This window comes from Acartia tonsa, chromosome 8 (genome assembly GCF_053477335.1).
Source record: "Acartia tonsa isolate MP-2025a chromosome 8, ASM5347733v1, whole genome shotgun sequence".
NCBI lineage: Eukaryota > Metazoa > Arthropoda > Copepoda > Calanoida > Acartiidae > Acartia > Acartia tonsa.
Window position 1 is genome coordinate 16,733,674 of NC_137267.1, and position 60,948 is coordinate 16,794,621.

Genomic DNA, 60,948 nt, shown 5'->3' on the forward strand with positions numbered 1-60,948 from the left:
TTAAATATTTTTAATTAAATAGTTACTTAACAAAAAGCATAACTCAATTCTATATAATTTTACTGCATTCAACCTTTCATTAAATACTAGTTTTTTTTAATTGTTAATATATCTTTCTCGTATTCATTCGACTCCGGTGGATAGGAACCGGTTCTCATCCATACGAAAAAACTATGTCTAGCATAGCCGGTGCCTTCGGCTAAAAAAATAGTTTTATTCTCATAATTGTACTTTCTATATCCGCGGAAAACCGTTTATAATACGATGCGAGAAATAACTACTAATTTATTTCAAAACTGCAATGCAAGAATACAAATTGTAATAACCAGGTTTCGTGATTTTATTTCAATTTATTATTGTAGATAATTTGTAAATCTATATATAAAAGTAACATGATGATTGTTATTTTATCTCGGTGTCTGTCTGTACCTTAAAAGTTCTCCAACCACTGAACCGATATGGTTTTCCTTGTCAGTAAAGCTTCTCAACCAGCTGGTAAAGGTTTATAATTATTTTGGAAAGGCTATCGATATTCTCCCAAGAGAAATAAGCCATAAAAAATCTTTTTAAAACTAAAAATGAAAGTGGTAGCAGGACTTACCTCTTCCCCTTTCCCTCAAATTCCTCTATTGACGTCGCTTCGCTAATAAATACTATTATATAAAGTTTTAGATAACTGTAGCTTAACATTTCAATAACCGATTGAGTTCTCCATTTCAGAAAAGCTTTACATCCTTCCTTTCCCATGACCCTTCCAATACAGTGCTCCTAGATGAAAGGGGCGCAGCCACTAGTACTAAATATACAGACAACACCTTTTTAATGCCATGTTTTATTTTGCATCAATATTAATGGATTTAATATAACATGGATCTTACACCAAATTTTTATCTTCTCTAATAAAGTTTACACTGTAGCAGGCTAAAATAACGATCTACCCCACCCCCCTTTCCCCATCCCCTCCCCTCCTACTGGATAGACGAACTAGCAAATAAATGACAGGGGATATAGCAACCTAAATTGACGACAATTTTCTCCCTGTCATAATATCCAAGTATATTCTACTTCAATTTCAATAATAAACAAACAAACAAACAAAAACAAATAAGACAGCCTGTCAAAATTCAGAGAAATAGACAAGTATATTTTGTATTGGAATAATAGTTATTTATCGCCTCATATTATAGACAGCTTTCCGCAGATATTAAAATGAGAAATTATAAGATTAAAATATGTTTTGTTAGCCCCAAGGGTTCGAAGGCCTAGGCAATCAAAAATGGTGATAATTTTAAGATTTTTTTTTTTTTAATTCGTGGAAAATTGTCTGGAATACGATGCTATACATGATTTTATAGTGTGGATGAGAAACGGTAAGGACAATTGTAACCACATATTTTGATTTTTTGATAAGTTTTCTGTGTTTTTATTTAAACTATAATATATGGGTGTAACACGCATAATAGCTTGCCCCTTAGTCATTTTATATTCATATCATTCAAAGTGTTTATGCTTTTCTTTTAATTTTCATAAAAATAATGTAGCTGCCATTGCAAATTACTAAACTATTCTCTAAAGGCTTTGCCCGTAGAGGCCTCCAAGGTCACTTGAGGAATAGGGTAGGTTGAAATCAATCATTCACTTTCAATTTAGAATTTGGGTTATTTATTTTTTTCAGGGACTTTTACTCTTTGGAGGGTGGAGGTACCCTACCCAAAATTTATTATAAAACGCTCCTGTACATGAGAAGCTTCACGGTGAAGAAAAACAATATTAGTTCATCAGTTAACAAGATACATAGACAGACACACAGACATCATGTTACTCTTAGAGAAGGATCTGTAAACTATACTAAAATAACAAAAAATTCTTGATTTCAATATTAATGGTAAAAATTCTAACATTAGTATTTTTGAATGAACATATTTAAATCCAACGAAAAAGTCTAATGCAAAATATTTGAAATTCTGTAATTATAGACACATTTTTATCTAGTGCTACAAAAATTTAAAAAATATTGAAAAATGTTCAAAATATTTTCTTAAGTCTCGAGGGTACTTTTACAAATTTTAGAATCGTTTTATAGATTTAAAGTTGTATCATAAAATCATAATTATCCTGTTACATAAAATAGTAAAGTTTTTTGTCTTAAGCAAAAGATCTCAAAAAATGCTGCTCCGAAGTGGTTGAACGTTTCAGCGAATCTTTGTATTGACTTACTGACTTCCTCTGGAGGCTAGGGGCGAAGCAACAGTCTATAATTAAAGTAGTAAGATATTTGTTTGTTTGTCTGACTGTACATGTCGATTTGTCCGTCCCTTAAGATCTCAAGTAGGTTGTTCTTTTCAGATATTATATCTATTCTAGTCTCTTATGATTAACTGGGGGATCGGACAAACCCCCACTCCCAAATTTATATAAATTTTGAGAGTTAATCACATTCCTTTAGGACACAGCTTCTAGTAAGACTAAAATTATTTTGAAATGGCATTTAACTATGTATATCCTTATACTAAAGTAACAGGATGTCTGTGTGTTTGCACCGAAGGATCTCGCTAACCACTGAACTGATCGGGTTCTCCTTAACAGGGTAGCTTCTCATAGGTCCCGGGAAGGTTTATAACTATTTTTTTTTTTTTTTTGGGGGGGGGGTACTACCACCCTCCCAAGAAAAATCGCCCCTAGAAAAAATTCCACCCTCCCCAAAAAAAAAAAAAAATTTATAACTAAAATAAAAAATGGCGGGGGGCAACCCCCCCCCCCCCCACAAAAAAAATTAAAATTCACCCCCAATTTTTTTTTTACTTTTTCTTTTAAAATCTAAAATAATAAAATTGGGTTATAAAATTTGACTCTCCTCAAGTGCCCCTAGAGGCCTCTAGGGGCGTAGCCGCTAGTCTATAATATTGGAGGTAAATTTTAATTGAAACGATTTAGTATTCGTTATGAACATTTTTTGTTGATTTTTAGTACCTTTTGTTTTTGTTAGGTTAAAGTTTAAGGGTGCGTTTTCTCGTTTTTTTTACTTTGTTTTCTTGTTAGCTGTTTAAATTTATTTTATTTTGACCAGTTACTTTAAATTTTAATGTTAAACAAGGAGAAAGAAGTCCAAAAATGCATAACATTATCATTAAAAAATATGTGCACGGTTAGGACTTCTCAGACAAAGGTCGTGCAATCAAAGCGTTGGTTGTCTTGTTATTCTTTTTAAAAGTCTGGTTTTAAGCTACATTTCTGCCCTTTCATATATATTTTATATACCTTCAAATCTAGAACCCCTATATAATAGGGGCGCAGCTGCAAGAAGTATATTATAGAGATGCTACGCCTCTAATAATAACAAGTAGTAGTTGCGAATATTTTGCTTTTGGATATTTAGAAATGAAAAGACACACCTGTAAAAATATTCACATGTAAGGGATAGATAAACAAAATATAAATATTAAGAGGAATCAAAATTTTTTTTTGATTATCAATTCTAGAAATTGAAAAATGTATGGGTTATTAGAAGATTGTTTGAAATTCAATGATAAATAGTTAATTAAAATTAAGAGAAAGAGTTAATGTTCATACCCTTCACATCTAATTTTGTTTTATTATTTATTCATTTATAAGTTTTTTGGGGGAGGGGGTAGTTTTTTTCTAGGATTCATTTTTTTAGGGTAGTAGCACCCTCTTTCAAAATAGTTATAAACCTACCCTGGACCAATGCAATGGGAAGCTTTAGTATAAAGGAGAACCATGTCGGTTCAGAATAGACAGTCACATAGACATCCTGCACTGTATATCTGAAACTAGAGGCTACGTCCATAGAAGGGGCTCTTCAGATAGAGGGGGGGGGGGGTGGAGTCGACCTCCCCTCGAGTCACCCTTCTCCAAAATAAATATAAATCTTCCTAGGACCTACAAAAGGAATATTTACAGGATAAGGCGTTCTTCTTTTAGAAATATTTTTTTCTAATATTTATAATTTTAAAAATTTTTATACACACCCCCTCCCCTCGACAGAACAACTATTTTAGGTTAGGTTAGGTTTTAGGCTAGGGAGCCGAGCGCTGCGGCCTGGCAGGCAAGGGGGCCGAGCGCTGCGGCTAGGCAGGCTAGGGTGCCGAGCGCCGCGGCCATAGTTCATAGTTCTGTCGGGAGGGGGGGGGGGGTATATTCAAAATTAAAAAAAAAAATTCTAAGAGGATATTACCCAGGTTAAACCCATTAAACCCAATCGAGTCGAGCGGGTTGTATGGGGTGTGAGCTTTAGGGCAGTGTGATGCAGACAACATGAGGGTTGGTTTTGTATTGTCAGGGTGATACACCCTCCCTCTCTAGTTGTCTATATCCCCTAAAAGGCATCCTTTGATTAGGAAATTAACGAGGGAAGCATGCAAATTTTTTTGACGACTACCTTAAATTTATGTGGGTGTAACTTTTAAATTGACACCCCTTTTTATTCTTTTAGGGCGATTCAGGGGGTTTTAGTTGGTGGATGGAATCCACTCCCCTTAATTTTGCCAAGGGGGTGGAAACACACTTCTGATTAGAGGCTAAAATTCCTTAAAACTAAATCAATGTTTAACCAAGCAACGTATGAAGTATAACCTTTCTTAAGTTGGGTAATCAATTTTAATTGTATTTTCATTGTACTACATGAAGGCTTGTGTTAAAATAACAATACCCAAAATAAACATTCGTCTGAAATGGGATAAAAATAAAAAAAAATAACTGTCTCTTACACTCTAAATTACATTTTACGGACAATTTAAAAGACAAAGAAAGTCCCTCAAAAAATCAGCATGTTATAAAAAACAAGGGATTGTCTTCACAATTTAACCTGACAAAATAGAGTAGTTGCTCTTTAGAAATGGGATTTATCTCAAGAAATATTAGACTAGTATTATATTAGGTTCGTGTAATTCACAATTTTATAAGTAAGGACCAAGGAAATCTTCTGCAAAAAAAAGGACCAAGGATATCTCCTACAAAAAAAAAAAATGGGGGGGAAAATAGCCTAAAACCACCACAGGACCAATAAGTATATGCCCTGAAGAGTAGAATCCAATCGGTTTAGTGGTTACCGAGATCTTAAGTGACAGACGGACGGACGGACAGTCATCGTTCTACTTTGTATTATAGAAAACATACAGTTGAATGTTTCCTAGATGTTTGGTGAAATTATTGATTAGCTTCGCTACTATAAAAAAAATGTTAAAATAATTTGGTCACCACTTTGGACCACTGTGGTAAAATTTGCCTGTGTCAGCCCCCACTGTGCAACTATAGTGCAACTCTTTTATTCAATAAAAAGGCTTCCTTTCCTTTTTCTATGTAATATTTAATTTTGTTTAGAAGAACCCCTTTTGCTTTAAAGTTACTTTTTTTGTTTTTTCTAATTGTAAATTATTTCAAGCGTTAGTTTATTTGGAGTTTTTTTATAGTGATTTATATAATTAGAGTAATCTTTCAAAGTTATATCCTTGAACATAAAGTTGTGAGATTTTTTGTCTGAGGCTAAAGATCTCGGTAAATTATTTAAACCGAGACTTTTACGTAATAACAGGGAGGGGTCGTTGGGCTGTTTACTAACGGTAATCTACACAAGGGGTAATTTTGTGCATCATTATTAGGGATGTACATCATTTTATCGGTCATTGTGATATCCCTTCGTAATACTTGTGCATAGGAGGAACAAGCAATGGGTTTGAATCTCGACCATAACTAATGACATTGAAAAAAGATTGGTTTGTCACTATTTAAGTAGGATAAATGCCTTCACTTAAACAGGCACAACTAATAACCATGTACAGTTAGGACTTTCAGTAAAGGGTCGTGTACTCATACTCAAAGGGATAAGACAATGGGCGATAAATTTGATGTACATCCCCCATGATGAAAAACAAATTTTACTTTCAGTAGATTACAATAAGTGGTTGACACTCAACTTACTTAACCAACCAATCAAAATTTAATAAAAGTACCCAAAGTTTTTAAGCCAGCGAATAAGAACACGTTATTTAAAACTTTAGGGACTAGTTTAATAAATAGCCAATTGTCTTTTTATTTCCTGTTTCTTTTAACTTTTCAGGGGTTATTTTGGTTGAAGGAGGTTGGATTTGAAACCAATTAACTTAAAATGGATATTACCCAACAGCTTCCACCTACTGTTGTCAAAATTTATTACCACAGCGTCAGCACAAAAATTAAAAGCGGTTTCTTTGTTCAATATTTTAAATAGAATTACCGCAAGTTAAAGGTTCTTTATACAAGATATCCAACAGTGATTCTTTTAAAATAAAATGCTCTAAACCCATCCAAAAACTTCCTACCACCAAACCTTGACCCCAATTCATTGTGCCAAATTTACACTTTTGGTTTGCCCTATATTTTTGGTTGCGAGACTACTCTATAAAAGTGACCATAGGTCCAAATCCTGTCAAAATTACTTTTGACTTACCTACTCCAGAACTAGATTAAAACCTACCCCTTTTATTACCGGCTTTGCTATAACAAAAAAAACATAAAACACTATCAATTTCCATTAGAAATTAGCAATTTTCATATTGTTTTTCTTTAAAAGGCCAAGTCAAAGACTGTAAAAAATTATCTTGTTTTTGCTGCTAAATTCATGATTACGATTATCCTTGTTTTTCTACAGTTAGTTAAAGCATGGTGCTATCCATTACTGATACCTACATGATGTATTGATATTTAGTATCAAGGGCTGTGAATCAGCAAATTAATTTAAAATTGCTGAAAATTTAAATATTTTAATGGCGTAATGTTGGCTTAAACCTTGTTTTATGCCTTAACTAATGGGAAGGGAGTGGGTAAAATTGGGGGTGGGGAAGATGGAAAATATTCACTTGTTTGTCAGAATCCAGGTCTTTTGTTCCTGATCTAGAATAATGTTATGAAACACTAGGGACTCAGGGAGGGAACTTTGGAGTGTAAATAACACTAGTACCAAATTAACTGTTATAAACAAGATCTCTAATACATTGGCTTAAAATGTTTATTGAATATGGATAAAATGTTACACATTAAACGTGTTCAAACTTTTTAATCAGTGATTTTGAATTATAGATGGGCTATTTTGTTTTTATAATTGGGTGTACAATGTACATCAATTTTACGTCTTTTCCTTAAGATCCTTGTATAATCTATAATACAAAGTAGCTTGATGTCTGTCCGTCACTCCGTCTGTCCGCCAGTCCGTCCGTCTGAAGCTTAAGATCTCGGTATCCACTGAACCGATCGGATTCTACTCTTCAGGGAATATACCTACTGGTCCTGTGGTGGTTTTAGGCTATTTTCTAGAGGGGTGGGACAGCCCCAACCCCCCAAATACAAGAAATCCCCCCCCCCATTTTTTTGTAGGAGATATCCTTGGTCCATTTTTTTGTAGGAGATATCCTTATTTTATATATTCTTATTTTTTTTTATGAATTTCACCTTAACTTTATTTATCATCTCCGCTGATAGCCTGATATCTAGTTGCCGAAAGTGTACGCAGTTTCCTGAGTGTTTCCTCATCCTAGCTCAATATTTACTACTAGCTAAAAAAGCTTCAAACTTTTCAAAAAAAAATCCAAATTTTAAAAATTCAAATTTATAATGTATAATGTATAAATCGTTTATACATTCAAATTTTGAATTTTTTGAGGGAAGTTTGAAGATTTTTAGCTAGTAGTAAATATTGAGCTAGGATGAGGAAACACTCAGGAAACTGCGTACACTTTCGGCAACTAGATATCAGGCTATCAGCGGAGATGATAAATAAAGTTAAGGTGAAATTCATAAAAAAAAATAAGAATATATAAAATAAGGATATCTCCTACAAAAAAATGGACCAAGGATATCTCCTACAAAAAAATGGGGGGGGGGGATTTCTTGTATTTGGGGGGTTGGGGCTGTCCCACCCCTCTAGAAAATAGCCTAAAACCACCACAGGACCAGTAGGTATATTCCCTGAAATAAAAGGACAAAATAATATAATACGTAACCTTATCAAATGAAACATTTTTTCTTCAAAATAGACCTATTTCATTTCAAATTTTAATGTATGATTCCTGTAACAATTAGGTACAATTATTTGTGTTCGTTTGTTTTACCTTTCGATTTCAGATCTTCGCATTAATGAATGTTGTCATCCTTGTTTTTATTCAGCAATATCCTACTTAGATTATTGTTTGTTCATTTTTTTTATCAGAATATATGTCTCTAACTGTTTACCCCAGGGATCTTAAGGGATAAGACAATGATCATTAAATCAATTAACATCCCGAATAATGCTAGACAAAGACAAACTTCTGTGGATTAAGTTTAAGAGGAAAAGTTTGGATATTACTAGCTTGGGGTACCCCTAGCTTGTACTTCCCAATCATGAATTATCAATAGAACCCAAAGTTTTAAGCCAACGAATGTTAAAAGGTATAGAAAAAAAAACATTAGGTATCAACATATTTTGAAATCCCATGTACCCTCCCTCCCTGATTCATCCCTAAACTGAAAAATGACCCTAATTTGATCTAAACTATAATTCCAAACTAGATAAATCGATATATTATTACTTGGATGTTGTGTGGTATTCGGCAACCGTGAGCCATGCCTATGGCAACCCTGACCTGGGTTCGGGGAAGGGCCAAGGGCCCTCCCCCGAGTCCTGGGGAAGGGGTCTGCCGACCCCCTCCCTATGCCTAAAATTAATGATCGATTCTGACAGCCTTATTATGGTTAAGCTGTATTGTTAATTCCCCCCACCCTTTCCAGGGATGGGGGATCATTATTGCCCAAACTGACTATTGTATATGTATTATATTGATTTTATTTATGATTATTTATTCCTATCTGTGTAGTTATTGTTTGTTGTATATAACGTTAGTAATCCTTAGACCCTCAATAAAGAAACAACTGAATAGACTCTGTTTATTATTTAGTGATTGCTAGAGAAGCGTAGCTTCTCTATAGTATAGGTGTCCACGTCTGTTCACACTGCCGTAGTCATTTGAACTCTGGTGTCTGCCATTTATCCTAGGCGGATACCACAGTTGCACCAGATTTTTTTTTATACTCTGATAAAGTAATTTTCGCAGCTGGATAAAATAACGATTTCCCACATTCACCCCACTTCCCCATCCCCTCCCCTACTACTGCATTAACAAACTGACTAATAAATTACATATTAGCAAGATAAATTGACTACAAATTTTCCACTGTCTGTCAACATATCCACGTATATCATTTATCCATTACTAGAGAGAATGTTGAATTAAGATTTCAGTGGTTTTTATAAACATGTTATATTATAATTTGATGGTTTAAACACACGAAAAAAGGATAGTTATTTATTTTTAAAATGAACAGGGTAAAAATGTAATCCTTTTGAAAATGTTTAATATTTTTTTTACTAGTGGCTACGCTTCTAGAGGCCGCTTATGAACGCTAGAGGAAGGGGGAGTCGACCTGGACCTACAAGAAGACCTATATAAAGCGCTTCACCACAAAAGAGAGTCTTGTTAGTCTAGCAGTTAGCGAGATCATTCGCTACAGTGAAAAGTTTAGTTTTCTTTAAATGGTGAAAATGTAAAAAATTATCGAGTTGCCACGCTTTCGTAATTGTAGTTAACTTTACAGGTTTCGTGTAAGGTTTAAAAATTACAGGAAGATTCTGACATTTCTAAATTAACAGACCATATTTGTAGAAAAGCTTCACATTTTAAAATATTTAACTAACTTTTAAGGGACAAACAAATATCGTGCTAGCTGATATCATATTATCTATAATTTAAAGTAGTACAATGTCTGTCTGTCTGTCCGTCTGTCTGTCTGTCTGAAGCTTAAGATCTCAGTAACCACGTAAAATTAGTTTGACCAAACCTCTTTGGGCAAAGCCCTTAGAGGCTAGGGGCGAAGCCACTAGTATATTATTAAAAGTAGTAAGGTTTCTTGTCTGAAGTTTAAGTAAATTGCTTGTTGGAAGGGTTGGTACTTTTCAGGGACGCCTTATATGAGTCTTTGGGAGGTTATAGACTATTTTTCTGACCTCTGCTTCTCTTCCATCGCCTAGAGGCTAGGGGTGAAGCAATTACTAATTTACAAAGTAGAAAAATGTATGCCTCATGGTTGTCCGTCTGTCTAAATGACGCTTTTCTAAAATTAGGGCCAGTCCATTGCAGATATAGCTCCTATCGTTAATTTAGGCATGTTAGACACGATTTAGAAGCGTAGCAACTCTAAATTATTTGTTACCAGAAAGTTTGTAAGTTCATTAGAACATTCTACAAAAATTGTATGATAAATTTATCTTATTGAATTTTGGTATGTAACATTTAAGCAAATTCGAAATTATAAATTGATATATTATTAAGTTCTGACACTCTTTAAGTGTCAATGTACGAATGTCCTACAAACTGATTTTAGAGCTTCCCTTTCATGGATGCTGTCGAATTCTTGCTCTAATGCTTTTTAGAATGAAAGATTCTGCTTCTGAGAAGAACAAGGATCCAACAACATCCATAAGTAGCGAAGCTCAAAAATTACGAATGGATATCTTGGAAAAATGTACTATAGAGCAGTGTCATACAAAAAGCATTTTACTTGATAAAATAGAGAAATCACAAAACTTTTAAAATCACGCAACCTTTAAATCACGAAAGCTTAAAAATCTAAGAATCGATGTAGCACCGCGATTAATAGACAAATCTTAATGAAACTTGATGGACAAATATAGAATATGAGCATATTCAATCCCTGAAAATTTCAGCTGTCAATCCTGTATAGGAATAGATAAAATCACAAAAACCTTAAAATCTAGGAATCGATCTAGCACCCCAAATAACAGACAGATGGACAAGAGAATGTATAGATTAGATGGACATATGGCATAGGAATCTTCACGAAAAATTTGAGCTGTCTATCTTGAATAGGAGCCGAGAAAATCACGTTTCCCCCAATTAATTAATTACGGACAGACGGACGGACGGACATTTGGAATTATAGAGTAGCACATGTTGAATTAAAATGAAGATTAATTCTTTTTGGTACTGCTCAGGGAGGGATCGAACACTGGAAAATCATTTTGACACCCAGAGTTTTATGTCTATGTTCTCTTATTCATTGGATTAAAATTTGGCAACGCTGTTATTGATGAAGAAAGCCATAAGAAAATTTTGGTCAGCTTTAAAATGAAAAAAGCTATCTTTGCTCTCTTTTACATAAAATTCCTTCAAATGTCGTATTTCTCTAGCTTAGATTTATTTTTAGTTTTGAAATTGAAACATACTTATATGGCAAATTTTTCTAAATGCCGCATTTGAATTCAACGATTCATTTAAATTTTTTTTCTCAATTATCCAAGGTTTATAATGTTTGGTCTATGATACTATTTCAGGCGATATGCTTTTGGTCAAAAACTCTATTATATTTCTTTCCTTTTCAAATTTAATTTTGTGTTATGTTCTTTACCCCTAGTACTATATTAGGATGAGAAAAAAAGGAGCAAAATACATAAAACTATACTAAGACATAAATTAGATTAAAAATTTGGGGTCTTTATGACTATTTTTTATCAATGTCCACTCCCTCCCTTGGAAACTTAACTGGAAAATTTCTGGTAGAGAATTATTGTCTATCATAGGAAAACTCCAACAACACACACAAAACACATATACACATTACACACACCACACACACACACACACACACATACTCATGATAATAAGCAGAAATAAATTTATTTATACTTGCTGCTTGCAAGTAAATTATTTAATTAATGCATAAACATGCACTTTTCCGGTTTCTTACCCAGATTTTTAGAAATTTTTAATTGTTTTCTATATATCTATTGAATAAATTTTAGCATTAGACCATTAAAAAGGATAGTTAGTGTAAAAATGTATTTATATATTATTAGAATACCGGCTTTTAAATATTATTGATTATTAAATGTTATAATAATATGTATTACAATACTGATGTGTAGGCCCCTTGCCTCGAAACCATATTTAAAGTCCTTATTTTTTTTTGGAAGCAGTAGGATCAATTAAAAAAAATGCCTAGGAAAATAGCATAAAACATTCAATTAACTTATTAGGGATCGCTATGTCTTTAATATTCCCTGAATAAAAGAGCCTTTTCTTTGTTCTTCTGTTTCCGAGCTCTTAAAATAATAACATTAATAAAGTTACTTTAATACCTAGTTAGTCAGCAGAGAGTAATTTATGTTAATTTTTGTAGGTATTTGTAATACCTAGAAAATTTACATTTATAAACAATTCTAAACTATTTTCAGATATAAAAATGTATTCAAGAAAAGAAAAAATACAATATTAATGAAAACATTGATTTAAGTGATCACCAAAAAACAGAATATTATATAACGTACAACAAATATTAAAAGCAAGAAACTAAAACTGAAAGTGTTAATCTAATCTAAAATGGGCACACAAATAGCAGTGACATACATCAAAGACTTAAAACTGAGCATGAGCAACCTTTCCTTGGTTGTTATCGCTTTGGACATTGGTAAACCAAGCTTTACTAAAGATAACAATGAAGTAAGTGCTTCTTTATTCTATTAATGTGGTAGGTACTTTCCCTCATAGTGATTAGCGTGCACATAAATCATATTACCTTTTGGAATACATTGTGAATATTGGGGGGGGGGGGGAGTAAGGAGCTCTAATTATGTGGGGCTTTCCTCTCCCTAATATAACCTTATTATAACCTAACCTTCAGTAAAATCACACGAAAAACTAAAATATACCCCCTAACCTTGCAGGATTGTTACCTACCTACCTAGTTTTAAAAAATATTTACACCTAGATATTTTAATTTTCAGGTACGAACCGTAAAAGTCGCTGACAAAACCGGAACTGTAAATTTATCCTTATGGAATGAACCTGGAAAAGTATTGCAGCCTGGTGACATAATCCGTATGAGCCGAGCTTATACCGGAGTTTTTATGAACTGTATGACAGTTTTTCTGTCCAAGAAGGGGGATTTTTACAAAATAGGAGAGTTCTGTATGGTTTTTAGTGAGCTCCCTTTTATGAGTGAACCTTTGAGTCAAGAAATGGCGCAACAGTATGAACAGGTAACGTAATTTTTTTTATGAAAAATAAAGATTCATACCTATACAGTATACAATATTAGTATAATTGCGTAAGGTGCAAGATACCTAATGCAGTGGCGTGCGATATTACAGTGTCGACACCCCTATTAATCTTAAAATTGAAAGCCCTGCCTTCCTCTTTTCCACCACCCCCCCTCCCTGGTGGATCACTGTGCACGCCACTGACCTAATAATTTTGCTTTATCTGTTATTTTCTAAAATATTTTGGCAGTTTCACTTACAGATCACTAATATTTTTTATTCCATTTTCCAATCATTCAATGTTTTCAGGAGGATATGGAAAGGAAAGCACAAAAGGCAATGCGAGACAGCCAGAGGAGTGGAGACAATCAAAATAATGGAGCTAATTCCGGATCAAGGATTGTTGTATTTTCATATTTTAATTCAAGTAAAGAATATAAACTACATATTCACCAAGAGTAATGTTTATAGGGCAATTACATTAAAAGTATTTCCGTTGGATTCTGAACAGGGGTGTATATTCTGCATGTAATGTAAAGACTGTAAATACTTCAATCGCATGGGTTATAAAGTAGATTCGTTATTGATAATTTCTGCATTTATAATTAAACATGATTAGGTTTTCTTTTGTACACATCTTTTACGTAATACATAAGTATACATATTAGGTAGGTATAAAACATATTTATTAATTCTTCAAAAAAAAATGAAAATATTAACAACAATATTATCAGTAGCCAAAGAGGATCAAGCTCGAATAAAACATGGGGAACCCAAGGCGGTGGAAATGGGGGTAGAGGCGGTAACGGCGGATCAGGTCGTGGCTCACACCATGGCATGGGCCGAGGCGGACAGCAGGGCGGCGGTGGTATGTCTCAAATGGGCGGGAACGGCGGTAGAGGCCAGCATAAGAACAAAGAAAAAAGATAAACAAGATAAAAATATTTCAAACTTGTGATACATATAAAATAAAAAGATATCAAGTATTTGATAACAATTAAAAAGTGAGATATCCATTCAGTCCTAAGCCACATTATAAATTCCTATTCTCAAACATTTAATTTTTCGCATTGTATCATAGACAGTTTTACGCGGATTAGAAAATGAAAAATTATTAGCTATATTATTATTCCACTTAATTGGGTCCGGAGGGACTGAATCATCTGTCTATCCAAACTTATGATTTTTATTTTATTATTTGCGGAAAATTCTCTCATGAACAATAATGATTTTTTAGTAGGTATGACTCAGAACTGGTTTAAAACCAGTCGAAATTAATCTAATTCGAAACAACAAGTACCTACTGAAATACATTTTTTTAATTTTGATAATGATTTCTTTTGAGATTTAAATTTTGTACCTGAATTTATAATTTGTTTAAAATGATGTTAAATGAATTTTGAGATATCATGTCATTGTATTTTTAGGATTTTCTCGAAAAACTTTCCCCCATAATGCCTAACAAGCAAAGAACCCCTCCCCAAATTGAAAAATATATTGAATATAAGTGGAGGGGTACCTACATATCATATGTTAATTTTTACCAAAACATATTTAGGGCCTATATCTTCAAGGTTACGTTACCTTGTACCCATTATGAACTAACCTAACCTAGCCTAAGGTACATACAGACGAAAATCACCCATTGCACCCCCCCCCCCTCTCCCACCAACACACTAAGGGGAGAAGGGCTTCTCTGCTCCAATGGGCTTTTAAGGGAAACTAACGAGAAACTTCTTTTGAGCTTTTGCATATGTCATTTAGCTACAGTATTTCCCTTTAATTACCTATGTTTAAACCATACTACATAAATGTGATGAATTTTGTATATTTTCAGAAAAATGCGGTTTTTATTAGCCGCGCTTTCTCTTGTTCTCCTGATCTCTTACTCGCTTGCTGATAAGGTATTACCAACTTTTAAAATCTTTCACAGTAATGTAAAATTATGTTATACCTAGTCCTACTCTATTTCTTGTATAAATAATGGTGACCACAACCATAAAAATCATAAATCATCATAAACAAAGTTTATCATCATGATTATAAGGGACATACGGACATTTTTGGTTATGATTATAGGGTTGCTTCGCTCGCTAATTTGTACCTAGCTCTTTGAGAAATCTTCTTGTCATTTTTGAAATAATTAGCTCAATTATAACGTGCCCTGCCCATATTAAAGTTCAGAGCTATCCGTTACGTACAGACGGACAAAAAAAGATATATTTTAATTTGTTTTTTTTCTTTAGAGCAACGCGTTTGCAGAGATAGAGGAGAATGAATTTGCAGAGTTTGATTTTGAGGACGAGGGAGATGAATTTAGCCAGGTATATTGTTTTTCCAATAAAATCCCTTCATAATTTCATTTTAATGTGAACTGAACAGCTCAAAACACCCGTTGTCTTCTGCTAAAGGGATAAGACAATGGATGATAAAATGTTAAAAATTCCCAATGATGATAAACAATATTATCTCAAAACAAAGTTTTGAATTAAACTTTCAACTACTAAGATAACGTGGTTATGAAACTTTTGTACCTACCACTGTAATTAACAGTATTATATCCTTGTTTTTCAATTAGGTACCTAGGGTTATGTAGGTAGGATTTTTGTGATTCCCGTTTGGTCAGAATCAGAACTTTTTGTGGGTTAAATATGGGGCGGGGGGGGGGGGGGAAGGGGTGATGTGATGAGGGATCCGAAACTTTTGCTTTTAAAGTTCCAAAAGATTTTTATTTTATGGCGTGTAAAGGAAAACTAAATCTGTCAGTAGGAAAATCTAAACTTTTTTCCTGATTCTAGCCATAAAAATCCGTTAAAAAAGCCTCCCTGAATTTAGAATTTGTACAAGAATTTGTTATTCTAGACTAAAGAAGATGAGGATGATAGTTTTGTAGAGACAGTAAACGAAGACGACGCAGAAGGTTAGTAACTAAGGGGGGGGGGGGGCACATCTGACACTTTTGCGTAAACAGGGATTATAGGCTTTGTCTTAGGAGTTATAGGATAGGTTATTTGGGGAAAAAGTTTAGTTTTTGGGTGTATTTTCCTTATATTTAAAAAAAAATTTGATAGGTCTCCAGGTTCAGGTGCTGCAGGCTGGAAGGTCACTTCTGGACAGGTATAAATGAAAAAAAAAATTAGTTTGAAGAGTTAGAGATCAACTTATTAAACCAAATATGCATCTTTTGGGATGTTATGAGCATATATGAAGAAAAAATAAAAATCAGCCTCCAGGTTCAGGTCCTGCAGGCCTCCAGGTGAATTCTGGACAGGTAAAAACTGAAAATTTTAAATTTCATAGTTAGAACCAGTGTACCGGAGCCGTATAATTTTGATGCGGCTCCGGCTCCGGCTCCGCGGAGCCGTATTTGGAAATACGGCTCCCGGCTCCGGCTCCGGCTCCGGCTCCTACCTTAAAATTAATATATCAATTTTTTTTCATTATTGAATTTGATAAAATAAAATAAATAATATAAAATATTTTGCTTTTATTTGATTAAAGCTATATAAAAGTAGAAGGATGTGTGTCTATTTGTTAAGTAACAATAGTTTTTCAGTTTCTTATATGCAAATAGACCGTTGCCAAATTATAATATTACTTTAAAAAATCATTTTTAGCTAGTCCGGAGCCGGAGCCGTTTTTAACGAAAAATACGGCTCCGGATCCGGCTCCGGCTCCACCAAAAATGTTGCTGCTCCCGGCTCCCGGCTCCGGCTCCAGAACACTGGTTAGAACAAAACTTATTTTAAAAAAGTTGCTACTTTATGGATGGTATGAACTAATTTGAAGAAAAATTTGAAATCGGGCTCCAGGTACAGGTACTGCAGGCCTCCAGGTAAATTCTGGACAGGTAAAAACTGAAATTTTGTACTTTTGAAGTTAGAACAAAACTTATTTAACAAAAGTTGCTACTTTATGGATGGTATTAACATATTTGAAGAAAAATTTGAAATCGGGCTCCAGGATCAGGTACTGCAGGCTTCCAGTTAAATTCTTGACAGGTAAAAATTGAAAATTTTCAATTTTATAGTTAGAACAAAACTTATTTTACAAAAGTTGCTACTTTATGTATGGTATGAACTAATTTGAAGAAAAATTTGAAATCGGGCTCCAGGTTCAGGTACTGCAGGCCTCCAGGTAAATTCTGGACAGGTAAAAACTGAAATTTTTTACTTTTGAAGTTAGAACAAAACTTATTTAACAAAAGTTGCTACTTTATGGATGGTATTAACATATTTGAAGAAAAATTTGAAATCGGGCTCCAGGATCAGGTACTGCAGGCCTCCAGGTGGATCCTGGACAGGTAAAAACTAAAAATTTTTACTTTTATAGTTGGAACAAAACTTATTTAGCAAAAGTTGCTACTTTATGGATAGTATTAACTCATTTGAAGATAAATTTAAAATCCGGCTCCAGGTTCAGGTACTGCAGGCCTCCAGGTGGATCCTGGACAGGTAAAAACTAAAAATTTTTACTTTTTAAAATAGAGCATAACTTCTTTAGCAAAAGTTGTTACTTTATGGATAGTATTAACTCATTTAAAGAAAAATCTGAAATCGGGCTCCAGCTTCAGGTACTGCAGGCCTCCAGGTGGATCCTGGATAGGTAAAAACTAAAAATTTTCACTTTTAAAGTTAGAGCATAACTTATTTAACAAAAGTTGCTACTTTTTGGATAGTATTGACCAATTTGAAGATAAATTTGAAATTGGGCTCCAGGATCAGGTACTGCAGGTCTCCAGGGGAATTCTGAACATGTAAAAATTAAAATATTTAACTAAAGAGTTAGAACTATATCTATTTAACTAATACAAAGAAAAACTTGAAATCGGGCTCAAGGTTCAAGTTAAATCCAACCATTTTGTTACATTTTGAATTATATCTGCAAAACAAAATATTAAGCATTGACTAGAATATATATAAAAAAAACGTACTGTCAACAGGTCAGTCACTAAAGGAAGCCTGCAGGAAGAGCACTGCTCTAACTGCGGTAAAAATCCAACCAAAATCCAACACAATACCCTCAATTTGATACAAAAAAGTTATTGAAGCTGCAGGCTTCAAATTTGGGGTATTAAGCCTTATTGTGGTAGTCTTTCAGCAATTAGAGCGGCATATTTCCTGCAGGCTTTCTTCAACTATCAAGTATAAAAAAGGGATATGAAAACTTTCTGACAAAATTAACTTAAAAGTAACAAACAAACCAAACAAATTTTGTTAAAATAGACAATTAGAACTAAGATACAAGTTAGACATCATCTATTTACCTGGAGGCCTGCAGTACCTGTACCTGGAGCCCGATTTCAAATTTTTCTTCAAATTGGTTAATACTATTCATAAAGTAGCAACTTTTGTTAAATAAGTTATGCTCTAACTTTAAAAGTGAAAATTTTTAGTTTTTACCTGTGTCCAGGATCCACCTGGAGCCCGATTTCAAATTTTTCTTCAAATTAGTTCATACCATACATAAAGTAGCAACTTTTGTAAAAAAAGTTTTGTTCTAACTATAAAATTAAAATTTTTAAATTTTTACCTGTCCAGAATTTACCTGGAAGCCTGCAGTACCTGAACCTGGAGCCCGATTGCAAATTTTTCTTCAAACTAGTTCATACCATCCATAAAGTAGCAACTTTTGTTAAATAAGTTTTGTTCTAACTTCAAAAGTAAAAAATTTCAGTTTTTAACTGTCCAGAATTTACCTGGAGGCCTGCAGTACCTGAACCTGGAGCCCGATTTCAAATTTTTCTTCAAATTAGTTCATACCATACATAAAGTAGCAACTTTTGTAAAATAAGTTTTGTTCTAACTATAAAATTGAAATTTTTCAATTTTTACCTGTCCAGAATTTACCTGGAAGCCTGCAGTACCTGATCCTGGAGCCCGATTTCAAATTTTTCTTCAAATATGTTAATACCATCCATAAAGTAGCAACTTTTGTTAAATAAGATTTGTTCTAACTTCAAAAGTAAAAAAAATCAGTATTTACCTGTCCAGAATTTACCTGGAGGCCTGCAGTACCTGTACCTGGAGCCCGATTTCAAATTTTTCTTCAAATTAGTTCATACCATCCATAAAGTAGCAACTTTTGTAAAATAAGTTTTGTTCTAACTATAAAATTTAAAATTTTCAGTTTTTACCTGTCCAGAATTCACCTGGAGGCCTGCAGGACCTGAACTGGAGGCTGATTTTTATTTTTTCTTCATATATGCTCATAACATCCCAAAAGATGCATATTTGGTTTAATAAGTTGATCTCTAACTCTTCAAACTAATTTTTTTTTTCATTTATACCTGTCCAGAAGTGACCTTCCAGCCTGCAGCACCTGAACCTGGAGACCTATCAAAATTTTTTTTAAATATAAGGAAAATACACCCAAAAACTAAACTTTTTCCCCAAATAACCTATCCTATAACTCCTAAGACAAAGCCTATAATCCCTATTTACGCAAAAGTGTCAGATGTCCCCCCTTCTTAACTGGAGGGATGGTGTTCTCAACAAGTGGGACGTCGGGATTAGAACGGATATTGCATAGAATACGTGGATAGTTGGAGAGGTTTTTGCATACCTACACTGATAATATGCTACTTCTAGCTGGCTAATATAACGGTACCACCATCTATTCCCTCTATCCAATCCACTCCAACTGGTGGAATGAACTGACCAATAAATGATAGACGGCCTACTTTGTATTACAAATATAAATAGAAAAGTATCACCATCCACTTTAGATTAGATCCTTTTCCAGTACGGCTACGTAACCGATTATTATCCGCTGGATTAGAACCGTTTCTCAGACACACTGATCTCACTAATTTTCATTTTAATCTCCGCGGAATTATGTCAATAATACTATGCGCTAAATAACTCTTCCTTATTCAGAAGGTTTAGTCGATGAAGACACTGGAAACGAATTTTCTCACCTGACAGATCCCGAAGAATTTGAAAATTTCTCAGACAAAAGTGAGGTAAATATCAACGAGGTATACTATACACATTATCATACAAATTAATAATGGTGCTTTACCTCAAAATGTCTATCGAGAACCGAACCCATCCACCTTATTTTTTTAAAAATTACAAGTTGTGTTAGTTTTCATCTAAACCCTGCGGTGCTACCTAGTACCCATTATGACCTAACCTTACCAAAGTTATAAATAAACAAGCAAAAATTAACCAAACCTCATTATCTCTATTTATTGGATGAGTTTCTGTGCTCGACTATTCACTTTGAGGGGAACAAGATCCCATTTTAAAAAGGTATGGAAGGAATTTTTATCTGTTTCTCCATCTTAAAATAACAAACCCGCTATTCCTTTTGTCTTTTCATACCTAATTCATCTTTCAGGATTCTGAAGAATTTACAAATGAGAGGCCAGTGAAATCTAAATCTAAGAACTCAGTGCCCACCCTGCAGTACGCCAATATTCCCATTCATCTGCGCTCAAACTGGGGCAACTACTACCTAGAAATTCTTATGATTATTGGTAAGTTATTGCTGTGCTTTTATACACATGTTTTTTTTGCTCAAGCTTTCAACTAAGGAAGGTTTCGTGATTTTCAAAATCTAATGAATAACATAATGTACTTTAAAATGTGTTTTTTTTTTATTAAAAATAATACGTTAAATGTTTTTATACCTGGGTAGCCATGATGAATGATAATTGATATATAATAGGTACCATTTTCTCCAAAACGAAATTGATTAGTAGATCTACTCAGCTCATACCAATAACGAAATTAATTCGAAAAAAATCTCGAAACATATACTTGGTTTTCAGCTGTAGTTTTAGGGGCAACATAAAAAGAAAAATTAAAGAGCTCTTCATATGCCCCCCAAATATTTTTAAAGATTTATTTCACTTGTTGGTTATACCTTATAGCTGAGATATTTTTTTTCAATTAAACTGTCCCGTCAGTCGGTAACGCTGATGGGGAAATGTAATCTGAACTGCTATCTTTTTACGATAGATTTATTATTTTTATTCTTCTTTTTCATCCTATGTAGTATGTATATTCTTTTAAAAAGGCTGTACCAACAAAAGCGAAATAATTAAATAAATAGTTGTATACTCTGTTTAGATTTCGCGAATGCCGCGCTTGTTATTCATAGCGTAAAAAATGTCGAGAAAAAACGCGGCATCTTTTAAAAACCCATCTCAGCGTAATTTACAGTTCAATGCTTCCTCCTTCCCTTATAAGAAAATGAAATTGTACCTAGATGTTTAAAATTTTAGGTATAGTTGTCTACTTCCTGAACTTCTTTACTGGTAAGAGCAGAAACCAGAAGATTGCCAACCAATGGTTCAACTCTCATATCAACCTGCTTGAATCACAATTTTCTTTGGGTAAGTTATTTATGTTAGGTGTCACAAAAATTGTAATTATTTACTTTAAGGGGATGTTCCTACCTAATCAAATTAAAGTTTTTTTTAACTTACAGATTCTTATTTAAAGTATTTGACAATAATATGTCTTTACATAGATCAAATCACATGTTGTAACAGGGGTGAATTATGTAAGCTGTATTTATTTTCCTAAATTCTTCATATTAGGAAAATTTTCCGTATTTTTACTAGGTAGGTATATAAATTGGGAAAGAAATAGAGAAGGGTAAGGGGAGAGAAATTCAATCAGGTTGGAAAATATAAACTCCTATGTCAAAATAATGTCAAATAATTTTTTTGAATAACACTTCCTTCTTATTTTATATGAAACTAGCGGTTACGCCCCTAGAGACCTCTAGGGGTCCTTAAGAGGAGGGAGGTGGGGAATTCACCCCGCCCCCATTTTTAATTATATTTTTAAAAAGAACAAATAAAAAATAATTAGGGGGATCATTTTTTTCTAGGGGCAATTTCTCTCGGGATGGTGGTGGAACCCTCCCCTAAAATAGTTGTAAACCTTCCTAGGACCCATGAGAAGCTCTACCCTGTAAAGGAGAACCATATCGGTTCAGCGGCTAGCAAGATCCTTCGGTACACATAGGCATAGATTCTTTTACTTCATTATAAAAAGGATAAAGTTGGCTAATAGTTGCTGTGCTACTGAATAACATAACCACTCACCATTCTTAATTTAGTTGGTGACGACGGGGCACAAAATATTGAGGATATCCAGGAGCCCATGAACAAGGATTCTGAAAATGTTTTCACCTTCTGGTGCTCGGGCAGAATCTGTTGTGAAGGTAAGAATAATACTTTTCCAGTATGGCTTACAAACCGATTAATATCCGCTGGATTAGTACCGGTTCTCAGTCATACTTAAAAATCATAATATTTGATCACATACGGGTGACGAAAATTGTGGATAAAGAAATTCCCCCTAAGAAATTTAACTTTTAATACCTGTATGTTATTAAAACATATGGATGAAGAGAAAAAAAAATATTGCTTCCACCAAAACCACTGTCTAGCCAATAATGCGGTCGGACTGTTCCTTTATCTGGTTCATTGGTTCAATTAGGGGATTGCACATCTAGACTTTTTTATTGTAACAACTATTGTCGTTCTTGTTGAGACTAATAGCAGGGAATCTAAAGAGATAAGACAATGGCCGGGAAATTGATGTACAACCCTTAAAGTTGATACACCAATTAACCTGTTGTAGATTTCAATTAGTGGTTGAAACATTTAGACACTCATCTTAATAAACCAACAAATCAAAATCCATTTAAATTCCCCATAGTTGTTAATCTAACGAATGTGAAACGTTAATTAAACTTTGGGGACTACTATAATAAACAGCCTATTGTCCCCTCTCTCTCTCTGGACTAAAAGTATGATTTCCCATAGGCTTCCATGAACTATAGCAAAGCTTTTAGGCTGTTTATATTCGATTTAAAGCCATATTAATTTTATTTAGGTATGTTAGTGGAGTTGAAGTTGTTAAAACGTCAAGATCTAGTAGGCGTTATAGCCAACGCTATAAAGCCAGCCTATGATCAACTTCACATACGGTATGATTCATTTTTTATATTCTATAATCCTTATAATAAAGTAACAGGATGTCGGTCTGTGTGTTTGTCTGTATGTTTGTACCGAGGGATCTCGCTAACCGCTGAACCGATCGGGTTCTCCTTAACAGGGCACCTTCTCATAGGTCCCAGAAAGATTTATAACTATTTTGGGGGAGAGTACCACCATCCTCCCAAGAGAAATAACAATAAATCAAATTTTTTTCTACTCGAATAGAGACTCCTACGTAACATTTCAAAGTATCGTAGAAATTTGATAATGACTCCTTCGCAACATTGCAAGATAACGTATTTTTTAAAACTCCAAACATTTAAAGTGCTACTAGAGGCCTCTAGGGGCGTATCCGCTAGTATTATATAAAGTAGTAAGTATTTTTGTCTCAAACTTAGGCTCTTTCAAATTGGTGGACCGTATTAATTGTACTTCTCCGGAAAGCTTTATTAAAGCCTTGGGGTGGTTTTTGGCTATTTTTCTGAACTCCTCTGTCCTCCTCAGTAGGCTAGAGAAGAGGTTAATAGTTTTACAATAATTTGATAAATTAAATGGAAAAAAGTAGGTAGGTATAACGTTTAGATTTTTTACAATTGAAATTTTACTCTTAAGATTTAACTAGGTAGGTACTTTTTTATTTAACAAATAAAATTTCTTGTTCCAGAGTGGATATGAATGACGACGACATGGAAAATTTCATTTTTGCTATTGCTTCCAAGAAATCCTCACTCAAACTTTCAAAGGTAGGTTTTTACAGGAATAAGGTATAGCCAACAAGCGATATAAATCTGAAATAAAATTTGGGGGGCAGATAAATAGGTTGTCTAAACTACGAACCGTTGCCTCACAAAATTATGATAAAATCAGCTGAAATAACTAAATATTTTTCAATTTAGTTGTTGGTAAAAACCTTTTTTATGCCTATAAAAAAATGTATTTGATTTTATGTTAAAATAAAAAAAAATAATTTGACCTAGGAAGATTTTTATTTCAGGAAATTTACGATATCAACACTTATTGTCCAGAGAGAAAAGCTGCTGATAAATTTAATATTCCTGGATCATACTTCATTTTCTCAGAGGTAACATTTTCTTTTAAATGTCCACCACGAGATCTTATTTTGGTGCATCTTTGGTCCAAATCTTGCTAATGAAGTGGCCAAGCTTCCTACAGACAACCAACCCTTTGATTGTACAAACTTTTTTTGGATGTCTTTATCTGTGCATAGCAATGAGTTGCGCCTCTTTTGTGCTAAGTCGTTCTCCTTACTCTTTATATCGCGATCATGACATAGCGCAGTTGGTAACGCTCAAGGAGGATAAACCCCCCTTTGCATTGAAGATTTAAATTTTGGTAGAAAAGTTTGAACACTTTTAGTTTGAATCAAACAATCAAGATTTGATAGAAGCATCTAAAGTTTTTGTGCCACAATTAAAATAGCAAGTTTGTAAAACTTGGGGTACTAGTAACTATAGTTTACAGTCAAATTGTCCTCTAATGGCTAATTCCCTGGCATTTTGGAACCAACTTTTTTTTGTTAAGGTGCATGAGGTAGCAAGTTCTATGATGGACCCCAAGTTGATCGCCTTGTTTAATAAGTATCCCAATGTTATTGAAACAATCCATTTCTCTGATCAGTATAGTGGACCCAAGCCTACAGAGGTTAGTTTCTAGTAACTGCTCCATAATTTATATTGTCTGTCACTGTCAGTCAGTCCGTAACTCTATTAAGAAATTGTGATTTTTTAAAATCTTTTTAATTTTTAGTCTCAAATGCTTTAAAATTGTTTATTAGGTACATTTTTTAGCATATTTTTCCAACCTTAGATTTTAGGTTTAAAATGAATTCTTTATACTATACCTAATATGTATTTTATTGTGTATATTTTTTAATTGCTAGGATGATTATTTCTTATTTAGGATCAACAGCCAATGGAGCTTCCCAAGGGCAAGAAAGTTCTCATTTTTGTGTTTAACCTAATTGACGTCACTCAAACTGGATTGGAGGTAAGAATTAAATTCCTTCTCGTTCCAGAATCCTCTACGCCAACAGAACAGGGATTTATTCTATATATTTTGTGATCAAATCAAATTCAATACTATACGTGTTTTTTTGTTCGTTAAGATTTTATTTTAGTTTGTCAGAGGTTGAGCCATCAAAGCGTTGTTCCTCTAATAATGTATGTATCATGAAAATATTTTTTTTGTTCTTATCTTCTCTTGTATATTCAGGAAACTGAGCCGCTACTTCAGATGGTGTTCCACTACATCAGCAAGGTCAAGAAGTTTAAACTCTCCAAAGAAGCCAAGGCCAAGTCGGATAAAAACAGATCAAAGTAAGAATAATAAAGATAGTTTTTACGTTTTCCAGAAAATGTCCTTTCTTTTAGTTCTTTCTTGTCACTTGTATACATCCCCAATGTCTCAATAATGTTTGTCTGTCCGTTACACCTACCTAATCTCTTTTCCATTCCAGAAAGGTGTTTTCATGAAAACGATTAAAGATTACCTAGCTGCTTTTTTTGTATTTTTCACTGGAAGAATATTCTTTCATGAAACTTATGTCAAATTAAAACTTCCGAAGCTAAGGGGGGGGGGGGTTAATGCAACCATCTCGACCTCGTAATCAATGTATATCCTTATACTAAAGTAACAGAATGTTTGTTTGTCTGTGTGTGTATCTGTGTGTCTGTACCGAAGGATCTCGCTAACCGCTGAACTGATTGGGTTCTCCTTAACAGGGTAGATTGTCATATGTCCCGGGAAGGTTTTTAACTATTTTGGGGGAGGGTACTGAGGGTATTGAGAAATCACAATAAAATCGAAAAAAAATTGAAATATTTCCGACGCTTAGTGTCGCTAGCGTAGTCTCGCTAGCTTAGTCGCGCTGCGTAGACTCATGAATTTAACATAGACAAGTTATTTCTCAAATTATATATTTAAAATAAAATAAAAAACATTTAAAGGCCACTAGAGGCCTCTAGGGGCGTAGCCGCTAGTTGTATAAATGGAACTTAGAATTCGAATTTTGATCTGAAATTTTGCATGAGTAATCCTTGGTAGGTCTACAATCCCTAAATCGAACAAAAAGTTGAATAATTAACGGCTAACGGCTCAGCCGTTTTTTGGCTATTTTTAAGGCAAATCTGTCATAAATTACGTAGGAATCAACTTTTTGAAACATATATTTGCTTTAAATCATGTGAAATGATACAAAAAACATTTTAAAGATTTCTAGTACCAGCAACTACCGGCTAGAACCGTTTGAAAACGTTTTGGAGCGGAAAAGAGTATTATGTAAAGATAAGTTTCGTGATGGATTTCCGTTGAAAAAAGTAAAAAAATGGCCCAACGGCCGAGCCGGTAGCCGCTACTTTTCCAACTTTTTGTTCGATTTAGGGAAAATAGACCTACCAAGGATTACTCATGCAAATTTCAGATCAAAATTCGAATTCTAAGTGCCATTTATATATTGATTACGAGATGATTGCATCAACCCCCCCCCCCTTTTGTCTTATCTTTTTTTCAGCCAATTGGCCATCAAATCATATATGGAATTTATCAGGGATATAAAGGGATAAGACAATGGCTAATAAATAGAAGTATATTTTCAATGATGATACAAAAAATTACCCCTTCTGTAGATTAAAATTAGTGGTTGGAATGTTTGACACTTAACTTAACGAACCAACCAATCATAATTCATTTAAAGTCACTACAGTTTTTAAGTCAACGATTTAAAAAATGTTAATTAAAAACTTTTGGGTCAAGTGTAATAAACCGCCAAATGTTCCTCCCTTCCATGGGAATTTATTTACTCGTTGAATTGTTGAATGGTAATTAACAGTGTCCACTTACTCTAGGGTTGCTGAAAATCATTGGCGGTCAATCCACGCCGCCAAGGCGGAAAAGGCGGCTGAAGAAAGGGAAAGGAAACGCCGTGAATTGAAGGAAAGAATCAAGGAAATTGAGGTAATGAATGTATTAGTATAGATGTTTAACCCAGAAAACTATCTGGATCCAGTGTTGGGGACTTTTTGTCAGCTAGCAAATTGCGTTTTGCTCTTTTGTAGCGACTTGGCTGTATTAATATTTCCCAGTCCCACGCTTATTGGCTAATATTTAAAGAGCCAATTGAAAGTTGACATAGGGTCCACGGGTTGGGGTCATGTAGTTATTTAACCCATTACCCATCATTGTTCTACTTTTAAAATTCAATTGAGGTAAGCTTGAATTATTCTTTTGATACAGTAGCTTGCTATCTTTGTTTTGGTTTGCTTTCTTCAGCTTAACAAACATGTTATAAGGACAGACAAATATTATCAAATAATATAATTCATAAGTTTTCATAGTAATGTAACACAAAATTACATAAATACAGGATGTACAGTATACGTTACGAAAAATGACCGGTTTTTAAAATGGTCTAGCCCCCCCTGCAATGAAGTTGTAACCCATTTTTTTGTATGTGTGATCTTTATATACATGTATAATGGTGTTTGTTGCGGTAAATTATATCCTTGAACATTTTCCGACATTTAGCAGGCTATGAAAGAAAATATTCAAAATAAAAAAATCCAACCCTAAGCCGAAAAATCATAGATTTTGAGGTCTTGATACATGCTTTTTGAGCTCAAATGACTTGTATGAGAGCTAGAAAGTCGGGTAAGGTGTCTATGGAAGCAGACTTTTATGCTGAAGATAAAACTCGACACAACCCCTATGCTTAATTCAATTTTACTATGTGATTTTTCGGCTTAAGTAAAATTTACTTTAAAAAATAAGGGTCGGAAGTTTTTCATTTTGAATTTCTTCTTTTAAAGCCTGCTGAATGTCGGAAAATGTTCTTTGATCTAATTGACCGCAACAAACACTATTATACATGTATATAAAGATCACACATACAAAAAAAGGGTTACAACTTCATTACAGGGGGGGCTAGACCATTTTAAAGACCGGTCATTTTTCGTAACTTATACTGTATATGGACATATATACAATTTAAGACATACTTGAATAGATGCTTCGATTAACATTACACCTAATTAGTATTACCCTAGAAATCCGGTATTCAAATCAAGTGAATAATCAAGTAAAGCTAAAAATCATCATGATTAAAATAGACATGCGGACTTCAACCAGTCTTAAAAACAAAAAAGCTACGCTTCTAATTCATGCAAATATATATTTTTGTCAGTCTAAAGTATTATTCGACATTGCTTTTCTTATATATGTTTGAAAAATGAATTTGTTTAGGACCCCGAGAAGCAAAAGAGAATGGAGGAGAAAGAGAACAAGAGAGAGAAGAAGAAAATGGCCCCAAAAATGAAGCAACTTAAAGTAAAGGCCATGTAATATTTCTACAATAATAATCTTGTAAAATTCATAATAAAAAGGCTAGGTAATTTGTAATAGCCTTCAAGATACAATTGTAATATTTATCATTGATTTAAATTTTTGGCCATATTTCAGTATACCTACTCCCTTATATTAATCTTTACATACATCTAATTTAAAGATTACACATAAGGCCAATTATGATTGTTAAGTTTAATGTTTTGTGAAAGTAGAAACTGCTAGGTTATTTGATTTGAGCTTCATTTTATGGTTTTCTTTAGTTTCCCAATTAATTATTTAGGAATTAATTATGTAAAATTGTTATTATTGATTGATTATAATTTTAGTAACACTCATGTGATTTGTTGTTTTTTTATTTCAATAAATAATTAAAGATAAGAACTTTTAGTTAAACCAATATGTACAATAGAAGTGACTTGCCTTCAAATAAGTAAATAAGCAGAATATAACACAATTTAAAGCCATTATTGTTTAAAAATCTATCAAAAATAAAAAAATACTTAAAACAGTTCAGGAAGGAATAAAACTTAAGGGAATGAAAAAAATGTAAGTCTTTCCAAATTTCAGTTTGAACAATATCTGTTATAGAATATACGTGAATATTGCAAAATTAATTTATCGTTCATTGTCCTATCCCTTAAATAATTACACAATTTCTTGAAAGATCTAATAAATGGATATAAAATATACGTAAATATTTGTCGTCGTGGAACTCGTTTATTAGTCAATTCGTTCATTCATTAAAAGGGGATGGGGCAAAGAAAGTAAACGTTTTTATTTAGCCTGCTGCGTGTTTCACTAACAGAGACCATGAAAATCTAGTGTAAGATCCTAGTAATAACGAGTGCAAATTGTAGAATAGCTTCACTTTTACTGATAGACGATAGCAGCTCGTAGAACAGCTCCACTCCTTAAGTTAAAAACACAGTAGGTTTCAAGTATTTACAAGTTAATTGAACGAAAGTCTACCAAATTCTGAAGAATATCATTATGATGTGTTAAATATGAACAAATGCATAGAAGCGTAGCTTATCTAAACATTACACCATCCATCTGCTATTATGTCATCTATCCAGTCCACATATGCAGAAACTCTGAAAAATAGTTTTTTTAGATTTCTATGTATGAGACTAGCAGCTTCGCCCCTTGATACTTATTTACAACATATTTTGCCTCTGTAGTTATATGGTAGCTAAACTTATAAAATAGCAACTATACCTAGTAAAAACACCTGGATACATACTTTATTCTCTGCCAAAATTATCAACTCTGCCTAGTTTAAGAGTATCTATGCTTACAAAATAAAAACTATACCTGGATACTATTACTTATATACTTTATCCCCTGTCATAATTAACAACTCAGTATAGTTATAGGGAAGCTATGCTTTTAAAATAACAACTATACTAGTATACATGGAACATTATATTCAACAATCCTGTCATAATTAACAACCCTGTATAGTTATAGGGTAGCTATGCTTATAAAATAACAACTATACCTGGTAAAAACACCTGGATACTTATCCCCACAGCCTCTGGCATAGCTAACAACCCCCACAACAACTCTGTGTCCCTTTTCACTGACTGTCAAGGGACCACCAGAATCACCCTAAAATCATGTAAATAGTTTTCTATTATATGAAATAATTTCAAAATAAGGGGGGGGGGGGTATTTGTAGATGCAAAGGCGCGTGTAACATTGATAGCAAAAGTAGGGAGAATGTCTTGATCCATAAACAGGCGCAACTCATTGCCCTGCGCATGCACAGTGAGGGCTTCCAGACAAAGGATGTGCAATCAAACGGTTGGTTGTCTGTTGGATGTAACTTTGTCTAATACCCTGCGTGTTTGGACATTGCTCATAAACTGTCATTTTCATGTTGACTAAAAAAGAATTATAAGAATATTGCTCCCCATGGTTTCCTTGGTTGTCAGACATTACGTTACACTGTTATGGATAGCAGCCTCGCCTGTAGCCGACAGTGAAAATAACCTGACATGGAGAAGTGCCATAAGAAAAAGCACACAGTTTTGTATTGTCAACTTTCCTATTTGTTTCTGCCATACATGTAGGACTTTTGGAGGATAATATTCTTAAACACGTTCCCTAGATGAAAAAAAGGAAAATGAATACTAATAGTTTTTAGTGATTTCCCTCAAAGTGCTTACAGAGCAGAGAATCCCCTGTTTTTAAACAAATTGTAAATGGGGGGGGGGGGGGGGGTTGTGTATATTTATATTTTCTTTCAATTTTTTTTATGAAATCTTTTAATTCAACATGTTTCCTAGTGGGGTTTGAGACTTAAAGTAAATGGGAAGGTAATTCTTTCAAATTTCTTGTGTTAGGAGGGTGTTGACACCCATAGACGTCCAAGCTTTTTTTTGGGGGGGGGTAAAAATTTTTAAGGGGGGGGGGTAATTCGTATTTGGGGGGGGTAAAATGGCGCGCGAAGCGCGCCGAAATTTTTTTTACCCCCCCAGAAAAAAAACATTATTCTGTTCAATGGAAATAATTTTTTTCTAAAACAATTAATTTCAGTGAAAAATTTAACATAATACAATAAAACACATAATGCTAAAGTCAAACCAATAAGATTTCTTATTTCATTTCAATTCTTTATAATTTCCGAAAGAGTGTTTTCACAAAGTGACTTATTTACAATGTAGTTAAATAATTTTTATTTAATTAAAATGAAAAGAATGAAAAATATACATGTAAAAGTTACATACTTTTTAAAAATATTTTTAAAAAATAAGTTTAAATAATCTTATTTTATATCATATTTGTATATGTGACAAAAATAATTTTGTTGTATTGCATAAACATTTGTTGTCATCTTGTCATGTTGTCATCAAATTTAACCCTTTACAGCCAATTTTTATGTGTTTAAAATAGGTGATAGAACACAAACATGTTAATGTTAATTCATTGGTATATTGCAAAGATTTAACTTTTTAGTGAATTTTTATAGTAAAATCATAAGGCCTAATTTTACTCTATACCAGAATACAATATTTATGAGGCAAAACACTCTAAAAGCTACGAATTTTACCCAAATAAAAAAAGACCTTTTGCTCTGGTCAAAATGACCACGGCAACAGTAAAAATTAATATTTAAATCCCCCAAAAAAAGTTTATTGGGGACTTAATTCAAATTTAGGCTCTGCAGTCTGATTCTACTGGTGTCATAGTTATTATTTATATACGTTTTAAAAATAGGTTAAAACAGTTTAATTTAGAACTAAAATAGGCTGAAACTATCCTTGGCCCTACGTGAAGCTTCCCTAAAATGAAGAGTTAAATCCGCTAGTGAGATCTTAACTGACAAACGTAACCCATTTTTCATAATAGGATTATTCTAAAAACAAAATAACCTTACCTTTAAATTACACGAAATTTTCTGTTTGACAGTTTTATATTGATTTGGGTGGTAGGGAACAACACCTCCCCATCCTGTAACTAGTCCTTGTACTCCGGCATACATCTGATAATAAAAACAGTATATCTAGATCCTTTAGCAGTATATTGGTCCAATAAGAATGCAGTGTAGTAACAATCCGGCCCTATTATTGGCAAGAAACTGTACACATTTTGGTAAGAAAATGAATTTTTAAAACTCCAATTATAAGTATAATAGTTCAGTTGTAAATGGGAGATTTTTTCGAAAAATCTAGCCCAACGATTATCGTTAAAAAAAAATTATGACGTCACATAGATAATTTTTTGAGACACTTTGTAAAGCTTCTAAATTTTAACTTTTGCCGAAAATTTCCGAATGACGTTATATTAGAATAATGGGCTATTCTAATATGACTTCATTTAGTTTTTAATTTATCCCCTTTTTTAAAGGCACAGTAAAGAGCTTTGTCAGAGTAGCTTTACTATTACATATACCTTTTTCTGATTACATGGAAGACATGCTGGTCTCACTCGTTTAGAAAATCTGTAATTCAAACAAACCGATTAATTTCCGCTGGATTAGAACTGGTTCTCAGCCAAACAGAAAATTTGTGTATCACATTAAAGACAATTTTCCAATAATATTAAAATGAAAATTATAAATTAATACAAGTTTTGTTAGCCCCGAGGGGTCAAAGGCCCTGGATAAATACTGGTTTAACCTTCTATTTATTCATTTTAATATCTGCGGACCGGTGACTGTAATGCGATGCGATAAATAACTATCCTGCATGCTTTTATACATAGATGATAGTTAATATAAAATAAAACTTTTATATAGATTTTGTGAAATGCCTGCCACCCTTCCATATCTCTAAGCACGCCTCTCCCGATGAATATTGAGAAAAACAACAGATTGACTTCTGTATAGAGTGTGCAATTCTAAAACGAGACGAGTAGTTCTTTAAATCCCCACTTTTATCTATTCTTTGAAGCTATGAAATTTATAATTAATTAACCCTTTACAGTCGGGCCCCTTGCCGCACCTTAATCGGTCGGGAGGGGGGCCTTCAACGCCCCCCCTAATTATCTCAGTTCCTATTAGAGCTAGAGGGCTAATTTTTTTTGTGCAAGTCCCCTGTTTGATAATGAATTTCCGACCTTTTATAAGTCTAAGTCAATTTTCGCTTCCTTAACCTTTTTATTTAACAACCTTTGTTTTTAGGTCTTTTTTTATTTAAAAATTTCAAACGGCTGTAATATTCTTATTTTTGAAGCTAGAAGAAAAATTTTTTCCCAGAAAATGTTTATTTTTATGTAAATTTTACATTAGAAATATCAAAATATAAATTTCAGCGGCCGCAGCTGTATTTGGCCGCAGTCGGCGGTCGGCGGAAAAACGGCGGCGGATCTTCATGAAATTTTAATACGTTATACAGAAATGTAAGAAAAGCTTAAGTTTAAAATTTGAAGTCTCTAAGTCAAAAATTGCGGCCACAGGAGCCTTTTAAAGATTTCTGGAGACCTGGAGGATCAGGACCTGCAGGATCATACCTGGAACCTGAAAGTGACTTGAACACCTGTATTTCATATAAGGATGTACTACTAGAGGATTTTTTAGTATTTTGGTATGATAAAATGCTTTGTTTAAGTCAAAAAAATATTTTTGCTCTTTACCTGGATGACCCTGCAAGGTTTGCTGGCATCCTGTGCCCGCCAGGATGGAGATATTCAAAAAATTCCAACTCTCAGTTGTGTGTCATACCCATACTTAAAAAGTCAAGCAGTTTGGGCTCTTTATTTTTCACACACAGAAAATGAGATAGAAAAAACAGGATGGGGGGGCGTTCAACGCCCCCCCCCCCCCCCCCCCCCGACCGTTAAGGGTTAGAGAACAAAAGCCACTTATATGCAACTAGCTGCTACGCCCCCTAGAGGCCTCTAGGGACACTTGAGGAGAAGAGAATCGAATTTGAAAACCCAATATCTTATTTTAGATTTTAAAGAAAAATTTTTTAAAAAAATTTTGTGGGGAGGAAAATTTTTTATTTTTTGGGAGGGGGTTAGGGGATGCCCTACCCCCCAAGAAAATAGTTATAAACTTTCCCGGGACCTATGAGAAGCTAACCTGTTAAGGGGAACCTGATCGGTTCAGCGGTTAGCGAGATCCTTCGGTACAAACAGAAACACAGACAAACAGTAATCCAGTTACTTTAGTTTAAAGATTTCAAGAAACTCTATTTTAAAACAATTATAATGCTATGTTACTGAGTCCCGAGTCCAAGGGTGATCAGACTATTTTAACATATAGATATTAAAATTTACCTAATGTCTTTGTTGAGTTTCAGTACAGCGATATCATTTATAATTTCAAATTCATTTAAATTATAATTAGAATGTTCGAAATATGCCTCTACCTCTATTATCTAAATAAAATATAATCTTAGTAGCGAAGCTACTTTCTGATTCGTAATATCTGTCCGTATGTTTTTTTGCCCGTCTTTTAGAAACGGTATAGCGAAACGTAAATTTCTCAGCTGCTAATCAAGATTAACAGTTAAAGATTTGTTGTGTTTAGTCCCTTTCGTGGCAACGCACCTTAAGGGGCGATTCTTCGTATTTTTAACAGTAGCTTTTCTCCTAATTCTAGCCCCTTGCAGGGAGCTCTAATCCTTCGGGGCCAATTGTCTAACCTTGTGGGGCAATCACCTAACCCATTATAACCTAACCTATAAAAAAGCCATTTTAAAAATACGACGAACGCTACTTAAGGGCGTTGCCACGAAAGGGACTATTCCCGATTTTTTTGTGAATGTTCCATATACGAATGATTATCAATTATTTTATTTGGTCCGTCAGTCTATCAGTAATGCTCTACCGGTTATTTGAATTATTTTGGAAAATGTGATTTAATCGGCTGCTACTCTTGCAGATTTTTTTTGGTAAATCTTTTCCTGGTCTATGTTTTCATTTTTTTCTATGATTTATTGCATATTTTCTTTTTGCTCTACAACTGTTATCATCCGTTTTTTCAACCATGATTTTTGTGCTACGCTCAACATGGATTTTGTCATCTTTGTTAACATATGAATATTAAAGCAAACCTCTCCCCCTTCATTAGGGGGGCCACACATATTTTTCTCTCCAACCATTACTGTTATGAAGGCTACTTTAGGCTTCTAGCTTATTTTGTGCTTTTTCCATACATGATTTGATTGTAAGTTTAGGTGTTTTTCAAAAACAAATGCTGTATTTATATTTTGTAATATCTCCAGACATCGCTGTACAACTACATAACTGTACATTGCTTCTCGAATATTTTTCGCAAAGGGCGATAAGATTCTGTGAAGCGATTTAAAGCGAAGTTCGTGTCACTGTCTGTGTATACTGTATATCGATATATATATCAATACTGTAGCCTGGCGCTGCGAAAGGTTAAATAAACAAGGATGACATCATCCATAAAAGCAAACTCCAAAATCAGATGGAAGGACAAACAAACAATTGGTGTTGTAGAGTGTCAAAACTTAAAAACAGCATAATAATTTAAAGGTATGAACAGAATTGTATAAAATTGTTGCAAGATACTTTAAGGACATACTTACATATTAAGGACTTGATTAGAGAGATGCTTAACTTATAATTTTGTAACTTGTTGTTCTAAGAATCATTCTTGCCAAAAATCAGATGTATAGGATGATTATATCATTCAAAAAAATGTTGTCAAAAAAAGTTTAAAAATAGACGTACGGACTTTTTGGTAATGATAATAGAGTTACCAAATTATACCAAACTGTTATAGGAATCATCCTGCAAAGTTTGAATTCTAATAATCTAATATGTCTAAATTAACGAAATGAGCTAACCATTGCAGACGAACGGACCAACACAAGCCTCATAAAGGAGAATGTATAATTTTTGTGCATAAAGTTGAACAGAGAATAATAATCCCTGTTAGACTTCGTTTCATTCTTTTTTTAGTAGCGAAGCTACTCTATCATTTGAAATGTCCGTATGTCCGTCTTAGTTTGGGGGAAACGGCTCCTGTAAAAGATAAAAGGCTAAAATTTGTTGACAACATTCCCAATATTAAGGAGCACAATTAACTATTAAACATCAATGGCAGTAGGACCGCTTTTAGCAGGTTTTAGGCTATTTTTGTATTTTTCACATTTTTCTCCATATCTTTGGTGTTTATGGTCCGATTTCCAAAATTTTTTCAGTTATAGTATCAAAATTAAATTTCCTGTCGTTTCAAGAAAACAACTATGACGGTCAGACTGCTTTTACGCAGGTTTTAGGCTATTTTTGTATTTTTCACATTTTTCTCCATACCTTTGGTGTTTATGGTCCGATTTCCAAAGATTTTCAGTTATAGATATCAAAATTAAATTTCATGTTGATTTAAGAAAACATCAATGGCGGTCAGACTGCCTTTTTGCAGGTTTTTGGCTATTTTTATATTTTTCACATTTTTCCTCATATCTTTGGTGTTTATGGTCCGTTTTTTAAAATTTTTTGTAGTTAAAAATATAAAAATTTAATTTCCCGTTGTTTTGAGCATCCAGTATGTAATTTACTTTGACCGTCAGTCTGTTAGTCATAGTACTGAAATATGAATGTTAAGAAATTAAAAACAAATGTTGAAAAGGTCTCGTGATTTTTTTCCTAGTATACATGCTTTTGACAACTAATATCTAAATTCTTAATTAATTGTTTGTGCTTCGCTACTTATGGATGTTGTCATCCTTGTTTATTTAAGACAGGTCTTTTAAGCACCTAGCAAGGGGACATTGGGCTGTTTTAATTGACTAGTACTAAAAGTTTTATAATACCGATTTCTTATTTGTTGCTTCAACAACTTTGAAGACTATTCTTGAATTTTGATCGGTTTGTTTATTAGGTCCAAACATTTCAACCACTAATGGTAATCTACAAAAGGGGCAATTTTGTGTATCACATCTGGGATATAAATCCATTTATCGGTCATTGTCTTATCCCTGCCTTTTAAGTCAGCCTGCTAGTTATAGTCCCATAGTGTTCCTTTTATTTCTTTAGGTTTAAACTTGTATTTAAAAGTTTGATCATATAGACAGTGTCCAGCAGTCAGAATATATCTTCTGTTCAATATTGTTCCCCCACATCGTTGCTTATTTGCCTGAAATTAACAATATAACAAGTATCTCAGCGCCAACAACAATCAACTTAAGGGATAAGACAATTGCCAATAAATTGATGTACATCCCCAATGATGACACACAAATTTATCCCTTCTGTAGATTTAAATTACATCAAGTTACAATGTTACAAGGCAGCATCTCTATAATCAAGTCCTGTATCCTGTATTTAAACAGTTTTACAAAAAAAAATTACCTACAATTTTGTTTTGATATTTATGTTCTGACACTCTACTCGTATGTCCTACCGTTTTAGAACTTCGCTTTTATGGATGTTGTCATTCTTGTTCTGAAAAAAATCTAAAATTTCTGGATAAAATCCTTTATGCTTACCATTAAAAAAACCTGATAGGGGGCCACCAAGGGCCTGGCAAAAAATCCACCAATGATTCGCTCCTTTGGACGCAGCCTTGTTCTTGCACACCCACAACTTCTATTTTGGAAGCATTTGGTTGTACCATTAGTAGTATTTTCTCCATAGCTAAAAATATAAATATGTGCTATCCCTCTAGGTGCTTAGCGAGCACAGAAATGTGCCCCCCCCCCCCTCACTTTTATGGAGGGTTATAATCCCTGTAGAGAACCCTTACCTGCAGTGACCAATCCTTGCGGGGCTACCATGTACCAAATATTATTTTTAAATTCAAAACTACACCCCCCTTGTATTCAATTCATTTCGACAGGTGTTAGGGTTTTCTCATTGTATACGTTTGTTAACTCTCTAACAAAGACTACCTTATCCAAAACCAAAGCTCTTAACATGTTATTATATTGCTAATTTCGTAAGCTTAGAGATCTTTATATACACAAATACATACATTCATCTTGCTACTTGAGCTTACACTATCTGCTGCGCCCATAACAAAATGTGGGGGTTGCAGGTACCCTCCCCTAAAATAGGTCTAAATCTTCCCTGAACTTATGAGAAGCTTCTCTGTGAATGAGAACCATATTTGTGAGTCGGTTAGCGAGATCCTTCGCTGTACACAGACAGACAATCTTCCTGGTACTTTAAAATAAAGATGATAAATCTTACCAATTATAAGAAAATGCAATCAAAACTAATTTTATTAAAACACTTTTCATTTTATCACATTAATATGATCTTTTATTAACATGTTCCTAATATCTACTGTGTCATCGTAAAATTATTAAGAAACAATTGTTCATTTTTATATCTCTTTTTATTGAAAACAAGGATGACAACATTCTGGTAACAATTATAGAGTGGCCTCGATTTCTAACTCATACCTAACTACTACAGAAATCATCAGACAAAGGTCGTGCATCTCAGAGAGTTGGTTGTCTGATGGGTGAATGGACGCTTTACACCGCAATCATTGCAATTGCAAGTATGTTCCAAGGTGCGTGGAGATATAGGTCTAGTACCCGAAGCGACACCTAGCCCCCTAGAGTCTTAACTCTTTAACTACAGAAATCACCATGCAAAGTTTGAATCGATAGGACAATTCTAACATGCCTAAATTAACAAAAAAAAGCTATCCGTCTCGGACGGGCGGACGTACATACCGTCCCTAATTATAGAAAACCTTCGCTTTAGAAAAAAAGATGATATAATCTATAAGTCAGAAAAAGAAGAATTAAGTCGAGCAGTCAGTTTCCCTAAAAGTGCCTAGTCGATCACAGAAATGCTTTACCATTATAATTTTGAAATAAATATTAAAAGAAGGGGGGGGGGGGGTGCTCTCCAGGCACTTTAAGGGAAAGCACCGTCAATAATTTGGAATGATATAATTGATTAAAATCAATAGTAAAACTAAAGAAACGGGGATTGTCAAGAATTAAATATCGAAAAGTTGTCTTGCTATTTAAGATTAATATAATTCATTTCAGACAATTTTTAAAAGCAAAGCTGTTATAAGGATCGGTCCGTCCGTAACTGTAAGCTCTTTTCGTTAATTTAGGCATGTTAAAATTGTCCTATCGATTTCAAACATTGCATGATGATTCCTAGAGTAGTTAGGTAGTTGTTACTAGAATGTTCGTACGTCCATTTTAAACATGTTGATTTTTAACTTGTTAACAACTAATTTTTATTAATTAAAAATTATCCGATTGATCTGACTTTTGGAATAATGATTCCTAGGAAAACAAATTACATTGGTATTAGCGAAGCTTCACTTTAATTAAGTCCTAAAAATGTAAGTATGTCCTTAAACATTATCCTGTATTTAAGTAGTTTTTATACAAATTTACTTAAAACTTTGTTTCGAAATTATACATTTAAATTCTGTTTATTCAGTTCTGACCATCTACAAGTAGTTATGTTTGTTTGTCCTACCGTTTCAGAGCTTTTCTTTTATGGATTTTGTCGTCCTTGTTAATTATAAATGAAGGCATTTCATGACTGTTGTATTTATATTCGTGTGTGTTTGTGTACAGTGCAGTATGTAAAAGGTACAGAGGAAGTTTTGAAGGAGTGAACCCCCAACCTCCCAAGTGAAATCACCCCTAGAAAAAAATAACTCAATCCAAACATTTTTTTTACTTTTCTCTTTAGAAAATCAAATTAAAAGTCGAGGTCGATTTACCCCCTTCCCCTTATGTAGCCGGTGGTAGGAAAAAACTAAATAAAATCTTAAAATTTTTATTTACATTTGATTAAAGAATATATACATACACTAAATACAGTATTATTAGAGATACAGGTATGTTTTGCTTTGCTTTGCTTTTTGCTTTGCTAGCTCTGCTATTTGCTTTGCTTGGCTTTGGTGGTTACAGCAGCTCTCAAGGACAATTCATACTAAAATAAAATATAATAGTAGTTTCGCTTTTAGAAGCCTTTTAGGGAAGGTGTGTGTGGGGAGTTCATCCTCCGCTCTCAATTATATTTTTAAACAAAAAAAAACTGTAATGGGGAGATTTTTTGTTGGTGTGATTTCTCTTGGGTGCTTGGAGTTACTTTTCCCTAAACTAACCATATCGGTTCAGCGGTTAGAGAGATACTTCGCTACAGATAGACAGATAAACACCTTGGTCTTTAAAAATATATTAAACTAATACAATTGTTTGACTGCTAGAAGCTTTTAGAAATTTTTTTTTTTTTTGTAAACTGATTTCTTATTACCAAGGCTAGTTTAATTAGTGTTTTTTTTTATATTTTTATGAAAAGAATATAAACTTACCATACTCTAGGATAGGTACACACAATTCTGCCTCTAAAATTTAAAAAAAAATTAACAGTAACAAATTTTCATAAAACTATCAACTGTACAACTGTAGCATCTCTGAGATTTGTCCAATACAGTATGACATAAGAACAGACTTATATATGTTTTAATACAGAAATAGCCAACAAATGAACAAACCTCAAAGAATATGGGGGGAGCTAAGATCTAAATATGGTTATTACTACTAAGCGTAGCCAACCCCTACCCCCAAAAGGAACCTTTTTTTTCGTCATGGATTTGCTAAAAAAAATAATCTATAATACAAAGTAAATTTGTTTCACTTTTTAAAAAAAAAAATACAGATTATAAAAAATGGGCTTTTTTCAAGTGCCCCTAGATGCCTCAAAGGGGGCGAAGCCGCTGGTATTGTACAATGTAAATAAGAGCTATATCTATGTGTAAATGATATATTAACCATTTATTTTGGACGAAAGAAATTAAACCCTATGAATATTATTGTTCTGGTCTGTGAAAAAAAGAACCTGATTAACCTGCAATTTCTTTTTACACAGCCCTCTTCACATTTCAAATATTTTCTCTCTGGTTCAAAGGTTTCTAGCTCATTATCCTAAATTCAAATAATATTATAGAATACTAGGTAAACAGAGCTTGATCTTTAAATCGTTTTGATGGTGCGCTGAATCGGGGCGATTCAGAGGTGAACCGGAGGTGCGCCACAGCTACTGCTATTTTACATGGATCTTTAAAAAGATTTTCGGCGCGGTGTTGCTAGATTGCTGGCGACACTCAATAACATATCCATACATGCCGGTACAATTTTATAACTTAAGCCGGGTCAGTACGGTGTTTTATATAAAACAATATATAATTTATTTTAAAAATTACTATAAAAATGTTTTCACTATAGTTTTGCAATAAAATATTAAACTAATTTTTAAAAAATATTTATTTATTAAATATGATTCACCCCGATTTAGCGCGGCAATGCCACTAGTTGAGTACCATTGGCGCTCTGGTACCGCGCCACTGGCCGCGCTAAATCGCCCATGCCAATTCGATTTAAAGATTGGTATTAATAATCTGATGGTGCGCTGTAATGAATCGCCCCGGTTCAGCGCACCTCTAAACGATTTAAAGATCCAGCTCAGGTATAATTTTCATAGATAATAAAAATGTATTGTTGGGGGGGGGGGGGTGTTTCCCATCCCCCCTCTTCCTTCACGAACTTGAACATTTTTTAAAAATATATTAGATTCCCCCATCCCCCTATAAAAAATTACCCCCCTATCCAGATTTTTTATACCCCAATATTATCAGTCTGAAAATAAATCGTAAGTTTAACGTTTAACTGCAACGCTAGTCATTAGCCCACATTTATGGCGACTCAATTGAAGATTATTAAAAATGTGAAAGATCGGCAGCTTATTATAAAAATTATTACCAAAAGCTACGGCTCAGATAAAGCCCTGGAGTAACAAAATGTTGATATTGTAGGTTGCAGCCTCGATTTGAAGGCTGTAGCCTCTATTTGAAGGCTGTGCTCGCAGAATATTAAAAAGGTTTGCTGGAAAGTATCTTCGGATTGTTGAACCAACTACTATAGACCGAAGATTGCAGCTGCAGGGCAACGTTTAAATGGGGACTTTTGAAAAAAGCTTCTCAAAAAATTTGAACTTTCTACATTAAACTAGTTTGAGAAATTTTTATTTCCGGGGTGATTTAAAGAAAGGAGGAATGGGTCAACTTTCCATATTTCGGGGTGGATTATTTTTTCCTTGTAAGATTTCATCTTGGGAGTGTGGGAGAACCTCAAAAAATTACAGAAACCTTTCACTGACTCATGAAAAGCTTCACTGTAAAGGAGAAACATGTTGGTTTGGCGTTAGCGAGATCTTTTGGCATTAACAGAGATAGGCAGACACACACCCTGTTACTTTTATGTGAGGATAAAACTTACCTCTATATCGTAATCATCAAACTGCGGTAGAGCGTTGCAAGTTTTAGAAAATTGTACAAGTACATAGAACAAAAACACGAAGATCAATATCAACTTCATTTTTCCTGAAAATTACAATTTCTTGAGAATTATGCATCTACCAGAGTTGGGCATACGAGTGGGTTATTGTTAACCTTTAAATAAAGAAAATTATAGAGAAAAAAAATTGTCAAGCATTATTTTTACAGAGACATTGGACTTTAAATTACATTGGTATCCAAAGTTCTCTTAATGGTTTGGTAAAGACTTTGAGTACTTTTATCATAACTTAGTTGGTTGTTTTAAACTAGCAGTATCCAAACTTTTCAATCAATAATTCATATTTACTGAATAATCAATTATGATTATCATTATGTCCATTGGCTTATCCCTGAAAATCTCTTAGAATAGAAAATTAAACATTTTAAACAAAATATACATAAAGAAAATTAGAGTAAGTATTTAGTAATCCTCTTAAATTCCATAAGAAATATTTTTTTTTACCAAGATTTTTATCTAATTACAATGTGCAATAAAAAAATTAAGTTGGCTGCCAATTTGATAAATAAGTAAATGGTTGTGGTAAACTTGATCTATGCCTTTAAAAGCATTGAAATATAATTACCAATATATCTAATTGATTTTTATAATTTAGTTGTATATTGAGAATTTCAATATGTCTTTTCTTTATTGTGTTAGTCAGTAATGCTCTTACATTGTGTCTTTCTTCATTGCCTGTTTTTTTTGTCAGAATCTTTCCCCTTCTTTAAAGGCAAATAAATGTTTATGAACAAAGTTTTAAAAAAATAAATTTTGCTGTCTTTTAATGTCTTTTAATAACATCCAAAAGACAATCAATTGTTGATTGGGACTAATTGGTAATGAGTGTCGTATGTTTGTGGGCTTATGACAAGAGATCCTAAGGGAAAGGACAAACTCTAAAAAGATGAACATCCCAAATAATGATAAACAAATTTACCCATCTATAAATTAAAATTACTGGTTCAAAACTTAAGACACTGTTAGTGTAAACCTACCAATCAAGCTTAAATTAAGTATATGATTAAAATTTTGAAGCCAACAAATTTGTTTATAAAACTTTTGGTACAAGTATAATTCAATAATAGGAGACCATTTAAATAATGAAAGAATAATTTGAATACTAACCGCAATGGAAGTTTGAATTATACTAAAAACCTCCGTTTTTAAAAAGAGGGCTTTATATAAAGTATAGATTTGTAAGTAGAGATAACTATGGTAAGCATGATTATTATAGACAATTAAACCTACAGGCCACGATCAATATGCTCAATAATTCTTATTATTCAAATCATAATTGATCATAATTTTCATGATAATCAGACCAAAGTATCATCAAGGATTAATTTATCTTATTGTAGCGAAGCTTTGTAAATAAATAGGATGTAATTAATACAATTTACTTGAAATCATTTTAATCTAAACAAATAATAAAAATGAAGCTTTGGCATATTTAAAATAGATCAACTCTGTTTCATTCAAACCATTAACTCCTTATTTGAAAGTAAATTGAAAATAAGGTTACAAACTTTTTGTGTTTGTGTTTTTGTTTTTCTTTGGGTTAGGTTAGTTATATTGGATACAAGGTATCCCTACAGGATTAGGTAACCTCAGTTATAGGCCCAGCAGAGTTAGGGCGTAAAGAATAGCCCCACTCCATCCTTATTTTCAATTTATTTCAAGTTAGGATACAATAAATTTAAAAAAGAAAAGAAGTGACCTTGTGTCAATGTAAATTAGAACAATCATTTTGTTTGTTATGATATTATTTGTCAATATGCAATGCCTTTTATTTATTTTTTGATGAGTAATAAAATTGGTGTACTAAAAAGTTAAATAAGATTCGAAGGTTATTAGACTATAAATTATACTGACAAAGTTTATAAGCTGGTTCTCTTATTCGTCGGTAAAATAGTTGTCTGGTTTATATGTTGGGTTTCCAGACAAGGTTATGCAATAGAAGAGTTGGTTTTATTCGATAGTCGGGAAGTTAGAGCACTGGAATCAAGTAGAAATGTCTGTTTGTTAATATTCCAGGAGATATTTCTCGGGATCAAATTAAGTATGTCCATTTTGATAACTTACAATTCAAACAGTTACAAAAATAGCATTTTTTTTTACAAGGAGGGGATGGAACATTAGACTGCAAAGGAAAATGGGCCTTGAAGTTTTATGAACTCAACCTCTCCTTCGTTTTTCTCACATACAGTTATCAAATCTTGATTGGTTGATACAAACTTCTCAATAGATTTAGTATCAAAACTTTGCTTTGCAATTGTTCATGTCTGTTTGTACCTTTGTCTGATTTGTTGAGGCCTTTAATGATAATTCCTAAAACAATTAGGTACAAACTTATTGAATGATATTATTATCCTATTCATCAAATTTGTGTAGTGATGACTCCTAGGACGAAACGGTAAAATATTATAAGCGAGGCATATCTATAATCAAATCCTATAAATGAAAATATTTCCTTTTTCTATATCCTGTATTTACGCAATTTTGCAACAAAATCGTTTGTCCTTCTTTCTGATTTTAGAGTTTCGCTTCTATGGATGTTGTCATCCTAAATAAACTTCAAAGATGCCTAAAAATGTCTTTTGATCAATAGATTGAACTGATTCTTAGGATGTTGATCCAAAAACACACCCTAGGAATATATCCATTGACGTCATCTGTATCAAAACTTGTTTCCAAAAAGATTGGTCAAAAAGAGAATAGTGTCCATCAAAAACAACAATTACGAGAGTTTTACATAAGTTCAAAGATTATGAAACAATTGTTAACAATTTAGAAACTAGCCAAAACAACAAGTTGAATTTCATTTTCTTATGTTAAAACAAGAAAACATGTATATTATATTTTGTTATGTAATTTTTTTTTAGCTAATACTGAAATTTAGCTGCATTGTAAATGCTCAAGGGGGGAATTTGCAAAGATAGAAACTAAAATTCTAAGATATTCATAATCTCTCCAAATTTAGAAGATAAAGATTTACTTATATAGTCTAAACTATAACATTCTTAACATTACAAACTGCTTTTTATAGTTTTCACTTTTTAAAACTTCTATCAAATTTTTTTATGATAAAATAAGAAGCCATGAAATGCCAAACTAGGTACATTAAAAACTTCACTGCAATATTAATAGCTAATGTAGAAACCCTAGCCGCGGGGAACCGAGTTCTGCATGGCGGACGTCAATAGAATATAACAGCGGATGATGTAGAGGATGACGTAAAGGACAAGGTTTAATCTTCACTACAGAGGAGCTTCACTCAGATACAATCAAATAACAAGGAAGAGTATTTACAGAAGTGTATTGTACTGAAAGGTTAAAACAAACCTCACTCCACAAATAATAATATACAACAACAGGGTTAAATGGATAAAAACACAATTATTAGTTATTAATAATATATATATATATATACATATATAGGGTGCTTGAGGGGACCCTATCCCTAAATGATGAAGGACAGGAAAATCACTAAAAACTAAAAATCTAGAAATCGATCTAGCACCCCAATTTATAGACAATTCTTAATAAAACTTGGCAAAATAGGTAAAATATAAAATTGATGAATACCTAAAAATTTTAGCCCCCTACCATAAAAAGAGTTGAAAAAATCACGCAAACGTAAAAATCTAGGAATCGATCTAGCACCCCAAATAACAGACAGATGGACAAATCAATGTATATTTTAGATGGGCATATATAATGGGAATATTCACTAAAATATCAGCTGTCTATCTTGTATAGGAGCCTATAAAATCACAATCAAAAAAGATTATATGATAATCTTATGTAAAACCCAAGTAATTATCCTGATGATTTATTTTGATTCTGAAAATTATCATGGTATTGGCGAATAATATTCAGGAAAGGATGAAGAGATGACGATCTTTTCTTTGTTGACTTCAAAGTTTCGGGTACTTTGATTAAATCTTGATTCATTTAACCGATATTCTATACTAAAAAAGTGGTATAATTAGGGGAATACATCAATTTATAATTTGTTGTCCTAACTCTTCAGATCCTTGATTATTAATATGTTTATAAAATATTTGTACTATAAATATTCTTTCTAATAACTTAAGTTTTATTGTCATGATTTTATCTATAATAGAAAGTAGAATGATGTCTATCTGTCTGTCCGTCCGTCCGTCTGAAGCTTAAGATCTCGGTAACCACTGAACCGATCGGATTCTACTTTTCAGGGAATATATCTACTGGTCCTGTGATGGTTTTAGGCTATTTTCTTGGGGGGTGGGACACCCCCAACCCCCCAAAAAACAAAAAAAAAACTCCCCCCATTTTTTTTGCTGAATATTTCCTAGGTCCTTTTTTTGATGCGAAGCAGCTAGTTTGTAATAAATTACAACATTAAATTGAATCTGAAAATTTAAAACAAAAAAATTTATTGTTTTTTGTGTACAAATCTGGATTTTGTTGAATATTATAAATAGCTTACTATCATCATCACAGGGTCGTAGACCATTTATCTCTTTTTTCCATGGTCCGGATTAAGGTTATTAAATACGAAATATACAAAGGAACTTGAAGATTTAAATCTAAAAACATACCAACAATACTTCACGTACGGTGTTCATAAAATACTTTTTAAAAAAAACAAGAAAGAAAAAGCAACAAACGGTCACACCACGCAAAGCAAAGAAGTAACTTGTAAAAAAGAAAATCATTAAAATAATGTATAGTTAGGTTGTGCTATACCTTTCATCTTGGGGTGCAGCCAATAGTTACTTAGGTATTATCCTCTTAGGAAATTTTTCTCAAAATTTGACAATTTGTATAACCCCTCCCCCCCCCCCCCCCCGAAAAACGGCCCCCTGGCCTGCCTAGCCGCAGGCGCTTGGCCCTCTAGCCTGCCTAACCGCTGGCGCTCGCCCCTAGCCATATAACCTAACCTAGCCTAACCTAACCCAGTCATTTAGTTGGGGGGGGGGGGGGGGTATAAAATTGAAAAAAATTTAAGAATAGTTATTTCTCGCATCGTATTATAAACGGCTTTCTGCGGATATAGAATGTACAATTATGAGAGTAAAACTAGTTTTTTTAGCCCCGAGGTGACGAAGTCACCGGCTAAAAAAACTAGTTTTAATCTTATGATTGTACATTTCTATATTCATAGAAAGCTGGATATAATACGATGCTGGACATAGTTTTTTCGTATGGATGAGAACCGGTTCCTATCCACCGGATTCGAATGAATACGAGAAAAAAAATTCCTAAGAGGAATACTTAATAAACTATCCTGTTACATATTTGAATCTTCAAGAATTTCCATATATCAACGTAAGGACAAAAAAAGAAATAATACTTATTATCTACTAGCGGCTACGCACCTAGATGCCTCTAGGGCAATTTATGGAGAGGGAGTCGACTACCCACCTCCACTTTCAATTTGAGTTAAAAAAGAAAAGCATAATTATATCTCGCATCGTATTATAAACATCTTTCCGCGGATATAAATCAATTATAAGATTAAAACCAGTTTTTTGGCCCCGAGGTGCCGAAGGCATGGGCTGAGAACCGGTTCTTATCCAACGGATTCGAATGAATGCTAGAAATATTTTATTGGGAAATGGTATTTTTTTCTAGATTGATCTATCTTGGGGGTTTGGTCATACCCTCCAAAATAGTTATAAACCTTCTTAGGACCTAGGGTAAGCTTCGCTTTAAAGGAGTTACTTATATATAAGAATAGATAGATGTTGTGTGTGGATGCTTTTATAAAAAATCAAAGAAAACAGAAAACAGCAAAGTATTAATAAAGAACTTTTATTTTATTATTTTATTTTGTTGTGTATGAGATGTCTAATAATAATGTTACAGGATGTTTGTTTGTCTGTACAGAAGGATTTGGCTAACCGCTGAACCGATCGGGTTCTACTTAACAGGGTAGCTTCTTATATAACTAATTTGGGGGTGGGTGCCATCACCCTCACAAGAGAAATCACGAAAAATCTAATTTAAAAAAAAATATTTTTGCTTTTAGTAGAGACTTGAACGCAACATAGACAAGTATTTCTCAAATTATATATCACGGTTAGACCCTCAGATGTCAAAACTTTATTTTAGTGTTTGGCCAAAATGACTTAGCAATTGTATCTGTAAGTACGTCTAATAACACCCTTTGCTATTTTTAAAATCCTAGAAAATTTTTTTTGCAAGAAAATTGCATAAATTCGCAACCTTTTTTAGAGCCACTACATAACTCGAGTTTTAAAACTTTTTATATAAAATCCTTTTTACAAAAAATATCAATAATTACTTAAAATTAAACCTGAAAGAAAAAAAATCTTATTACACGTGTTAATTTGCATGTTTTAGGTCTTTTAATGAGGAAAGTATAACTTCCACATTTTTGACAATAATATATTTTTTTAACATTTCAAAGTAAAATATAATAAAACTTAAACAATTTTTCTTGAATTATCAGTTGAAAATTTCATCAAACATGCAATTTAAGTGATGAAAATTTAATAAAATCATTTTTTGAATGTTTAGATTTACCAATTTTCTACATTTAAAACAAAATGTTAACAAAATTTAAAAACATTCTAATATATAACTTTAAAAATCAATAACATTTTATAAAATGATGTTTTAAAAAATAAATCATTAAAAGGTATTAAAATGCATTTTAAGTTGCTTAAAATTAAAACGAGAATATCTTTTTACACTTTATTCTTTGTAATAGAGATTAATCGTCATTTGCTGAAAATGAAACATTTAATAAACTAATTGAATCTTTTTGTGACCATGTTTAAACTTTTTAATTTTTACACTAAGGTGTTTTTTAATGAAAATCTTTGTTGAATTCTCTTTTGCGACAAAAAAAGAAAGGGATTTTTTTACTATTTCTAGGTTATCTTATGTAATTTAAACTATATAATATGAAATAATTTTTTATTGTCTTTCTTTTGAGCAACAAAACACTGTAAAATGTAACATATATGCAAAAATAACAATTTTTTTAATGAATATTATAATATCCTTATATGACATTGCGTCAGAGCTTATTCTTTAGATCATATGTTCATGAAAAGTAGTCATAAACTTGGAGGGTTGCGCTATTTATTAGAATATTAAATAAACTTGAATGGTAAAAATATTAGCATAGCCTTTGTCAATTCAAATGCTTTAGGTATATTATTCGGAAAGTTAGTTAAAAAAGAGAGAATTTGCTGTGTATACTGTTGAAAGACTTTCAAAAATGTAAATTACAAAGCAATCCTAAAAGATCGGGTCGTAGGCGAGTCTTAGTCGGGGGTTTTCTGATAGCAAATATTGCGTTATTGGTATACAATGTAAAAAAAAAAACATTTTAAAGAAATTCTTTAAATAAAACCCAACGTGTATTGACAGTACAAACATCTTAATGCTAGCAGACATATGTTTATCAACATTTGCAGAAAACTATTTCCACAAGAAAAATTATTCAGGTTTCTACTTCACAATTTTAAATATTTCTTTCTGATAAAATGTTTGACATATATCGTATAATCATTTACCAAAAAAAATATTTTGATAATTTAGATTTCAGAGAAGATTAATCCTTTCAAAAAACTAAGACGACATTTTGCATCTTCTGTCATGACATTTTAGAAAAAATATAAAAAAACAAAATTTAGTATGAAAACTATTTTCATCGATTTTTCTGAAGGTATTATCGTATTCTGTGGCTTTGTTATTATCATTTACTTATATCGAAAGTGCCAAACATTGTACCCTAACTTATTCATTTAATAAAAAACCAAGCGTGATATTTGAAATAAAAAAAAACATTTAGAGTGCCACTAGAGGCCTCTTGGGGGAGTAGCCGCTAGTATAAGTATATTTAATTAAGGACACATTTTCATTTCACTGGTCAAATCTAATGCTGTTTGCATTTTGCTATTCTTACAAACATTTTTATATATATTAGCGCAGCTACTCTTTAACTGTTTAACGGGCCCCATAGTTCCTAAAAATAATCTATCTACTATTAAATATACAGTTTGACTACAGTACATGCAACATCTGGTGCAACTTCCAAGTTTTATAAAAATATAATGGGTGGTACTAACAGTGTCCACCCAACAACTGAATCTATATAAGTGGTAATTTTGTTTGAAATACAAGGGGATGTTTATCGTCCCTTTTCTTTTCCCTGCCAACAATATTATCACCGTTCATTTATTAGTTAGCCATGCTGACATCCATGCAGTTTTTGGGGTGGGGGGAGGGTTGGTGATTAAATAGAATAAAATTGGATAATGCCAATTATAGGTTTTGTTGAGGTTTGTTATACAGGAGAACCAGAACTGACTACTTAACTATATACTTGTTCTGTTAGATAATAGTATGTACATCAATAATATCCAACAAATTTTTTTAAACCAAAAAATACCTCTATTAGTAGAAAACATATTTTAAACAAGGATGACAACATCCATAAAAGCGAAGCACTGAAACGGTAGGACAAACGGACATTAACACTTGTAGAGTGTCAGAACTGAATAATCCTAATATAAATGTATAAGAGTCAAAGCAAAATTGTAAGTAAATTTGTTAAAAAACTGCTTATACATTATAATGTTTATGAAAATACTTACATTTTTAGGACTTGATTATAGAGTTGCTTCGTTTATTACATTATACTTTGTTGTCCCAGGAATCAATATACCAAAAATCAGATCAATCCGATGATTAAATCACATAAAAATTTGTTGTTAAAAAAGGAAAAAATCAACATGTTTAAAATAGACGTACGGACATTTTGGTAATGATTATAGAGTTGCTACGCTTTCTAAATAGTACCTAACTACTAAAGGAATCGCCATGGAAAATTTGAAATCGATAGGACAATTCTAACATGCCTAAGTTAGCGAAAAAAGCTATCCGTTACGGACGGACGGACCGACCCTAATTATAGAAAAGCTTCGCTTTTAAAAACATTCTTAATGTTTTCCTAACAATAAAAAATGTAAATAAAAATTAATTAGTTGCGTTTAGATATTGCTATGTTATTATGCAGAAATACAAATTAATTTAGTTATAATTATTTCAAATTTTGAACTTGCTTATAATCAGTGAAAATTTATGGGTTTTAAAAAATAAACCATCCTATGTTCCTGATCTACAAGAGGGGAAAAGTAAGGGAAAAAAAGGGGAGGAATTGTGGAGGATCTTCATAAATTCGGGCTATCCCTGAATTACAGAATGATAGATATTACAGACAGAAGGACAGACAAACTTTTAAAAAAATTAAGAATAGGTTTACTTCTAAAAATATTTCTTTTTGGATTGATGAAATGCACTAACTAAAAATATCTTTTGTCACAAACAGTCAGACAAACATCCTCCATTTTTTGTCCTAATAGTTGTTTGCAACTAGCCCTTGGGGGAGGACGATGGAGGTCGCTAAAATAGCATAATACCACCTTAAGAATTTTAAAAAGGTTTCCTAAAAAGTACAACTTATTCGGGCCAGCATTTTCCGATATATTTAGCTTCAGACAAAAACAAAAAAAACTTTCTACTTTATATTCTAGGATAAAGTGGTTGTATTTTTGGTTCGTTTTTTACTTAATAGGATATTTCTAAAACATTGTATAGTACATACTACGTTATATCAATAGATCGCTAAATTTCTACGGAACTACTTTTTAACCACTAGTCAAGTTTTACTAGCCTAGCTGACAAGAAATGCGTCTAGCAGCCACTAGTACACAATATCTTAATAAACTCTTGTTCATACCATTCATACATTGATTTAGAATTATAAATTATATCCTCTTATTGTGTATAAGTTTGTATAAAAATTGTTAAAAATGCATAAGTTAAAATGTTTGTTAAATGGATATACGGATATCCCCATGATGGACTCCTCAGAGGTACAACTTTATTTGTCCCTTTCGTGATATTGCACCTTAAGGGGCGATTTGTCGTATTTTTGTCGTAAAGGGTCTATAACCCTTTATTTTAGTATAAAAGTCTTCCTGTGGATCTGTCTATACCACAGGATGACTGCTGCACCGATATGATTCTCCATTGCAGTGAAATTGAAGTGCTATAACTATTTTGAAGGAGGTTACCCCAACCTCCCAAGAGACATCGCCCCACAAAATAAGTCTTTTTTACTTCTTTAAAAAAGCTAATAATGATTTAAAAGAATTTTTTAAAAACCTCCAAATCTATTACAAATTTGCAAATTAGACTATCTATAATACAAAGTAGCTTGATGTCTGTCCGTCTGAAGCTTAACCACTAAACTGATTGGATTCTACTCTTCAGGGAATATATCTACTGGTCCTGTGGTGGTTTTAGGCTAATTTCTTGGGGGATGGGACACCCCCCCCCCACAAAAAAACAAAAACAAAAAACAAATCCACAACAGTTTTTTAAATGTCCTGGCGAACAAAACTGGTTTTAATTTTATGATTTTTTCTCTAATATTCGTGGAAAATTGTATGTAATTCGATGATATACATGCTTTTTAGTATGGCTGAGACCCAGTTCTAATCCTGCGGATAATAATCGATTTCAAAGCCTTACTTGAAAACAAATATTTTGAAATCAAAGTTTTATAAAAATGAAAAGTATGATTTTATAAGTGATGCCCGCGTGCAAAATCTAGATAAAATCAATAGCGCAACAAACTTGATTTATCATTCTATTAAAAAGACATATAGAAACAAAGAATAATTATAGCACTGGCTTCGCATCTAGCCCCCCCCCCCCCCACCTTTTATTTATGTTAACATAGTTATTAAAATTCCTTTATTATATTAGCTATGGAGCTTTTATTTAATGCCATTTAGTAAACCTAGCATTATTTCAAAAATATGTTAGAAAAATTGTTATGTCAGGTACGACCGCTTTTTATAATAGCTATGTAGTTGACATAAACCATACATATCAACAGAATCTTTCATCAAGGATTTACTCACCCACCTTTACCACAGGGGGGGGGGGGGGGGTCGATACGCCCATCATCGGCACGCTTATGTTTCAATAAATCATTGACCCTTTTTCGCCATTTGGCTTTTTTTTTGTGCGTATATTTAAAAATGCACGAGACAAAATTTTCCGGCGTTCCTATAGTAAACCGGATTATGTATCTTTCTCTGTAAAAGATTCCACTCTTTATAATTAAAAAGAATTGGTTAGAAAGCTGCTGTTAATGCGTTAGAAAGAAAGAATTTGAGACAGACTGACATTTTATTCGGCTTTAAGCCAAAGCATTTCCGCTGGAGTCGACCAATTACAACACGACGTTTTGACTCCGGCGCTAGAGTCGACCAATTAGAATACGACGTTTTGTTCTCCGGCGTTGGTGGTTCCCTGTAATATACGGAGATAGGGAAGGTTTTTTATATGTCTGTCTAATGGATTTAGGATACACATTAATATATTTACAATATTTGTCGTCAGTTTAGCTTGCTTATATGGACCTTTTTTAATTGGTCATATCGTTCATCCAATAAGAAGGTGAGGGGGGTGGGTATTGCTATTACAACCAGCTGCGAGTATCACTTTATCTGATGCAATATCCAAAGATATGCTGTGTAGCTTCTTATATATATTTCATTGAAGGATTATATCTATTTAATATAGAAGGTACCATCACACCCTCCCCCCCCCCCCCTATAAAAAAGGATATTCCTAAATTATTTTCATGACTTTTTCTGGAGTATTAATTCCCAGTCCCCTTACCTCAAGTGCTTTGCGTTTAGTTCCTTACAAAGAAGTTTTTAAAGATCACATACAAAATTTACGATTTTTTATGTCATCCCCTCTACACTGTTCTGTTAGAGGAAGCGCGGTTATACCGCATTTTTTAAATACGGCGTTGCCATATGCGGTTATCCGATAGCCAGCTTTTTTCCCTCTGAATCGTTAAGTCAGAGGATGCGCAGTTTTGTCTGCAGATTATATTCTTTAATATTTACCGAACGAATATCGTTCGAAGGTCCGACGATGGAATACACAGCATATTCATTATACCGGACTTATTCTTATTTCCCCCTATCTTCGTGACGGGAGAGGAGGCATATTGTCCCTTTGGGGGTATGGCTATAAGGCTCCGTGATAGGGGAAGCGAACAGCTTTATCTCTCTTTTCTGGTGTAAGGGGGGAGATACGGAAGGGGGTGGGGTTAGGCGAGCGCTCACACACATACATACAATCATTCTTACACACACACGTTCACAGTGGGGACAGACACACATCGACGGGGTTCGGTTTACACGGAATTAATTCCGCGGGAGTCACGGACAGAGGGAGCTGTTGAACTAGGCCTTCGAACAGCTGTCACAGGGGAGGGGGAGAACACACACACACTCACACTACACAGCATGGGGCAGCTGCCGCTAGTCATAGTTTAGGATTCAACGAAGTAACAACATATTGAATGCAACGTGGTCGTTTATCGGCAGTTTTTTATTTGCATTCTTTTTATCAGGATTATAAGTCATAAAGTGTTAATATTATTTATGACATATAATGAAATATGTCAGTTTTTAATTATGACTTTTTATACAGTGATTATAAAAATTCTTTGTTGTATTTGAAACGATTTTTTAGCAAAAAATTTTTTCGTCTTATATTTATAAGTAGAACGATTTTTCTATCTTTACCATCCCACCCACCCTACAGGGCGAGACTATATATTTCATTCATGATCATTTTACGAAATCGTGGCGCCAGTAAGAAGAATGTTTTGTAAGTTTTAAAACAGAAATGGCTCCATATAATTTTTTACAGGAATAGGCCGTTTTTTATAAAGAATTTATTTCTATTGTTACATTTTCTTTTCAGATTTAGTATTCACAATTTTTTGGCATACATAAATTATCTTTTGTATTTCCCTTACTCTTAAAGATAACAATGACATTTTATAAGTGTTACTTTACAATTTTCAAGAAAACCGATGTAAAGTTTTTTAATATCATGGGACAGTTGGACATTTTTTCTGTTTCATAACAATTTTTTGTCAACATACACTGAATCGATAAAAATATGGATTTTATATTACATATATGGTTGTTATTCTATTCAACGTAGATTTTTTAATAATTTATATTATTTTTAATTTTATATTTTTATTTTTCAGACCAAATCGTCGATTTTTTAAATTATGGCTGAGCCTGGGCTACCTCAGAATTTCATGCAGTCAGACGATGATGCTGATGCCGCTGCGGCTTACGCCGCCCTGCGAGATATAGGTATTATATCAATTTTTACAATTCGGCTAGTTTTAGCTGAGTATATTAATTTCGACGATCTTCATATAATTTGCAGATAAGAGCAATAAGATTTACATCGGCATACTATTACATTATCAAACAATAATCATTATAGTGTCGACACAATATGCTTCAGCGGTCGCCAAATTCATATGGCTAGGAATCAATTTTTACCGAATAAAAATCTATTTTTTTTTCTACGGTTTTTTTCTGAGAAAAATAATAGGGGAATCGAATCGAAATAGGGTTGTGTTTTTAAAAAATTTTACAACTAAATTAGGATAATATTCGCTGTTTAATCCCATATTTTGTCCAATGGGGGGCATGTATGGCCCATTCATATTTACCTAGTAAAGGGGGAACCAATTAATAATTTATCGCAATCATACACTATTCTAGAGGATAAATTATATGAATTTCGATATTTCAACATTTTTCCAGTATGCATTCAGTTTAAATGTCAATTCGCCGGACAGTCATGATTTTGTCTTTTTATTTCTAGAGATTCCGGACGATATTAACCAGTTACAAGGAGGCTCAAAACCGAAGGAAACGGAAAAAAGTAAGAGCACGGAAGGAGGCCCATTGGACGACAATAAAAAGTCAAATAAAAAACAGGACCAGGAAAATAAGAAGCCTGTTTCTCCTAGGAAGAATAGTTCATCAGAGAAAGAGAAAACGCCCCCTAGAAAGAGGCCTAGGCACGATTCACACTCCTCCAAACATTCTCACAAGTCTTCATCCTCTAAGAAATCTAAACCTTCAATGGAAGGGACTCCAAATGTGTCGACGTCGCAGGCAGACGAGGTCAAGGATCTTAAAAACAAGATGGAGGAAATGTCAGAGTTCATAAAACACTTTATGACGACAAAAACCGCTTCTAGTTCTAAGCGTAAAAGCACAGAAGCAATAGAGTCGCCGGCTAAAAGGAAAAAACCGGAAGTTCTCTCTTCAGAGTGCGAAGCAGATTCAGACCAGATTGATTCAGATTCTTCGGTCGACCAGCTGGATTGGGTCGGTGCGGCCCAACCTACAAATCTCCGGCAAGAGGATTCGATCCCGACAGAACGCATGCCGGTAAAGCCTTGGATGGTGAACACACCGGAGTCTGAAGAGGAGGATCAAGGCCCCAGCTTCCGCCGACAGCGTTTCAGACCTGGCGCAAAAGTCAAGGACAACAGGATTATATCCAAACCCAGCGCGAAACGAAGGAAGACATCCAGATGGGTTGTCCCAGGTTGCGAAGTTTGAATGGAGTTTTGGTCAAGACCCATGTTCCAGAATACTGCCTGATCACCTACCAAGTAGGTTTAAAACTTTATTTTATTTTTAATCGTTAACTATTACTCTTTTTTACATACAATGCTCCTTTACAATATGTTCAGGCATAACCTAAAGGCCATTCGAACGATTTTATGTGTCATAGGAAAATTTTACAACTCGCAATTTTGTTCTGCATTGTTTTTTAGAAAGGTATTTTTCTTGAAATCACACAGAGTCCACGTTTTTTAAAAATGATATTTGGTTACAATATTGAGGATACGTGTGGTCATTATTGCAGAAGTAATGCAGAATTCACAGTTTTTCGCATTTACAAAGATATCCCATGTTGACGTCATCTTTTATACCATCCAAGTTATATTTCCGATCATTTTTTGTTTAGTTTAATTGTCTCTATGTTATAGGGACTTCAACAGGAAAGGATGAGCAAATATGGATTATTCCACAATCTGCCTACGGCAGGCCGCAGTGATCTGATATTCCTCCAGGCCTGTCTGTTCGAGTCATTGAACATAGAGCAGGCATTGCAAGAGAGCTCAAGACGCTTATACACTCTGATGGCGCCAGCACGTTTGACGCCCGAAATCCACTCGGTCATGGAGGATACAATCAGCGCCATGGATTCTCTTCGAAAACTGCAGAAGACCATGAACCTGATGTTCTTGCCAAACGCACGCTGGTCCGTGTCCACTCAGTTCGCGAGCCAAGTAAATCTAGGTGGCATGCAGATGAACAGCAAAGAAGCCAAATTATGGGATTCTTTGGTCAAGGTATTTATGTTTTTTACTCACATTATTCCGCGTAAATATCAGAGTTTGCCACGGGAGTCCAATACATAAAAAATTTTATATTGATGCAAGGCATTTAGCATAATTATTCTGGAGCACATAAACAGATCAATTTTGATTGACCGCGTTTTTATATCACAAACATTTAAGAGATACGTTTGTGTCTGTCCTATATTTTGGTAAAATACATTTAGGATTATTTTACAACGTCTCTATCATATTATAAGTCGCGTCTTAACGGGTATTATAAACACAGCTACGACAAATGCAGTGCCATTTTTTAGATTATAAAGTTTAGTTCTTTAATCAATGAAGTCCTTTTTTCATAGTATAACAATATTCGTTTAACAGGAGTCCAAAGAAAGGGAAGAGGAGGACAAAAAGAACAAACAGTCGAACAACTATTCGAGCTTTAAAGGCAAAGGAAACGGCAAATCACAAAGCAAAAAATTCTACTGCAATTATTGTCAAGGTAACAATCATACAGTCGATAGATGCCGCATAAGGATCAAAGAGGAACGCGAGGGGAAATCCAAAGCGGACAGAAAATGACTAGATTCTCCTTCTACTCGGCCAGCAAACTCTGTCACAATTTTACCCTCTGCGAAGGCCGGGCGCAGCAACGATTTACAAGAGTCGTCTTTTATATCAAGCCAAAGCAATGTTTCATCATGCCCTTCAGTCAATTCCAAACAGGTTAATTCCGATTCCCACTCTAGCCAGCCTCATACTTACGACAGATCTGTAAATAACAGGTCACATAAGATGTCAACTGGGGCCAAATCTCATAAACCTCACAATGTTTCCAGGGATACAATTATTAATGTGCCAGACCATACAGACCTTAATGTTTGTTCCGATTCGGTTCAAGCTAAATCCGACCGTGAATTCAAAGATTTCATAAATTCCAAACGCCAGGAGATCATAGATAAAGGATTCTCGCCGCTAGAACGCGGCATAGGCCAGCCCAAGGCCGTACAGTTTTACAAACAAATTCTCGGGGCGAGTGAAGAAGTTGTGAATATCCTAGAACACGGCTACAAACCCAGATGGACGGCGTGTCCACCGCCTCCGTCTTTTTTCAACAACAACAAGTCAGCAGAGTTAGAGATGGATTTTGTACGCGAAACCGTGCAGGACTGGTTGGAAAAAGGATACATCAAACGTTTGGACAATCCAGCCACAGTCAATTCTCCTCTGTCCGTCGCATCTAAATACGACGTTATGTCAGGTAGGTTTGTTAACTGATTATGTTCTTACTTTTTTCATATTCCGTTATTAATTAACAATATGTCTTTCACATAGTTTATATGTATGTTTATTCTTTAAAGCCATCTTAGATAAGTAATAGCACATTCTGGGGTCCATTGATAATATACGGTTTTGGATATATCATTTATTACAAAATACTAAGTCATTCATATGATACATTTGTCAAACGATCGAGACGTGTTCTATAATGTGTCTGCGTAAAACAGTTACGAAATTTCTTTTTGTCGTATGTTGTACGAATTTATAATTATCGTATTTTATAGGACAGCTCAAGAAACGTTTATGCTTGGACTTATCAAGAAGCACAAATATGTATGTGGATCCAAAATCTTGTCCTCTCAGCGACTTATCTACATTTTTACCCAGGTATTATTTTCATCTGAATGTAGGGCGTTTCTCACAGACATATAATTGGGGAAAGTTGCGTCTGTCGTACATGAACAAGTTTGTCGCGAATATGTGATACAACGGTGCACGTCATGCGTTGCAATGAGGCTGTCCTTCTCAATTTATTCCATGTTTTTTATTTTAGGATTGAGAGGGGCAGCTTCATTGCAACGCATGATATAAGGTCGATGTATTTACATGTCTCCTTGCATAGGGAGGCATGGCAATACTTCGGCTTCACCATCACCAATGTTGCTGGCATCATGGAGCATTACTGTTTCATTGTAGTACCCTTTGGGTACTGCAATGCAACAGCATTAATGGCCTGTTTGCTCCGTCCCATTGAGATACATCTACACTCTCTGAGTGTAGATGTGTCTTATTATGTGGATGATGGGGGCAACATTGGTGTGTCATTAAGTCGTTGTTCCACATATCAACAGTACACGTTCTTTGTGATGTCCTGCAGCGCATGGCAGATTGCTACGGAAAAGACGGTGTATCCATCACAAATCGTCAGATATTTGGGTTTCATCATAAATACCGTGGAGATGCGCATCACAGCTCCCGCCCGAAAAATTGCGAAACTTCAGCTTGACATCGACGAAATTATCATCGCAGGCAATTCTGGCAGTCCTGTCCCTTGTCGCCAAACTGCAAGTATTCTCGGCACAAACGCTCACTTGTTGAGTTCCCACGGCGAAATTTTGAAAATTGTGTCTAGAGAATCGCAGCATTTGTTGGGTACCGCCGTGGTAGCATCAGGATGGAACGCACACATGGTTATTTCCCCCAGAATGGTGGAAGAATTAAATATGTGTAAGGTTTACTTGGAGTCCCATAACGGCAGACCTATAAGATATGAATCTAGACAAACAACCATTCTAAAACCCGCGCACAAAACATATTTATTAGAAGGGTGGGATCCTAAAGACGACGCCAGGGAATTAATCACCATGGTCAGCGACGCGAGCGCAACCACAGCCTTCGTCTATTCCCGTTCAACGACAACGAAAAACAAACATCCTCTACCTTGCGCGAGCTTAGCGCTATCTTTAAGCTACTGACGTCTGACGAGAAGTTTCTCAAAGAAAACAGAGGACGTATGGTCCTATGGTTGACTGATTCCCAGTCTCTCTGTCATATAATGCGTCGTGGGTCAAGAGTGCGCCAGCTCCAAGAGATGGTTTTAAAAATCTTCGAGCTTCAACACAAATGGGGTGAGAATTTTCCCTTAATTTTTAGAAATTTATCGCCATCGATCGCGTTGTTTTTTTCAGGGAATTACGGTTATTATAATTGTATACTTTTTTCAACCATGTATGATTTTTATTTTGTTTCAGACGTGCGGATCTTCTGTTTCTGGTCGGAACGGTCAGACGAGAACTTGTCCATCGCGGATATGGGCTCCAAGAAGACCAGCACCGACGAGTGTTCGCTGGACAACGAGTCTTATTCACAAGTGTTGTCTAGATTCAGCGTGGTTCCTACCATCGACGCTTTCGCGGCTCCTGACAACACAAAGTGCGAGCGTTTTTTCAGCAAGTGGCCAGAAACAAATACTGCCGGTGTTAATTTTTTCAGCCAAATTATTGATCCTACAGAAATTTTATATGTTTGTCCGCCTATTAGTTGTATATCTAGAGCCTGGCGCACAATATCAAAAATTAACGGTCTTACTTCTATTATGGTGGTTCCTTATTGGAGGTCCCATGCTTTCTTCGCCGATTTTTTAGAAAAGGATCAGTTCAAATCCTGCATTAAGTCACATTTTATTTTTGATGCCAATTTCACTTCTAAATCCGACTCATGT

At 33.8% G+C, this 60,948-nt stretch overlaps 4 protein-coding genes and 2 long non-coding RNA genes across 9 annotated transcripts; 3 read left to right on the forward strand and 3 right to left on the reverse strand.

Moving 5' to 3' along the window:
- The first annotated feature begins 12,225 nt into the window (after positions 1-12,225).
- Positions 12,226-14,926, forward strand: LOC145326126 (SOSS complex subunit B1-A-like). Of its 3 annotated transcripts, none has more exons than XM_080169242.1 (5): positions 12,226-12,545; positions 12,830-13,084; positions 13,394-13,480; positions 13,817-14,549; positions 14,774-14,926. In XM_080169242.1, exons 1-4 carry the CDS (start codon positions 12,426-12,428, stop codon positions 14,012-14,014), a joined length of 660 nt encoding a protein of 219 aa, XP_080025368.1. In that variant the 5' UTR covers positions 12,226-12,425; the 3' UTR covers positions 14,015-14,549; positions 14,774-14,926. The 3 variants fall into 3 exon arrangements, with proteins under 3 accessions (XP_080025368.1, XP_080025369.1, XP_080025370.1); XM_080169243.1 differs by having other exon boundaries at positions 13,817-14,501; positions 14,829-14,926; XM_080169244.1 differs by having other exon boundaries at positions 13,820-14,549.
- Positions 14,865-28,784, forward strand: LOC145326125 (PAT complex subunit CCDC47). Of its 2 annotated transcripts, none has more exons than XM_080169240.1 (15): positions 14,865-14,988; positions 15,331-15,408; positions 15,947-16,004; positions 19,963-20,063; positions 20,429-20,567; positions 21,318-21,428; positions 22,163-22,267; positions 22,945-23,038; positions 23,713-23,791; positions 24,043-24,129; positions 24,591-24,710; positions 24,969-25,055; positions 25,281-25,384; positions 26,912-27,020; positions 28,305-28,784. In XM_080169240.1, the coding sequence occupies exons 1-15, from the start codon at positions 14,926-14,928 to the stop codon at positions 28,401-28,403; spliced, it is 1,434 nt and encodes a 477-aa protein (XP_080025366.1). In that variant the 5' UTR covers positions 14,865-14,925; the 3' UTR covers positions 28,404-28,784. The 2 variants fall into 2 exon arrangements, with proteins under 2 accessions (XP_080025366.1, XP_080025367.1); XM_080169241.1 differs by having other exon boundaries at positions 19,963-20,048.
- Positions 28,785-29,297: 513 nt separating this feature from the next.
- LOC145326127 (chymotrypsinogen 2-like) lies at positions 29,298-34,963 on the reverse strand. The gene is made up of 7 exons (XM_080169245.1): positions 34,913-34,963; positions 34,134-34,234; positions 32,304-32,352; positions 31,789-31,893; positions 30,402-30,515; positions 29,908-30,017; positions 29,298-29,500 (listed from the first exon to the last, which is right to left on the reverse strand). The coding sequence occupies exons 1-7, from the start codon at positions 34,958-34,960 to the stop codon at positions 29,440-29,442; spliced, it is 588 nt and encodes a 195-aa protein (XP_080025371.1). The 5' UTR covers positions 34,961-34,963; the 3' UTR covers positions 29,298-29,439.
- A 1,885-nt stretch (positions 34,964-36,848) lies between these two features.
- On the reverse strand, positions 36,849-38,121 carry LOC145325428 (uncharacterized). The gene is made up of 3 exons (XR_013881478.1): positions 38,022-38,121; positions 37,319-37,466; positions 36,849-36,966 (listed from the first exon to the last, which is right to left on the reverse strand). It is a non-coding gene; the product is annotated as an uncharacterized LOC145325428 (long non-coding RNA).
- A 1,456-nt stretch (positions 38,122-39,577) lies between these two features.
- On the reverse strand, positions 39,578-42,262 carry LOC145325430 (uncharacterized). The gene is made up of 4 exons (XR_013881479.1): positions 42,095-42,262; positions 40,668-40,744; positions 40,132-40,164; positions 39,578-39,749 (listed from the first exon to the last, which is right to left on the reverse strand). It is a non-coding gene; the product is annotated as an uncharacterized LOC145325430 (long non-coding RNA).
- A 14,783-nt stretch (positions 42,263-57,045) lies between these two features.
- On the forward strand, positions 57,046-58,028 carry LOC145325508 (uncharacterized). Its single transcript, XM_080168488.1, has 2 exons — positions 57,046-57,458; positions 57,828-58,028. Exons 1-2 carry the CDS (start codon positions 57,111-57,113, stop codon positions 58,026-58,028), a joined length of 549 nt encoding a protein of 182 aa, XP_080024614.1. The 5' UTR covers positions 57,046-57,110.
- Positions 58,029-60,948: the final 2,920 nt, after the last annotated feature.

What these genes read in the sequence shown, in the direction of transcription:
- LOC145326126 (XM_080169242.1), top strand. Translation starts at nt 12,426, where the DNA reads ATGGGCACACAAATAGCAGTGACATACATCAAAGACTTAAAACTGAGC. An exon ending in TGGCGCAACAGTATGAACAG is followed by an intron (nt 13,085 to 13,393) that starts GTAACGTAATTT and finishes CAATGTTTTCAG; the next exon opens with GAGGATATGGAAAGGAAAGC. An exon ending in ATGGAGCTAATTCCGGATCA is followed by an intron (nt 13,481 to 13,816) that starts AGGATTGTTGTA and finishes AACAATATTATC; the next exon opens with AGTAGCCAAAGAGGATCAAG.
- LOC145326125 (XM_080169240.1), top strand. Translation starts at nt 14,926, where the DNA reads ATGCGGTTTTTATTAGCCGCGCTTTCTCTTGTTCTCCTGATCTCTTAC. An exon ending in CATACTTCATTTTCTCAGAG is followed by an intron (nt 24,130 to 24,590) that starts GTAACATTTTCT and finishes TTTTTTGTTAAG; the next exon opens with GTGCATGAGGTAGCAAGTTC. An exon ending in TCGGATAAAAACAGATCAAA is followed by an intron (nt 25,385 to 26,911) that starts GTAAGAATAATA and finishes CACTTACTCTAG; the next exon opens with GGTTGCTGAAAATCATTGGC.
- LOC145326127 (XM_080169245.1), bottom strand. Translation starts at nt 34,960, where the DNA reads ATGGTTGGAGAGAAAAATATGTGTGGCCCCCCTAATGAAGGGGGAGAG. An exon ending in AAACTCAACAAAGACATTAG is followed by an intron (nt 32,353 to 34,133) that starts GTAAATTTTAAT and finishes TTTGAATTACAG; the next exon opens with ATTTTCTAAACGAGTGAGAC. An exon ending in AAATTTCGTGTAATTTAAAG is followed by an intron (nt 30,516 to 31,788) that starts GTAAGGTTATTT and finishes TTTTTCATCTAG; the next exon opens with GGAACGTGTTTAAGAATATT.
- LOC145325508 (XM_080168488.1), top strand. Translation starts at nt 57,111, where the DNA reads ATGAGCAAATATGGATTATTCCACAATCTGCCTACGGCAGGCCGCAGT. An exon ending in TATGGGATTCTTTGGTCAAG is followed by an intron (nt 57,459 to 57,827) that starts GTATTTATGTTT and finishes TTCGTTTAACAG; the next exon opens with GAGTCCAAAGAAAGGGAAGA.